At 42.7% G+C, this 72,089-nt stretch overlaps 1 non-coding gene across 1 annotated transcript; it reads left to right on the top strand.

The window, feature by feature from the left end:
• Nucleotides 1-43,048: 43,048 nt before the first annotated feature.
• On the top strand, nt 43,049-43,123 carry Trnas-cga (transfer RNA serine (anticodon CGA)). The gene has a single exon. It is a non-coding gene; the product is annotated as a tRNA-Ser (tRNA).
• The last annotated feature ends 28,966 nt before the right edge of the window (nt 43,124-72,089 follow it).

Genomic DNA, 72,089 nt, shown 5'->3' with positions numbered 1-72,089 from the left:
TCGTTTTACTTGTTCGGGGCGGACGTCCCATGACGCATGTTCAAGTTCACCGTTGTTCCATTAACTCAGTTTTTTTATTACAGAGGGCGGCTAACCCCCTGATCGAACACGCTGAGCTACCGTGCCGGCAAACGGACTGACCTACCCAACCACGGCTCACGACCCGCCCTCACAGTTTCAGTCCTGCCCAGTACTTCGTCTCCTATTTTCCAAACTTCACAGAAGCTCTTCTGCGAACCTAGCGCAACTAACACTCCTCTAAGAAAGGTTCGTAGGAGAGCTTCAGTGAAGCTTGGAAAATAGCTTGAGTAGCTCCGTCGGTAGAGCACCTGCCCACGAAATGCATAGGTCCGAGTTCGAGTCACGGAACGGCACACAGTTTTAATCTGCCAGGGTGTTTCAGTTAATGATCTTGTTGCTCGCTGGGGCCCTGGTCCTACAAGGTTTGACACGGTGATGTTTCCACTTAGCTTCCTGATCCAAGACAGTCCACACATAAGTGCATCAGGGCTGACATTAGTTACCTAAAATTAGGGCTGGTAACCAGGATGTCGATGAGGTGTGATGCTCCACGGACGCGCCTCACTCTTGACATTGAAGAGGACGTTCTTGGTGTCGTAGGGGAGAACCCGAAGACGAGTGCTCGAAACATTTCCCATGCTCTTGTAGAAAGCTCCGTTCAGACTTACTGTCTCCGCTGTGTGAGTACCGTGAGACGGGAGAATTGAAAGTGATCCGACTGTCAAACTTGGCTTACATCAAAACGCTACTTACCCGGACATTGGTTTCCTTTCACAACTTTATATACTATGTCCCCTCTACGACTCATAGATCCTATAATGTGAAATTATGATACACCCTGTAGATTCATCATAGCAGAAGGCATATAATGCTTCCTTGCGAAACCCGAGATAAATGTGTTTCAGAAGACAGCGTCGATTATCATGAACTGTAACCTTTCTGATAGAAAATAACGAATCCATCCGGATATATGAGATTATACTTCATGTACCCGCAATCTGATAAGAAGCCGCTTCATGAAAATTGCTCGCTGATGACGAAGATACGGGGAATACCTTTCTAATCGACGTGCACGATGTGGCATTCCCTGCCAGATGAACGCGCCGTGGCCGGCCGCGATGGCCGAGCGGTTCTAGGCGCTTCAGTCCGGAACCGCGCGACTGCTACGGTCGCAGGTTCGAATCCTGCTTCGGGCATGGATGTGTGTGATGTCCTTAGGTTAGTTAGGTTTAAGTAGTTCTAAGTTCTAGGGGACTGATGACCTTACATGTTAAGTCCCATAGTGCTCAGAGCCATTTGAACAATTTTTGAACGCCCCATTGGATATAAAAGAGCATCGAGATTTTCGCCTACACGCATCGACTATTATCCTGCATGACTACCCACCTTTCTCTGCGTCCTTCTCAGTATTTGTCTTATCTCTTGCATATCGGCAAAGGACTTGCTTGATCAATATTCCTTGTACTCACTTGGCTAAATGTTCCAAACACTACAATTTCACTTTCAATACAGCCCGAATGGTTGAAAATAAATACCATTTCATGAACGAATAACAAATGTGCAGCGGAGTGTCCGTTGATATGAAACTCCTGGCAGATTAAAACCGCGTACCGGATCGGAGCTCGATCCTGCGGCCTGTGCCTCCCGCGGGCAAGTGCTCTACCGACTGAGTTTTAGTTCCGTCAGTCCACCATCTCCTACCTTACAAATCTCACAGAAGGTCTCCTACATACCTTGTGGGACTAGCACTCCTGGAAGAAAGGACACTGCGGAGACTTGGCTTAGTCACAGCATTGTTTCAGTTCCATGTCAGCGCACACTCCGCTGCAAAGTGAAAATTCACTCTGGAAACAGTCCCCCAGGCTGTGGCTAAGCCATGTCTGCGAAATATCTTTTCTGCCAAGAGACCGAGTCACGCAAGTTATGCAGGAGAACTTCTGTGACATTTATAAGGGAGGAGATGTGATGGTGAAAAATAATGTTATTGTACTGGTGAAAAATAGTGTTATTGGTTATAAGTCATTTTTGTGTAGCGCAGTCGATAGAGCAGTTGCCCCCAAAAAGTGGAGGTTCCAGGGACGAGCCCTGGGCCGCTACACCGTTTTAGTCTCCCAGGAAGTTTTTTAACAATTTTTGCATTCGGTATTCACAGTACTCATTCATGCGGTCCTCATTCCTGGGGCTGGCTGCTTATACCAACTGTTGCTTAAAAACTGCTATAAGCAAATTATCCTTAATGTATTAAAATTTTTATATTGGTAGTGTCAAGTCCGCCCTCGGTAGCTGAGTGGTCAGCGCGACAGACTGTCAATCCTAAGGGCCCGGGTTCGATTCCCGGCTGGGTCGGAGATTTTCTCCGCTCAGGGACTGGGTGTTGTGTTGCCCTAATAATCATCATTTCATCCTCATCGACGCACAAGTCGCCGAAGTGGCGTCAAATCGAAAGACTTGCACCAGGCGAACGGTCTACCCGACGGGAGGCCCTCGTCACACGACATTTCATTACTTGCTGAAACAGCGGTGTCGAGTGCTTTTCCTACTGGCTGGCTTAGAGATTTTGGTAGAGATATGGTTCAAATGGCTCTGAGCACTATGTGACTTAACATCTGAGGTCATCAGTCCTCTAGAACTTAGAACTACTTAAACCTAACTAACCTAAGGACATCACGCACATCCATGCCCGAGGCAGGATTCGAACCTGCGACCGTAGCGGTCGCGCGGTTCCAAATTGAAGCGCCTAGAACCACTCGGCCACACCGACCGGCGGTAGAGATATGACCAGAGAGGACATTATAAGGAAAATGATGCGGGATGTATATGAGCGAAGAATATCACAAACGAGATGTGGACGTTAAACAGTTCATGTTATAGGTGCGTCCGTTGGTGGAAAGACAGGTACAGTATCCGGTGGCATTCGATTTGTGAAGCAAATCCAACATTTACCCGAAAATGAGACAATACTGTTTCAACTCCATAACAGATATATGAGGTAAACGTCAAAATAATATATAAAAAAATAAAGCTGCAAGGAAACTGCATAATCAGTTTATTCAACTGATTATGCAGTTTGTAGTGCCTGGTTCTTCTTCAATCGACAATTATTTTAGCATTAAACCTATCATCCTTTCCTTTCCGCAATTGATTTACACACAGTACATATTTCTTGGCTTCGATCAGTAAACAGCGGACCAATGTTTTCGTCTATGATACTGGGAATATATCGTAGTTATTACAGCACGCATCTCAGGATAGACATCGAGTTTTTAACGTGTGGAATGATTAGTGAAAGGTAATATCACGATTTTCGGTCTCGTCAATTGACACAGCCCGCGAGAGCGATGTGCTGACCCTATGCCCATCCATATCCGCATTCAGTGACGCTGTGAGCTGAGTATGACACGGCGTCCGGTGGTACCGTTAGGCCTTCATGGTCTGTTCAGGCGGAGCATTTTTTTAGTTTTAATATCACGATTTTTCGCTTTAGCAAGAAGTGCTTTAATTGCCAGTGTTTGAGCATTCAGTCGGTAATCTTGATGTTTACTATATTTTTTTTGTGAACAAAAAATTCTAATGCCTTAAAACATTAAAAACCTCATCCATGCTGATCATAGGCAACACATTCCTGTAAGTGACTCATCAGATGATAGCAACCAAAAAGCAAGTGCGTGTTGTAGTGAACCATTCTTCCAGCTGCAATGAACGATTATAACGATAGACATTACCATTATTCTAACTTCGTTCGTGATATTTTTCTCACTGAAGGATAGGGTTTTAATAAAGACAACTGTTCCAAAAAGTTCTAGAAGGATATGCAATTTAGGGTGAAAATGTTGCGCACAAAAAAGTCCTACTTCTCTCCGTATGGCAAACTCCAATTCCTTTGGTTTATTCCACCACTTGGGTCACATGGCTCGATAACATGGCTCTGTTACACAAATTCAGATGATACCATTTCGTATACGGCGTTACTCATTCAACCTTTACATCTGTTGCCACTCACCCAGTTCCAGTCTTCTGATATGTACATATAATTTGTCACTAAGTGCCATGTGCAACGACTGCATGGTTGAAACAAAACTTTCTTGTGACGTGGGAACATTGTTTATGTAGGTTAAGGAAAGGTCGCATATCGCACACGCAACAGGGACGACGGAAATGTTGTTATTCAGTGTAATGGGAGCAGTGCTGATATAAGATATACCAGCAGTCAATTTATTCGATTTCTGGCGCCAGTGAGCAATAGCGATCTGTGACGGTTGGGTCATGGCATTTGTTCTGTTACAAGGAAGCTGGAAGCTAAACGATTACTTTTATCGCGGAAACTCTTTCTCGACGTAACTATTCTCGGAGTTATTTCGGTTAAACGGCCAAGAGAGGCTGTAAACAAACTGTATACAAACAGAAATCCTATGACACGATGATAACATTTGAGGCAAGTACGTCAAATAAGGACTGTGTGGAGATGGGACATTATCTCGGCTGCCTTGGGGGCATGCCCATCTTACTACAGACGAAACGCGTAACATCCAAGACTCTCCGATCACAAACAACCGTTCGTTCACATCTGCGGTTCAGCTTTAAGTAGTATTTACACTCTTTTTCTAGCTTAAAACTTAACTTGCCTAGGAAAAACAATAACCATAAAAACAAATTGTTACTAGACTATTGCGTATTACCATTTAGCGCCGCGCTGTTGAACCGATTTAGAATACTAGAATCTGTGCTAAATCTTCCTGTCAGATCAAAGTTGTTCGATGAAGCAAAACTCGAACCCGGCAGTTTTCATTTCGTGGATTTCATTTTATCGAATGAGAAATGACAAACAAATTATTATTATTTTGTCCGTAATGGATTGTCGGATACTGTATCTGTAGCGATTGCTACGGGGGAAGCATTACCGAATGCAGTCAGCATTTGTAACTTTGAAATTTACTTTGTTAGCTAGGTTGATTTGCGATGTTTTCATATCAACCTTCACAAGATGGTAACCATTTAATTTAAGACTACGCAATGGAGCTAAGAGACCTGCAACATCATATTCCTAACTGCGACGCTAGGAATATGAACTTGTTCCATATTGTTTCGAATATCTGTGTTGTAATTTCAGTCTAATGCTACTGCCAAGATGTAGTGCATCTACACCGAAAAATGCACGGACATATTACTGCTAAGACAAATTTTTGGATTAAGTTTAACTGAAAAATTTAAAACATTTATAGAAGATAGAATTCATTAAAAGTATAAAGTTGCTAACTGGATTAACATATTTTCAAAATGTGGGCACAAAGTACCAACGCCTCCCCCCCCCCCCCTTTCTGCGAGAGTTAATATATCATACAAAACAAAGACAATATTCCAAGAACCAGCGCGTAACAAACGCAAATCATATCATGATGGAGAACTTTCGTAGATGTGCACTGAATTTATGCATTAATAGGCAGATGGGATCACAGATGGCTTCGTCTGTAAAATGTGCTAACACTTATTATGACTAATTATGACTACTCTACCCACATTGATAATTGTGGTAGTTACTCGTAAATTACTTTACGTATGAATTTTAGGGGGGAAAACAGCTACTTTGAGAAAAAGCCACTCGTCCTCCTCGTGCTGTAGTCATCTGCTGTTCTTATCTAACACGTCCACAAGACATTTATGTATCTTTAAACAGACAACTACCAACTGTCTACATAGTGGCAAAGTGAAGGTCTACATAATGTAAATAAATATTCGACTTATATGGAATTAGCATTCCATAGCCCAAGTATTCCGATAACATGTAGGAGTGGCTTTGTATTTGCATATTTTGGGCTTTTCAGTTTCCTACTAAATGCCAGCTGGCTAGCTGTTGTAAAGACATGCGCCACAGTAAAAAAGTTTAAGAATCCCCAGGTCCCCGAAGAAGTTTCTTTGGCTTGACGCACAGACATGTAAAAACGTGGAGGATTATATTCTCAACATAGGGAAAAATAACAAGTACCTGTGCCAAAACATAGAAATTTACACAAAAGCAGTATATATTTAATGCAGCCGAGTATAACTTCACCTAGCTCTTATAAAAGGTTCATTGCCTAGTTCAGTTTGTTAACAAATGTACTCGCATGTAAAATGACTATTGAAATCTAGAAAATACTCCTACGTAAAAACACGGATGTATATGTCACATTTTACTAATATAAAACTCGACTGCAGATTCCGGTTCCATTTCAACACTGTTTGTTGTACGTCACAAGTCAAACATAATTAGAAAGTGTGTAGATCGTGGGTTCTATTACGAATTTCGCAACTGTACTGACAAAGAGAGAGACAAAAACAAACAGTGGCATGACTCTTGATTGTCGTACATTGTGCTGAACTATGATATAGAAAGGAAAAACGAAATGAGGTAATTAAGATATCTTACGCCCAGTACACTCTTTAATAGTGATTAAAATATAATAGCTGAAACTGTTGAGGAAATACTTCCGACAATAATCCAGAATTTGATGATAAAATTCGGTCATGCGTTCCCGAAAGAAGTATCATACATACTATAGGTGAATACTGAGACCTAATAGCAGGAACATCCACAATTGTATAGAATGAAAACGGGTTTTTTATTTTTATATAACACTTTATTGACTCAGTCACAATTATTTGGTAAAAACACTGAAAAGAATGGTTCTCATTCACAACAACTCGAAATATTGACTAATATCATAAATGGAACTAGCACTAACATCAGTGTAAGTAGACGGGCATACAAAGAAATAGAAATAAAACCTGGGGTACCCAAGGAAGCCCCTGTCAATTATGATGTTTGTAACTTCATTGGAACCTCTTCTTCTGAACACAGAGGAAAATCAAGAGTAATCACTCTCAGAAAATATTTTACCGTCAAAGCTTATGCAGATGATACGGGGTGTTGACAAAAAAAATGTTGATGACAAGGATTTTCTTGACCAAGAGTTACGAAAATCTTGTTCGGCTTCACAACCAGATATCAATTACGGCAAAAGTAAAATATTAAATTCACACACCTAGACAACCAATAGGCTCATTGGGTAACTGCTGTTGACAGTCATAAACCTCGAGGGTTACGCCAAACACCTGTCCCTTAAGAATGACAATGAAAAACTGGCGAAAGCAAATGGCGTGAAATAGATCAAACTCAAAGCACAAGAGTGGTCAGTTTGCGTATTATGTCTGACGCATATTATAATGGCCAACTATTCCCTTTGCCCAAACAAACACGTAAAAACAGACTTAGGCTGTACAGTAGATTTATTTTTGAAAGAGTAATTATTTAAAGTATTTAATTACACACTACTTGGAGACAGAGAAGGGCCTGAGCTCTTTATTATCCGTTATAAAGGCACAGTCTGTATACAAAGAAAATAAATAAAGTTTTAAGAAAACACTGCATGGTGTTTTACTTGTTTTAGACCTACTGTAGAGGCGATTCGAGCAACAGCGCAAAAAAGTCTGCTAGCTTCAATGGACATAGGAAACGAGATTACAGTGCCTGTGTTGTTATGAAGAACTACGCAGAATTCTTTCGAACATGCGGATGCATGTCCCGAAGGAACAGACAGTGCAGTGACTAGAGTCATTATGAAATAGCTGAAATGAATTTGCAGTTGCGAATTTCTACAACCATCGGTTATATAAGGGAATGACGATTTGAAAACTTGTGCCGCACAGAGTCTCGACCCCGGGTTCGAGACCCTGGAAGGCACATATTTTCATTGTCGTTATTCGCTTACGCAGTTGACGGTTGTTCATATTTGCTAGTACGAATGCATTTCATGTAAGATATAGGAAACATCCATTACAGACTGAGACACTGCTGGACTTTATACATAGAGATAAGTTATTTAAATATTATAACATTCAAAAACTAAATATTAGTATGAAAGAGAAGATTAAGGATTTACAGGAGAACGAAATGAAGATTCATTCTAAAAACAAGTTTCCAAATATAGCATGAAAAAGAACATGAAAGAAATATAAATCTTTAGGTACAGTCAAAAAAGTTAATTAATCTTGAAACAAGACTGTAAATAATGTAATAAACACAAGTGAAAGACTTTACCGGGTTGGAATTACAAGGAGAGCACGCCTACTCGTCATCGCCGAATTCGTCCAAATTTGTGGTACATGTAAGGCTTGGTGAGATAAGAAAGTGCCCCAAGTGGGAACTTCAGATGGGCAAGCGTTTAGGAAATAAATGGAATTTTCACACGGATCTGTCGCCATGTACAACTTATCAATTGTCCCTGTGACAGTTTGTTTAGGAACCGGTGTTCGGCTCAGCGGTCCGGGTTCGATTCCCGGCAGGGGACTGGGTTTTGTGTGTCCTTCATCACCATTTTTGAGTAAAGGAATCAACGATCAACTTGAACGGATGTCTTGTGGCGTCCGCCCAGACAAAACGCAACGACCTATACCGAAAAAAAGCTGTAAGAGCTCAGATTCGCAAAAAAATTTTGTGCTCATTGGCAATGCGTACACTACTGACATCAGAATTAACCGCAGCATCACGCAGGTTATTTTATTAATTTAGATAAGCACAAAAAGTATAGGCAAAGGATGAAATGCGGGACTGCGAACGTTTAAAAAGGGATTGTAGTTAATGCGTACACGGGAACGTCGTGTGTGTAAATCGATACTTCCATTCTTTTGCAGTTGATCACTTACATGTACGGGGTGACATTCATCAAAGAAACAGGGGAAGCAATAATTTTGACCGCATCTTGCGCAAGTTATAAACGCCGCCTTTTTGCAGTGACATATTTTTTTTAATGTCTCCATAGAAAAACAAACTTGATTGACATTCTGAAACCAGCTTCTTTCATTGCACAGTCCAGCAGCGAAACACGCGTAACGCAGCATGTCGCTGAATACGTGCGAGGAAAGTTGGTGACGTATAATGAAATGTAGTTGGATGCAAGCTTCTCAAGACGTGATTTCTTCTTCTTTCTCGATGAGGTAAGTGCAGTTTTGACATTTTTTTTTGGTTAGATTTTTCTACCTGACGATAAAAATATACATTGCAGGGTTGCACTAGTGGCGTACATTTGGGGGGAATTACTTTGATACTTACCGTTGGCAATCCGTCTTCATCTTGGAACAGTTCCTCCTGTATTTATGGATTTGTTTGTCCTCCCCACGAATCAATCAACAGAAGAAGTTTATTCGCTTGCACGTAGGGCTTCATCTCATCAGTTAAATATTTTTGATAGTAGTCCGCTGTCAGTTTACCGGATTTTGAAGAAGTGATGATAACATTTGCATATTTTGCTGCGTATGCATCTACTGATTTTTTAACCCTTTGTCCAAAAGAGCCTGTACTCTCCTGTAGGCAACTGTAAACCTGTGGCAATAGCTTTCATGAAAGGCTCATAGCATATTTTGCTGTATAGGGGAGTGTTACTTTGTCCATATCCTTTCGTTTCACGCACACCGCTTTTGACCATTGGTGTTTTAGGGTTCGGTCATATGTCAACTGATACTGGAAGGCTGGAAGGAGAAGACACAAACGTGTCAGTCCAAAGAGTTTGTCGATTGACGTAGACAAATAGAACGTAAGGCTTACCTGTCTGATCGGTGTCGATAACATTGTCCTCGTTATAGTTGCCAATGAGCACAAAAATTTTCCCGCTGGGTGGAGTCGAACCCGTGACCCTTCCGATATAAATATGCTTTCTTACCGCTTTTTTTTGTTGATCTCATTTTGTTCGCTAATGTTCGTTGCATTTGTTCGGAGCGGACGTCCATATGACACCCGTTCAAGTTCATCTGATCCAGTCACTCTGTTCTTTTTATTACAGAGGACAGCTAAAACTCTGACCGAACACGCTGAGCTACCGTGCCGGCAACTTCCTGAACACAGTGTCACAGGGACAATTGATAGGGTGCACATGGTGATAGATCCGTATGAAAATTCCTTTTATTTCGTAAACGCTTGGCCACCTGAAGTTCCCACTTAAGGCAGTTCTATGTTTCACCACGCCTATATGTACCATGAATTTGGACGAATACGGCGATGACGAATAGGTGTCCTCTCCTTGTTAGTAAATCAGAGAAATGTCACAAATGCGTATTAAATGAGACTACAGTTCATTTAAATTTGAAACGGATGAGGGGAAGTGTAGCTTTCGTAACACGAACATCTGAAGCCCAGAAACAACTGTCTATTTTGGTCTCACAAAATTCTAACGGAACATTTTGTAACTTACATAGTTAATAATTACGATAAGAACAATTTCATTGACTTGAAGTTATACGTTGAACAAATTAGACACTGAAATATTTTTTGACTCATATGAAAACATTTATTTACTGTTTTTAACAAAACAGGAATAAGGTATACAACTGTACAGCTAAATATCAGGAGCCTCGTAACCAAAATTTGGGGACTGCTGTGTGGGGAGAGGTACAGAGGGAATTTCGAGGGTCCGTGGCTGCTACGGTAGCGATGAAGGCTTGCAAGGAACACTGGAAATGGGAATGGCGAGCGAAATAACCGCGAAGTGATGATGAAAAACGAAAACTGACATGAGTAACAAATTTAAAAAACTGGTACATATAATAAATTTTAATTTGTGCTTAATATCTGCTGTTAAATAAAAAATCATACTAATTTAATATAAAAAACGAATTGTCTCTGGCGGAGAGTCAATGACAAAGTTTGTATGCTAGCTTAAATCGCACTATATAGCATAAGCTGTGAAGTGAACTAAAATTTAGAAAAGTGTGAGATGAAACGTAACAAAGACCACCCACACAGCGACTAAAGTGCAGAGAAAACTTCCTGAGTGGTACAGATTCTTAGGATATTATGTGCAGTTCTTATAGACTCCATTTATGGCGAGCTAGAATAAAATGCCTACTGAAGCAATAACACCTGGCGGAAATCTGGATTGAAAAATTGGGAAATCTATTAGATTAAGGAGACGATCAAGTAGATCCAAAGTATCCACGGCAGAATGTAACCTTCTTGGGTACCAAACTGATCTGTGGTCCGCAACAACCTACCCAGCAGTTTTCAGATTTTCTTGACATGTGCACTGGAAGATCTTCATCTAGGCAAAGAAAGTGCTGTCTACCATGCAGTATCTGGATTGAGAAAATTTAATAATATTTACAGGAAAATTTAATAATATTTGGGGTTGTAGAAAAATATCCGCTACCAGTCACAATAAAAGGTTGTTTATTCGTCACACGACCGGTTTCGGGCTTGCGCCCATCTTCAGGTGTTTATACATTCGTTTACATGTTTGTACTGTTGGAGATCACTGTATAAATACAAAAATTATTTGCTAGCGACTACACAAATACAAGTGGAACAATTGTAAGTGGTAAGGCAGCATTTGACGAAAATATATCTGTACTTACAAAAAGATGAAGCACCATTATTACAGTTATGCTGTGATGATAGTTTTGCCACTTAGTTATACACTCATGGTCATTTTCATGTCCATATAACAGGTATAGCTCCATATTACACTATTATGATGTGCACTACACTATGTTTACATACAAACATGTGGGCTATGGTCAAAGAACTTCTATGTAGCAGATGTAAAGATGTTGCTCACACAGAAACTCATAAGTTCTGGTCAAAGAACTTAGCCACAGTAAGTGCAAAGGTGTTGCATATATAGAAATTTAAAAAGCTATTATAGACTGCGACATATTTCAACACACATTATGAAATTTTTTGGTTCACATTTTTAACGGAAAACTTAGATCTAGGAAGTACAATGTTGTTATATATATGAAATTACTCAAAGCTATTACAAATTAAAAAATGACAGGTAGAATATTAGCGTGCAAAATAAGTGGGTTACTGAATTACTGAAGAATGGTGATATGTATACGAGGTTCTCCTAGGCTGTAGATACTGCAATAATGAATATCACAATACACAAATCATTTGAAGAGGAACTGACGTCTCTAAAGAGGCAATCACATAAGTTGGGCAGTCATATACGGGTGCAAGGAAAGTTGCTGCGAGGAAGCCTTGAGTAACAGAAGAAATACCTCAATTGAAAGACGAAAGAAGGAAGACCTAAGTTGAAATAAGTAGGAAGTGCAGGAAAGCTAAGGCGAAATGGCCGCAGGAAGGTTGTGAAGAAATCGAAATGGAAATGGACTTCAGAAGGATAGATTACGGTATAGAAAATTGAAAAGACAGTGGGTGAAATTAGAAGCAAAAGTGTGAACATTACGAGTGCAGGAGGAATTTCTCTGTTAAACTCAGAGGAGAGAGCGGATAGGTGGAAAGAATACCCTGAAAACCTTTACGATGGGGAGCAGCTGTCTGCTGACGTGATAGAAGAGATGAAAGTCTGTTTGGAAGACTTATGACATCCATTATTACTATCGGTGTTTTATAGAACTCTGGAAGACTTGCAGCGAATAAGGCTGGAGGCTGAACGTATTGATATTTTCCTTCGGAATTTCTGAAATCATTGGAGGAAGCGGCAACCAAATGACTATTCAAATTGGTGTGCAAATCTATGAAACAGGTGACATAGCATCAGACTTTCAGAAAAATATCAGCTACACCATTCCGAAGATGGCAAGGACAGGTAAGGAGGAGAATTACCGGCCAACAAGTCGTGCTGGCAGGAATATTCTTCAAAATATATAGTTACAGAAACCTTTTCAAGTATAAAACATCTGTAATATACACTCCTGGAAATTGAAATAAGAACACCGTGAATTCATTGTCCCAGGAAGGGGAAACTTTATTGACACATTCCTGGGGTCAGATACATCACATGATCACACTGACAGAACCACAGGCACATAGACACAGGCAACAGAGCATGCACAATGTCGGCACTAGTACAGTGTATATCCACCTTTCGCAGCAATGCAGGCTGCTATTCTCCCATGGAGACGATCGTAGAGATGCCGGATGTAGTCCTGTGGAACGGCTTGCCATGCCATTTCCACCTGGCGCCTCAGTTGGACCAGCGTTCGTGCTGGACGTGCAGACCGCGTGAGACGACGCTTCATCCAGTCCCAAACATGCTCAATGGGGGACAGATCCGGAGATCTTGCTGGCCAGGGTAGTTGACTTACACCTTCTAGAGCACGTTGGGTGGCACGGGATACATGCGGACGTGCATTGTCCTGTTGGAACAGCAAGTTCCCTTGCCGGTCTAGGAATGGTAGAACGATGGGTTCGATGACGGTTTGGATGTACCGTGCACTATTCAGTGTCCCCTCGACGATCACCAGTGGTGTACGGCCAGTGTAGGATATCGCTCCTCACACCATGATGCCGGGTGTTGGCCCTGTGTGCCTCGGTCGTATGCAGTCCTGATTGTGGCGCTCACCTGCACGGCGCCAAACACGCATACGACCATCATTGGCACCAAGGCAGAAGCGACTCTCATCGCTGAAGACGACACGTCTCCATTCGTCCCTCCATTCACGCCTGTCGCGACACCACTGGAGGCGGGCTGCACGATGTTGGGGCGTGAGCGGAAGACGGCCTAACGGTGTGCGGGACCGTAGCCCAGCTTCATGGAGACGATTGCGAATGGTCCTCGCCGATACCCCAGGAGCAACAGTGTCCCTAATTTGCTGGGAAGTGGCGGTGCGGTCCCCTACGGCACTGCGTAGGATCCTACGGTCTTGGCGTGCATCCGTGCGTCGCTGCGGTCCGGTCCCAGGTCGACGGGCACGTGCACCTTCCGCCGACCACTGGCGACAACATCGATGTACTGTGGAGACCTCACGCCCCACGTGTTGAGCAATTCGGCGGTACGTCCACCCGGCCTCCCGCATGCCCACTATACGCCCTCGCTCAAAGTCCGTCAACTGCACATACGGTTCACGTCCACGCTGTCGCGGCATGCTACCAGTGTTAAAGACTGCGATGGAGCTCCGTATGCCACGGCAAACTGGCTGACACTGACGGCGGCGGTGCGCAAATGCTGCGCAGCTAGCGCCATTCGACGGCCAACACCGCGGTTCCTGGTATGTCCGCTGTGCCGTGCGTGTGATTATTGCTTGTACAGCCCTCTCGCAGTGTCCGGAGCAAGTATGGTGGGTCTGACACACCGGTGTCAATGTGTTCTTTTTTCCATTTCCAGGAGTGTATATGCTGTATATATGCCGACTGAAACGACGAATGAAAATTTGTACCAAGGCCAGAATCAGAACGCGGATCTCCTGCTCACTAGCAGATGTGCTAACCTCTACATCACCCAGACACAATGGCTTTGCACAAATGCCCGGACTACCAACACGCCTCCCTCCTCAATCCCAATTCCCACTCACGCCTCAGCTCACTTAGTATTCCCCCTAAACTCGAACAGCATTGCAGAGGTTCTCCAGCTGTACTCGAATAGCGCCTCAGCACTGAACGAGATGAGAGAGACCTGGGTTCGCATCCTGCCCTTGGTACAACTTTTCATTTAGCGCTTCAGTCTGCATTTATTCATTACATACGTTTGAGACTTGAGAAGGTCTCTGGACACAAGCGGTTTTACTTGATTAATCCTTACAGTACTAACGGGCGGGGGAGGTGGGGGGGGGGGCGTACTTGGTGCCAACCTTCTATAAATATTGTAATTTAGAATGGTATTTCATATTTTAAAATTGTGAGAACATATTTATTGTTTTCTATTATTTCCCCTACAAGACTTTATAAATATATAAATTTTTCAGCTAAAATTAATCCGTTAATTTAAGTCTAATATCGGTCGTCATTAAATCTACCTCCTTCTTGTTCCTTCTTATTCAGTGTCCAGTGTTAAAGACAACTGTGACTGAAACTGTACCGTCACTCTCTTACTGAGAGAGTACTGTCGGACATTTTGGAAGACTCTACAGATTCTGTAATTGGATATGCTGATAGTTAATGTAGGTTAAGTCTTACAAATAAGAAAACAGCAACCAGCCACTATTAATACTACTATTTATTTAGGTTATTTAGGTAAACAGCGCCGTTACGGGTTTCGAACTGGCAAGTTCATTATCAGACGGCTGTTCACATGGTTTTCAAGACACACTTTCATGTGAACAGCCGTCTGATGATGAACTTGCCAGTTCGAAACCCGTAACGGCGCTGTTTACCTAAATAACCTAAATAAATAGCAGTATTAATAGTGGCTGGTTCCTGTTTTCTTCTTTGTAAGAATTAACCTACATTAAGTGTACACCATGTCAGTTTTAGACAAAACAGCATTTGCTGATAGTGATGAAGTGCTAGGTGAAAATGAAGAGGAACGTGTTGTGTGCGAGGATGTGGACAGTGCTGGTGTACAAACAGACACTGAAGACGAACTATGGGACCTGCAGCAGACGATGACGCAACTGGTCAGGTCAGTGAGAAGTATTTTACAACCACTGGAAAAGGTTTGATAGTCAAACCTCTTCATATCAGAAGGTGAGTAGAACAAGACATAGTGATTCAGATGGTTCAAATGGCTATGAGTACTATTGGACTTATCATCTAAGGTCATCAGTTTCCTAGAACTTAGAACTAGTTAAACCTAACTAACCTAAGGACATCACATATATCCATGTACGACGCACAATTCGAACGTGCGACCGTAGCAGTCGCGCGGTTCCGGACTGAAGGGCCTAGAACCGCTCGGCCACAACGGCCGGCAAGACATAGTGAAAGAGTGAGAAGCCATAGAAATAAAGGTAAAATAGAAACAATAAGAGAATCATTTGAAAAGATTTTTTTTCCAGGAATTGTCAACATCATAATAAAGCGTACCAATGAAGAAGCATTGAGACGAAATTTACCTGAAATATACAGACTTGATTGGGTAGTATATATAGGATTATTTATTATTATTGGGCACGAGGGCAATAGTAAGTCACCTATTCCCGGTTTATGGTCCAACACTTCAGGAAGGTTTGTTTATACTGCTACTACCAGTAGGACTAGAATTCGTCGGCTTACTAAAAATAGTAAGATCTGATGACAGAGGGATGCAAAATGAGCGCAGGGAACATGACAAGTTTGCTGCACGACGAAAAGTATTGGATGAGCGCTGTTATTGACGAAATGTTTTCATTGTTCAAAGTTCAAATGGTTCAAATGGCTCTGAGCACTATGGGACTTAACATCCATGGTCATCAGTCCCCTAGAACTTAGAACTACTTAAACCTAACTAACCTAAGGACATCACACAACACCCAGTCATAACGAGGCAGAGAATATCCCTGACCCCGCCGGGAATCGAACCCGGGAACCCGGGCACGGGAAGCGATTTCATTGTTCCGTATCAGGCGTCACTTCAATGTCTTCATGAGAGAAATACCTGCAAAATTTGGTAACTTCTACGAATGCTTGCGGACTCTAATACCATGTATGTTATCGGCATGGAGCAGTACGCAGGGAAGAAAAATGGTAGTCCACAATCAAATTCAGATGCAGCTGTAGTGAAACGCCTGGTTGTTCCAATACATAATTCAAGGCGCATTGTCACCACAGACAGATATTGCAATTCAGTTGGTTTGGCCAAAGATTTGCGGGGAAATCACAGGCTAAATGCCGTGGGAACATTACAAGCTAATAGGAAGTATATACTTGAAGAACTGAGAGATATCTCAAGAAGAAAATTATATCACAGTATATTTTCTTTCAGTGATTCTAGTACTGGAAAGATCACAACCACAATCGTTTCTTATATACCCCATGAGATGCTCCCCTTGCCTCCCCCTCCCTTCCAAAAAATAGCCTCCTGTTGCTGTCGACTCGACATTATGACGATGCAGTTGGTTCACCTACTGACATTAAGCAGAAAACAGTTATAAATTTATAATGTCACGAAAGGCGTAGTCGACACAATCGATCAAATGGTGAGGAGATTCTCAACTAGGACGGCTACAAAAAGGTGGACGCTATCTATTTTCTATACTCTTGTGGACGTAGCAGCGTTAAATGGTTATACATTATGTTTGATCAACTTCCTAGAGTGGAATAAGTCAAAATCTAATAAACGACGGGCTTCCCTTCAAGAACTGGGTACAGCTCACAGAACCATATATTGAAGAAGAGCCTATTTGAGGACTGCAGAAGCGAGTGGTTTCAGGCATGGGAGTTGTTCTCGGACGGAATATCAAGCAGAAGATCGCTGCAAAGGAAGCTGAAGGAGGAAAGGAAAGATGTCGTTTGTGTTGCCGTGAAAGCCAGTCAAAAACGTTTCCGAAGAAAGTGATGAATTAGTGATTGCAATAGCTATGTAACGTACACTTCTGTATTTAACCTGAAATATAAGTAATATTTTTGCATTATAATGAAGTGTTCTTAAATAACTCTGTAATTACTTTTACTACCAATGTAAAGAGATACTGCTCAAGAAAATAAGACTAAATAAACTTAAATGATGAAAAAGGTGAAAAATACTAAATGTGTTTTCGAGAGAGTGCTAAAAAATTTACAGCTTCTGGATCTTTACTAGTTATCAGTAGCTCTTTATACAACATTTTGCTAACAAAGTTCAATAAAAATTAAAGCCTTTTGAATTAGAAAATTTTTTTGTAGTGCCCCCCCCCCCCCCTCCCCTTGGTACTGTGCGGTATGAAAAATACGTCGATACTTTACGGATTGAAGCACCTATGCCCGGGTTTTAAGTAGGATCCGCGGTATCGTTCGATGCTGAGGTGCTGTTCCAATAAAGTTGGAGAGCCTCTACAATACTGTTCGAGTTTAGGGGAAATACCAAGTGAGTTGACGCGTGAATAGGAATTGGATTGAGGTGGCAGGGGTGCTGGGGTAGTCCGTGCAGTTTGCATAGCCACTGTGCCAAGGTAGCGTAATGGTTAGTATACCTGCCTGGTGAGTGGGAGAACCGAGTTCGAATCCTAGCTTCGGTACAAATTTTAATTCGTCACTGGTGGTATATATGTGTCAAAGAAACCTTTTCTTCTTTTTGTTTTGGCCTTTATCCTTTTTCTTTACGAGTTCGGCATGTTAGTTATTCCATATGGCCATCTTATTGACAAGGGTGGCTGGAAGCCCTGCCTGTCGCCCCCATCTGTGCCTGCGCTCTTGGAGGTGGTCTATTTTGCCAATCCCTCGGAAACGGCGTTATGTGAGTGTACTTTACGTTCAGCAAATTCAGAACAGGATATGTCTGCTGCTAAAATTACACTGTAATAAGGACGCTGTGAAAGCGCGCGCTAGCTGTTAGTCTAATGAGGGGACGTGTTATCGCTCTGCATGTCGCCTGCGCTTCAACAACCCGTAGTGTAGAGCAGTTAAGGGTCTACAGACAGTCGCAGCGATACTGCCGTACTTTGCCGGCGAGGCGGCGCCTGAATTGTGTTGTGCGCACGGCACTGCCCGGCGCGACGTCTGGGTCGCGTAGGCTGCTACTCGGCGCCCACTGCCACCGCCTGCCGATAAGGCGGGGCCCACCCACAGCCGAACAGCTCAACAATGCGGGCCACAGGCAAGAGCAAAGCACTGAGCTGACCCGCCCGCAACGTAAACACAGAGGGAGCTGGTCCACCCGGATGCCGTGAACCCGGCGGTGACCACTGCAATAGGAACCCATTTGACGCATCACCTCGTTTCCATAAAGACTACTATCCATAAATACCAAAACAGTATAATGGCGGTATACAACAAACTTCAAAAGTAAGGAAGGAAGGTCCCGTCAACATCGAGGTCATTAGAGACGGAGCACACGCTCGGACTATGTCAAGGGAGGGGCCTTTCCAAAGGAACTATCCCGGAACAAACTTCAAATTAGTTGATGTGTACTACATACTGGGATATGTAAATCAGTAATATATATAAGCGCAACCGCACGAAGTACTGTGCGATCGGTATAAACCAGAACTACTTTAATAACATTTGAACCAATAATAGGACACATTTCCAATTTTGGGAGATAATAATACATAACTTGGGCATTACATACATACACTCAAAGTCGTCACAGCAGGTGTTGGAAGTGCCTTCCATCAAAATCGATGTAAAACTGTACTCGTTTCACCATATTCCGCGACGTTCGGTGAAGTTTATCCTCGCCCATGTTGCTTATTTCGTGCGTAATGGTTGCACGGAGTTCTGCAGTTGTCCGTTATCTCTTCTTGCACACTCGGCTTTTAAAACGACAGGGTGTTAGGTCAGGTGAACAGGTTGTGTGTGTGTGTGGGGGGGGGGGGGGGGGGGGCACAAATTTTTTCTTACCAGAGAAACTCGTTAGGAGTTGTCCAGAAGTGTTAGATATGTGACATGTTGCTCCACTTTGTTGGAAATAATCTTCTGTAATTTAGATGGCATCCAGCTGCCCCACAAATACGAGGGGCGTTCAGAAAGTAAGCTCCGATCGGTCGCGAAATGGAAACGACTATGAAAATCCGATAAAGCTTTGCACAGATGTGTTGGGTAGTGTCTCTAGTATAACTCCAGTTAGCATCACGTCGCTCTTCTCATTTCTGAGCTCGCAGTGAGTGCGTAAAGATGTCTAGAAAATAGTGTCTGCCGCCAAGTACGAGGGCCTGGTGAGAAATTTCGCCTGAAGCTATGCAGCTAACATTACATAAACTGTCGTGCTGTTTCTTCTTCAAGACAATTCTCAGCCGCATTCTGCAGGGGCAATGAAGATGCTCCTGCATCGTTTTCAAAAGGAAATGTGAGATTACCCACAATACAGTCCGCAATTGTCTCCCCCTGAGTTTCATCTCTGGTCACATGAACCGCTGTCTTTGAAGACAACATTTTGACACAGACAACGAGGTGTAGGCCAGCGTGGAGAATTGGCGGAAAGCACTGGCGGCTGCCTTCTATGATGAGGCTATTGAAAAGTTGGTACAACGCTATGACAAAAGTCTAAGTCAGAACGGCGACTACGTAGAGAAGTAGCTGAAAGGTGTAGCTAATTGTTACAAGTAAAACATTTCTGATGTTCACTGTGGTTTCAATTTGGCAATCAATCGGAGCTTACTTTCTGAACAGGCCTCGTATATTGAAGGTGCCCAGCCCCGGACCTACGATATTTCCGAACTGGGGCTGAAACTTGATGGTGGCATCTCCCCCCCCCCTGCTCCCTCCCCTCCACACAAATCCCTATCGAGCATTTGAAATAGGACATCGAAAATTTAAAAGAAATCTGTTTTTCAAAAGTATTTTCATTTGGTAACGCACATCTTTCTGAAGAGTGTGATATATAAAACATATATGTGTGACGAAATGTAAGGCATGTTATTTGGTCTTAAGTGTGCCAAAGTGCAGTACCACGCCTCTTCAAACAGAATTCTTCTATCGCACGTCACTGTATTTCACTCTGTGAAATTCAAACGTGTGTAATTTGTAATTGAAGCCATCAATTTGGTGCCTCTCCTTGCTCCCAGTCAGCCGGTTTGACACCCTAATAATGGGTAGGATTACTTGTGACCAGGAGAATAAGATCTCTTCAGAAGATTTGCACTCTTTATTGTCTATTAGCTAATAGCTTACGCTTTTGTATGACATAAAGTTTATTATAGGAAACATAAAACCAGTAAAGACAAGAAACAAGCAAGACAGTACACATTTCTTCAGTTTATTAGGTTCTAGCAATTTTTTCTCTCTAATCTTGCTACAGCTTTACACAGTTTACTTTCCTTTCTGCGAAAGAATCTATTTCCTCATCGTAGTTCGCGAAACGTTTTGCTACATGAAAAATCACAATGTCGTTGTCTAATACTGAAAAAGTTGTGAATACGATTAGTACCCAAGACCTGTGTGGTTTCTCGATGTGATTCGTCTATTCTGTCACTCTCTAGTAGATAAAACGAAACAGACCTTTCCAATATTGCAGCAATTGTAACGCGCTAAATAAGCGAGACTGTTTTGACACAAATGGTCATTTTTATGAACATCTTTTGCATAAATAACACGACAGGACATAATTCAAAAAGTACCAATATCAAATGCCTAATAGGCCTAGTACAAGCAAAAAGTTTATGTTAAGAAGTGGTTTCACACTTCATTCGTACGCTGCAGTTTCTCGCCGGCCGTTGTGGCCGAGCGGCGTTAGCTGCCCTCTGTAATAAAAAAAACTTAGTTAATGGATCTACGACGAACTGAAACGGGTGTCTTGCTACTTTCGCCCCAAGCAGATGCAAAGAACAAAATCAACCGGCACGGTAGCTCAACGTGCTCGGTCAGAGGGTTAGCTCCCCTCTGTAATAAAAAACTGAGTGAACGGATCAACAAAGAACCTGAACGGGTATCATCGGACGTCCGCCACGAACCAAATCAACGAACAATATAGAACAAAATGAGTTAAAAAAAAGGCGGTTCTAGGCGCTACAGTCCGGAATCGCGCGACCGCTACGGTCGCAGGTTCGAATCCTGCCTCCGACATGGATGTGTGTGATGTCCTTAGGGTGGTTAGGTTTGAGTAGTTCTAGGGGACTGATGACCTCAGATGTTAAGTCTCATAGTGCTCAGAGCCATTTGAACCATTTTGCAGTTTCTCAAGCATGACATCGAAATTTTTATGTAAATTTAATATCGTCATATTCTTCCATATAATTTGCGGGATGTTCCGCTTTCTTATACATCATCGTTCTAACAAAGGATTTAGTCATCAATAATTCTTTAACTATTCCTGCCATTGTCAAAACTTATTCTCTGGTTAACTTCACTAACCCTGCCAGAATCACTGGTTCAGTCATCCCGCGTTTATTCTCCGGTTAGGCGTTATTACGTATTCGTACAACGCATTTTCCGCACTATTCCGTAAATAGAACTTAAGCGGCTGCTAACTGGGGACTGTACAACTGACCCACAGTAGCGTTCTGGTAAAAAAGTTTTGTCAAAATTTCATTTTCTTGGAAACACAGAGAAGATAATATGTAATCTTTTTTGCCTGTTATCCTTGTTGGTCGTTTATCTCCATTCTGATAGTCCGAATCTACGGATTTCGCTAATAATTATAACAACGCTGATGACAATTAAAAGAAACACAACCCTCGGTCACTAATTTTTAACGAATTAACCGTGTTTCAACACTGCTAGGAGTGTCTTCCTCAGAATTTAAATCAAAGAATGGTCTATAACATGGTCACAGAATTATGACTAAAAGCGTATGATACAAACTATAAGTACGTTTTTAGTCATAATTCTGTGACCATGTTATAGACCATTCTTTGATTTAAATTCTGAGGAAGACACTCCTAGCAGTGTTGAAACCCGGTTAATTCGTTAAAAATTAGTGACCGAGGGCTGTTTTTCTTTTAATTGTAACTATTCACTGTCTCTGGATTCCTCTGGCAGAGACATCACGTACACTATCCACAAATTCAAAAATCAACTTATCGTTCGTTCGGAAATCAACTTAGAATCTGTTCAAAAACCAACTGGGGTGTATTTCAAAATCATATGAATAATCGATAGACCAACGTGCGCTGGATGCTAGAGGCTTTGTGAAGCAAGGTTTTTTCTTCAAGAATATGAATTTGGCGCCCCCTGAAATTGCTGCCCGGGGCAGATACCCTGGTTTGTCCCCCTCCTCCCCCCCTCCCCCCCCCATTTATCCGGGCCTTAAGATGCCCGTATGAACTGTAGTTTCTACGGTCGATCAAAGAAAAAGGGGAGAAACAATCCTGTCACCGCCCACCAACACACCGCCCTCCAACATTTTCATCAAGCAGTGGTGTTTCGTGGATGTATGGCATTTTACAGCAGCCCAGTATCTGCTCTTTTCTGTGCTGATGTAACCTGCCAGATGGAACCATCTGTAAACCAAGTTATCGAGAGAATGTCTGGACGTAGAATAAGAAACCCTTGAAACGAGCGATAGTAAGTCATTCTTTTCTCATGATCTGTTTCTTGCAATGATTGCTTGCATCGTGTGCATTCTGTATGGGCGTAATGCCGATTTCCTCGCAGCTCTCTGACATGTGCCGGATGAAATGCCTGTCTTCTGGCTCAATCGACGCAACGATTTCCTTGGAGAGTTTTCCAAGCGTCTTAGAACATGATCAATAATCTCTTCACTCAGCGATGGCCTATGTTTACCACTATAACTGATTAGTACACCAGTAGTTTCCGGCTTCCTTACAGTCTAAAAATTTGTTACTCTTGTTGGAACTTTGCGTGCATTGAATTATTTCCAGACTACGCGTTGTGTTGTAAACACTTAGTCTGTGTTCCAGTATGTTTTCACAACAAAAAACTCGCTCTCAAATGCGTATTGCATGTTCCTGCACAGCTAAAGACTGCGAACGAATCACTAATTTGATTTTTACTGTCGCGGCCCGAACTACGCACTCATACACTTCACAGATCACGAGCAACGATGCTTCCTAAATGTGAAGAACAAATGCAAACATGTTTGGAAACTAGCCGCTTATTTGTTATCGTGGGCACTTAACTAGTATACAAGTTAAGGGGGCAGAATCACGATTTAATGCAAATCAAGTTCGTTTGTGCTGAAGCTGCACAAGTTGTCTAATGCTGTATCATAATGTTCCTGATATAAATCCTATATAGTGTGATCAACCTCTCATATAATTTATTCATTAAATTAAGTGATCAAAGTTCCTCTTCAAAAGTCACGATGGGAAATTATTCGGGTGACTGTGACTGTTTAAAAGATAACTGCCGTGCTATAAATAACAGTCATGAATTTGTACAAGAAGAAATTATTTATTTGAACGGAAACCAAACATGTAAATACCCCCACCTGACAGAGGTGTTGGAAAGAACCTAGTATAAATGACACTGCATGGAATGTACTGTGCTTCTCTACTACGAAAAGGTGGACCAAAGTTATTGTTGTGGTCTTCAGTCCTGAGACTGGTTTGATGCAGCTCTCCGTGCTACTCTATCCTGTGCAAGCTTCTTCATCTCCCAGTACCTACTGCAGCCTACATCCTTCTGAATCTGCTTAGTGTATACATCTCTTGGTTTCCCTCTACGATTTTTACCCTCCACGCTGCCCTCCAGTACCAAATTGGTGATCCCTTGATGCCTCAGAACATGTCCTACCAACCGAATCCTTCTTCTAGTCAATTTGTGCCACAGACTCCTCTTCTCCTCAATTCTATTCAATACCTCCTCATTAGTTATGTCATCTACCCATCTAATCTTCAGCATTCTTCTGTAGCACCACATTTCGAAAGCTTGTATTCTCTTCTTGTCTAAACTATTTATCGTCCATGTTTCACTTCCATACATGGCTATACTCCATACAAATACTTTCAGAAACGACTTCCTGACACTTAAATCAATACTCGATGTTAACAAATTTCTCTTCATCAGAAAGGCTTTCCTTGCCATTGCCAGTCTACATTTTATGTCCTCTCTACTTCGACCATCATCAGTTATTTTGCTGCCCAAATAGCAAAACTCCTTTACTACTTTAAGTGTCTCACTTCCTAATCTAATTCCCTCAGCATCACCCGACTTAATTCGACTACTTTCCATTATCCTCGTTTTGCTTTTGTTGATGTTCATCTTATATCCTCCTTTCAAGCCACTGTCAATTCCGGTCAAATGCTCTTCCAAGTCCTTTGCTGTCTCTGACAGAATTACAATGTTATCGGCAAACCTCAAAGTTTTTATTTTTTCTCCCTGGACTTTAATTCCTTCCCCAAATTTTTCTTTTCTTTTCTTTACTGCTTGCTCAATATACAGAGAACCAAAGAGAACAGATGAAATGTATAATATCAATAACAGTGCGTGACTGGATGCAGTACCAAGATATCACCTAAAGAGGCACAGCGGTTCTCCGGATATAGCCGCAGAGAAACCTCAATTCGAATTTTGGGCGGCTGTAAAATCGACTGAAACCCTACAGGCCTGTGGTGCGTTTGTTACCGACAGTTCGGCGCAAGGCGGCGTGCTGATGATGGCTGCCACTTGTGGCCGGTTCCGCTGCATGGAGATGGGCTCTGCCTTCGAGACCGATCAAAGTGCGAGCGCGAAAAAAGTGCAAGTGTTTGTCCGGGTTGCCGGATAAGTGAAACCGCGAATGAAATTACTGTGCAGCAAGGACGGCAAAGTATGCGATCCACTCCGGAGGTGGTCAGGGACAAACAACGCTTCACATTCTCTTCTGCCCCGTGACCAGAGAGGGACTGTTCCGCTGTGTCAGAACATGGAACAGTCGTCGCCGATTACCAAAACTTTCGCCAATTATGGCCTTACAACAAATTCTTCTATACCCCTACTGCCATACTCTGTGATCCTAGGCACCAATAGCTTTTCTTAACGTCAATTCCCGATGGTGACTGCAAACATCAAAGGAATTATGATAATCTGCGTGCTACGTGTCGCGTTGTCCCGTAAGCTATCTCACGGAGCTTGGAGATAGTTTCTCTGAAACATCTCAAACAACAGCTGTGGCGCCTAGATGGCACATTCCTGCCAACACACGACGCATTCGTAAGGAAACTGCGCTGTGCCGTTATAAGAATACCGAGCGTCCGTCGCTCTGGTCTCTAACAAACGACATCACAAGATAAAAACCTCTAGCCACGGGAGGAGACTCCATCCACAATTCCCTGTCACCGCATGGTTCCCCTTGCCTCCTCGCCATTCAATGCTGTTGTGAGTGGTTGGCCCAGCAAAGGCGTTTTGCTGCTGCAGTTCGTCTCCAATGTGAAATGAACAGAATTCTGGGATGCTTGCATCCTACTCTTAATCATATACAAGCCCGTACATAGCATCTGATTATCTACTTTGCGTGAGAGAGTAATACACTTACAAAATGACATTAAATCACCTGTGTGGAAATTCAGATTTTACAATTACAAGGCAGGCCCTATAAAAGGAATATGCTGGGTATGCATTTTTATGCAGCTTGTGTGCCTCATTTCATAAATGGCGAAGTGTGGCAAAACGCTAAAAAAAAATCACTCCTCACAACATGTCCGTAGGAACCAAAAGTTTTAATAAGGGAACAGAGATTAAGAACTGCCAATCTTCTATCCATTCACCACAATTATGAAAGACAACATGGATGAGGGACAACACACTTATTCACTCAGTGTATCTGACACATTTGGAGAACTGGACACCAGACTGCTTCTCAGGTATTTGAAATGAGTATGCCAGATTGGACTGAATTTCTTACAGCTATTTTGTATAAATAACAAACTACAATAATCGATACGTCTAATTGTGCCAGAGAAAAACACCAAAGATGTCTGCAAAGAAAAAAAAATTGAGACCAACACATAGTATGGTTGTATCTCTGACTACTGAAAGCACCACACACAAACATGTGTCCCATACAACAAATGCTGACGTATAATCAACTGAAGCAGACCTAATGTCCATTTGCGTTTATTCATTCGAAAAACACATGTAGAGCGAGAGTCAAACCCACAACATACAATTCATAAAAGTATAACCATGTAAGATAATAAAACGCATAATGGTGTAAAGAATTCTAGCTCAAAGTGAACAGAGGATGATGTACGTAGACATGTAGATTGTCACAGAAATGAATGTCTAGTATGATAGAGTTGACATATGATGATGATGATGATATAATAATAAGAGTAAAGGTGATAATGTTGATAAAACGTTGAATATCTGAGTGTTTCAAGGAGAACATGAACAAAGAAAGACATTTTAGCATTACGTGAATAAACGACTAAAAAAGCTATAATGTACCACAGTCCAATATTCATTGAATAATGTGTAAACAGTCTGTAATTGGGAACAAATTACAAGTATCACTTAGCTAAAATTTTCCAGTTAGAATGATATTTGTCTACCAAAATAATCGAAGATTTTATCAGCAAAAAGTAGTGAATTGAATGTATCACTACAATGTATGAATTATAAACATATTAATTACATACAAACAGAAAGAGATAAAATGCATACAAAGAGTGTCTTGTTGCAATGAAAAAAACGGTGACTTAATTAGCCAAATAAATGTTGTTGTTGATGTTGTCTTCAGTCTTGAGACGGGTTTGATGCAGCTCTCCATGCTACTCTATCCTGTGCAAGCTTCTTCATCTCCCAGTACTTACTGCAACCTACATCCTTCTGAATCTGCTTAGTGTATTCATCTCTTTGTCTCCCTCTACGATTTTTACCCACCACGCTGCCCTCCAATGGTAAATTTGTGATCCCTTGATGTCTCAGAACATGTCCTACCAACCGGTCCCCTCTTCTTGTCAAGTTGTGCCACAAACTCCTCTTCTCCCAAATTCTATTCAATACCTCCTCATTAGTTATGTCATCTACCCATCTAATCTTCAGCATTCGTCTGTCGCACCATATTTCGAAACCTTTTATTCTCTTCTTGTCCAAACTATTTATCGTCCATGTTTCACTTCCATACATGGCTACACTCCACACAAATACTTTCAGAAACGACTTCCTGACACTTAAATCTATACTCGATGTTAACAAATTTCTCTTCTTCTCTCTCTGACAGAATTACAATGTCATCGGCAAACCTCAACATTTTTATTTCTTCTCCATGGATTTTAATACCTACTCCGAATTTTTCTTTTGTTTCCTTTACTGCTTGCTCAATATACGGATTGAATGGCATCGGGGAGAGGCTACAACCCTGTCTCACTCCCTTCCCAACCGCTGCTTCGCGAAAGAAATACTAGAAACATAATCCAATAAAAAGGGCCATTAGAGTTTGCACAAATGTTTGTAAATACAAATGAGTTGAATTTGAGTTGTGTTTTAGCCTGGGCACCAATCAAATGCCTGCCATAATAACTCCAATGTAAAGAAAACTCCAATGTAAAGAAAGTTTGACATACGTACGCCAACACAAAACACGTGGTGCGCTGTTAGCTATGCACACGAATTGGGTAGCGAGGTGAACCTTGGTCGTTTCCACTGCGTTGGTGTTCATTGCTTTAATTCTGTCCTCGTCCGTGATTGTGGATCACTCCACAACACTGACGCGTTTTGTTTTTGGTGCATTGTCCACAACCCTTACACATATATTGAAATATAGTTGAATATTGTTACATATTTCGGATTTACAAGTTCATGAAAGCAGAGAACCACACATGCTATGGACTTCCGTATGTCTCACTCTTGTGAGATGTAAAATGGAACAAACTGATTAACGAGAGAGAAAGATAAATTAATTTCTATACTCATAGATATCTAACAATGAACATGATATGTAACTTAATCCTAGGCTGTCCAAATAACTAGTGTATTAATCTCTAACTTGTACACGTAAAGAAGTGAATGGTTTCGGAGGGAGGGTGGGGCTTCTTTTAGGACTGACTTAAAGTAACGCTTATCATTAATGAATCAGAATCCCAATTCTACCCGTCACCACGTGCTTGTAAAATCACCAAGCATTAAAAATCGAAATGCAAATAATTGAATAAAACATGCTTTGTTGTTGTCCTGTTGCAGGTAATAAATAAGCAATGTAACTTAAGTTGTTTATGTATTTTCAAGTGTATTTCTATTTTTTGTGTAGCTTATGAATAATTCTCCTTCTTCTTTTTGTATATCAGGCCTAGGCCTCCTGACTTATCATTCGTTTGCCTTCCATGAGGACAGCACTTGTGGACGTTGTTACAACATGTCTCCCAAACACACTACGATAAAAAAAAAGTAGAATGGACATCCCTCGTCTCTTTCATCGACATGGCCGAAACTATAAACGAGTCCGTGTGTTTGATTGATGTACGGATGCTGAAAACAAATGAGGCAGAAGAAGTGACACTATATACGGTTCATTCCATGTCACTGAGCAGCTTGTGTCCTCATTGTGCTGCCACGTTGGTGGCGTATCACCAGTGAGCTGGTGCATTTCCTGTTACGTTCCTGCGAGTTGTGGATCTATCTTTGGTCTGCATGTTGCCGATCAGGATGATTTGATTTCTCTGAAACTAATAAAATGCTGTTAGCCTTGAAGAACTGCTAGATCCTATTACTGATCAAGTGCGCATGATATTTCCGAAACCTACAAATTAGTAAAGAATGCATGAATTGATCGAGTCACAGTTCTGGTATCAATGTGTGGTACTTGCACAACGAACACTTCACTATTGGTCACGGTTAATTGAGCACGCGCCCAAGGGCGTTGTGACATCGTGACAGTCGCGAAACGACGGAGCGACCCTTCGCAGCTATGGGCGAGGGTGCGCTCTTCGGCCCCTTGAACACTTTAATGCATTCGGCAATCTGGGCACCTTAGAATCCTAAGCACGTAACAAATACTCCGGGGGCGGACTTATGCACTTATGTGCGGCCGTATTCACACGAAACGAAACTAGAAGGGCGTCACGCTACCCACGTGTGCGCCCATCTGTCATCCACTTACACTCTCACATAGAACGCACCTCAGTACTGAACCAAAACTTCTGACCAAATCAAAGACAGTTGGACGCTACAACCCAGAAAAAACCGGACAGTGTCGGTCCCTACGGAGCAGACGGATAATGAGAACGTCGAGATATTTGCTTACAACAGAAAACAGTAACTTTGATAACCTACCCCGAAATATTTCCAGAGACGGTGTCTGACGCACAACTTTCATTCACACAAAACAAAGAAATGAAACTACAGAAACACACAAAACAACAACAACAAACAGAGATATTCTAGAGACTAACGTGGACACTATTCTACACACTGTAACACATGAAGAAAATTTCACAAAAATGAAAAGGTCAAACATAATACAAAAAAAAAAAAAATGGAAACTGCATATGACATAGATCGTGGTCTAGAAATGGTTTGACATCTGGCGTCAGTTTGAGAGGTCCCATGACTTTTTTAGCATGTCGCCTCTCATTTTCATCAATTTTATTGATGTTTTAAATAATTTCACGGAGGGAACGGTGTGCACTCCTTATTTAACCAACTAGCAGGGTCCAGCATCAATTCCTTTCGTTACCGTTGTGCGCATAATTTATTAGGTGGTAATTCTCATGCCCCCGCCCCCCCCCCCCCCCATGAACCATGGACCTTACCGTTGGTGGGGGAGGCTTGCGTGCCTCAACGATACAGATAGCCGTACCGTAGGAGCAACCACAACGGAGGGGTATCTGTTTAGAGGCCAGACAAACGTGTGGTTCCTGAAGAGTGGCAGCAACCTTTTCAGTAGTTGCAGGGGCAACAGTCTGGATGATTGACTGATCTGGCATTGTAACACTAACCAAAATGGCCTTGCTGTTCTGGTACTGCGAACGGCTGAAAGCAAGGGGAAACTACGGCCGTAATTTTTCCCGAGGGCGTGCAGCTTTACTGTATGATTAAATGATGATGGCGTCCTCTTGGGTAAAATATTCCGGAGGTAAAATAGTCCCCCATTCGGATCTCCGAGCGGGGACTCTCAAGAGGACGTCGTTATCAGGAGAAAGAAAACTGGCGTTCTACGGATCGGAGCGTGGAATGTCAGGTCCCTTAATCGGGCAGGTAGGTTAGAAAATTTAAAAAGGGAAATGGATAGGTTAAAGTTAGATATAGTAGGAATTAGTGAAGTTCGCTGGCAGGAGGAACAAGACTTTTGGTCAGGCGAATACAGGATGTAAATACAAAATCAAATAGGGGTAATGCAAGAGTCGGTTTAATAATGAATAAAAAAATAGGAGTGCGGGTAAGCTACTACAAACAGCATAGTGAACGCATTATTGTGGCCAAGATAAACACAAAGCCCATGTCTTCTACAGTAGTACAAGTTTATAAGCCAACTAGCTCTGCAGATGACGAAGAAATTGAAGAAATGTATGATGAAATAAAAGAAATTATTCAGATAGTGAAGGGAGACGAAAATTTAATAGTCATGGGTGACTGGAATTCGACAGTAGGAAAAGGAAGAGAAGGAAACGTAGTAACTGAATATGGATTGGGGCTAAGAAATGAAAGAGGAAGCCGCCTGGTAGAATTTTGCACAGAGCATAACTTAATCATAGCTAACACTTGGTTCAAGAATCATGAAAGAAGGTTGTTTACATGGAAGAACCCTGGAGATACTAAAAGGTTTCAGATAGATTATATAATGGTAAGACAGAGATTTAGGAACCAGATTTTAAATTGTAAGACATTTCCAGGGGCAGATGTAAACTCTGACCACAATCTATTGGTTATGAACTGCAGATTAAAACGGAAGAAACTGCAAAAAGGTGGGAATTTAAGGATATGGCACCTGGATAAACTGAAAGAACCAGAGGTTGTACAAAGTTTCAGGGAGAGCATAAGGGAACAATTGACAGGAATGGGGGAAAGAAATGCAGTAGCAGAAGAATGGGTAGCTTTGAGGAATGAAATAGTGAAGGCAGCAGAAGATCAAGTAGATAAAAAGACGAGGGCTAATAGAAACGCTTGGGTAACAGAAGAGATACTGAATTTAATTGATGAAAGGAGAAAATACAAAAATGCAGTAAGTGAAGCAGGCAAAAAGGAATACAAACGTCTCTAAAGTGAGATCGACAGGAAGTGCAAAATGGCTAAGCAGGGATGGCTAGAGGACAAAAATATAAGGATGTAGAGGCTTATCTCACGAGGGGTAAGATAGATACTGCCTACAGGAATATTAAAGAGTTCCTTTCGAGAAAAGAGAACCACTTGCATGAATATCAAGAGCTCAGATGGAAACCCAGTTCTAAGCAAAGAAGGGAAAGCAGAAAGGTGGAAGGAGTATATAGAGGGTCTATACAGGGGCGATGTTCTTGAGGACAATATTATGGAAATGGAAGAGGAGATAGATGAAGATGAAATGGGAGATATGATACTGCGTGAAGAGTTTGACAGAGCACTGAAAGACCTAAGTCGAAATAAGGCCCCGGGAGTAGACAACATTCCATTAGAACTACTGACAGCCTTGGGAGATGAGAGCCAGGCCTAACAAAACTCTACCATCTGGTGAGCAAGATGTATGAGACAGGCGAAATTCCCTCAGACTTCAAGAAGAATATAACAATTCCAATCCCAAAGAAAGCAGGTGTTGACAGATGTGAAAATTACCGAACTATCAGTTTAATAAGCCACAGATGCAAAATACTAACACGAATTCTTTACAGACGAATGGAAAAACTAGTAGAAGCCGACCTCGGGGAAGATCAGTTTGGATTCCGTAGAAATACTGGAACACGTGAGGCAATACTGACCTTACGACTTATCTTAGAAGAAAGATTAAGGAAAGGCAAACCTACGTTTCTAACATTCGTAGACTTAGAAAAAGCTTTTCACAATGTTGACTGGAATACTCTCTTTCAAATTCTGAAGGTGGCAGGGGTATAATACAGGGAGCGAAAGGCTATTTAAAATTTGTACAGAAACCAGATGGCAGTTATAAGAGTCGAGGGACATGAAAGGGAAGCAGTGATTGGGAAGGGAGTGAGACAGGGTTGTAGCCTCTCCCCGATGTTATTCAATCTGTATATTGAGCAAGCAGTGAAGGAAACAAAAGAAAAGTTCGGAGTAGGTATTAAAATCCATGGAGAAAAAATAAAAACTTTGGGGTTTGCCGATGACATTGTGATACTGTCAGAGACAGCAATGGACTTGGAAAGGCAGTTGAACGTAATGGACAGTGGCTTGAAAGGAGGATATAAGATGATCATCAACAAAAGCAAAACGAGGATAATGGAATGTAGTCGAATTAAATCGGGTGATGCTGAGGGAATTAGATTAGGAAATGAGACACTTAAAGTAGTAAAGGAGTTCTGCTATTTGGGGAGCAAAATAACTGATGATGGTCGAAGTAGAGATGATATAAAATGTAGACAGGCAATGGCAAGGAAAGCGTTTCTGAAGAAGAGAAATTTGTTAATATCGAGTATTGATTTAAGTGTCAAGAAATCGTTTCTGAAAGTATTTGTATGGAGTGTAGCCATGTATGGAAGTGCAACATGGACGATAAATAGTTTAGACAAGAAGAGAATAGAAGTTTTGGAAATGTGGTGCTACAGAAGAACGCTGAAGATTAGATGGGTAGATCACATAACTAATGAGGAGGTATTGAATAGAATTGAGGAGGAGTTTGTGGCACAAATTGACTAGAAGAAGGGTTCGGTTGGTAGGACATGTTCTGAGACATCAAGGGATCACCAATTTGGTACTGGAGGGCAGCGTGGAGGGTAAAAATCGTAGAGGGAGACCAAGAGATGTGTACACTAAGCAGATTCAGAAGGTTGTAGGCTGCAGTAGGTACTGGGAGATGAAGAAGCTTGCACAGGATAGCTAGCACGGAGAGCTGCATCAAACCAGTCTCAGGACTGAAGACCACAACAACAACAATTCTCATGTAAAATTCGCCAGAATTAAAGAGGTACCAACTCTTCCTCACCCCGACAGCTCGCATGTTCTGATTGTCACTTCACCGTTGTAGTCCATTGGACGGGTGCAGACCTCCAATTTCGATTCCGTCGCCGTTGTTATTATTGTGGTTGTGTCTGTCCTGCTGCTTTACCCTTGTTCGTGCAGTTTCTATAAAACCTACGGGCGTATCAGCCTAGCAGCCCTGGTCCCCGTAATTCCTATGGTACGCCGGTGCTACTCTTTCCTGTCGCACACCTTTACGGTTCATTTCGCTTATTCCTCCTTTAGTCATTCTTGTGGGGTTGCTGATTGTTCCATCTGTTTGCGCTTCTCCTTTCCCTTGGAGTTTGTTTGTCAAACACAAGTTCCAGTTCGGATAGCAAATATGTGAACGATTCAGAGTTGTCGGCGCATCTTCCAGCTAACGCTAGCTGGTAGTGCGTGGGGCGTTTGCTGAAGCAAAACCGAATTATCTCCGACGCTCTACATGTGGAGTCAAAGAACTGCTTTTTTCTAAGCACTGCGTCGAAAATTTTGCGAGGGCTTTTGTATCCGGACGCTTCTAGGCATTGCTACACCATCATTAACGCGGTTATGCATATCTCGCTCTCAGTATGTGGCTAGAAACGCGTCTCTAAATTCGTCGAACGAACTGCAGAGTGCTACAACGTCTCTCATTTTTTCCGCAACAACACGCTCCACGTAAGCAAAAATAAATTCTAGCTTCGCATTCAGTGGCCACAAAGGGGGAAGTGACTTTCTAAATTGCCCCAGCCAAATCTTGGTGTTTAAAGTACTCTCTGCCTCTCAGAAGTTCCAAAATATCAGGACGGACAGGAAGTGTTTGCGATCGAACGCGGGTGTTCCTTCAGCGCTTGAACATCTCATCGACCCCAATATCGGAACAGCGACCATCGTACGGACCCAAATTAAAACCAATGGCATCTGGTGTTGCTTCTCGTGCCCGTTTGGAATGGATCTCCGAGTGCCCAATGGTCGCGTCTCTGTTCTAATTGAGCGGGCTGCCGCTTAAACCGGACCCCATCGGTAAAGATGCACATAAACATACAGGCTCCTGCACACATTCGCTTGCAGTGCCTCTTTGGACACTTGCTCAAGGAGAGCCACGTGATCATCTATTTTTTCTTCCTTTATTTGAGATGCGCTCGAGCACAACCTCAGCTTCTCTTAGTCGACTGGTGAAGCTCTTTGTGTTCTGATTCGCTATTTGTTTCGCGTGCTTAGCTAACCCGAATGCAGTGATAGCTATCTTCTCCTGCCGCTTCTAATTTAGCTAAACGTACGTCTCTTTTTGCACCAGTTCTAGTTTATTTTGCTTCTCCACAGGTTTTGTACTCTTTTCAACATTTTTTCCCTGAGTTCACTAACTTTAGTGGAAATTCACTTCGCGAGTTCTTTAAAGTTGACGTCTCCTGCATTTTTCCGCCTCCTCCCTCCAATTTGCCTCATTCGTGTTTTTCTCCACCTCGAGTATTTCCTAATGAAATTCTTAGGCTTCCTGTTCCCTCTTTCTTTCTGCTTCCTCGCATCTTTCATCTGTTTACTCTCTTTCCCTTTGCATCTCTTTAAGAAGAGCCAAAATAGCATTCTGGAGTAGTTCATATGCCAGTCTGCAACTCTAGATACTTGTGCACTATTATGCTGGATCCGACTGACTGACTTGCTGTCTGTTTGCAGCGGTTTCTGGATTGTTACTATGGCTCAAACAGGTTCCCTACGGTATGGCACAACGGAATCCCCGTGCATGACCAACCTCAGAATGGAGGGAATCAGTGGCATCTGGGCCCCTTCTGCTCCGTGTTCTCGAACATCATCTCGTCCCCGGAAAATTCGATGCCCCTGCCGTGAAATTGCTCCATCATGTAATTAGGGGTTCTACGATTTGCGTTCCCCGACAACCTTTCTTTACTCATTGTCAGCATTCAGAACTCAAATTTTAATGGCTCTAAGTACTATGGGACTTAACATCTGAGGTCATCAGTCCCCTAAACTTCGAACTACTTAAACCGAACTAACCTAAGGACATCACACACGTCCATGCCCGAGGCAGAATTCGAACCTGCGACCGTAGCAGCAGTGTGGTTCCGGACTGAAGCGCCTAGAACCGCTCGGCCACCGCGGCCGGCATTCAGAACTGAATGACATTACGACACTAATTGAAGCAAGAACGGATCTAATAATCCACCATTGTTTTCTCGAAACAATAATCAAAGAAACCTTTTCTCTCCAAACATAACGCATATCCAAAAAGAATATTATACTCGTTATCGATCCTGTTCACAACGCTGATGTATGACAATTATCATGAATGCGCTGGAGAAACTACAAAACCTTGAGTCACCGCGGAACGTAACTCGCTAAATAAAAGGAAAAGAAAACATAAGGATAAGCACATAGACGCCACCAACATAGGTTTATCTCAGTTCTAGATAAACAAAATAGAGGTGACATGAGGGAGAGGCAAAGACACTAAGTTGTATAAGTGTGATCCGGAAGGTACATATCCGTGTAGTGCATCCAATATGGAATCTAGCCGCGTTTTTAGTATTGTGGGACCCTTGACTGATATACTAGTTAGGACGCAGAATCATGATGTTATGTAAATCACACCCAAGTGTGTTTATATTGAATCTGCACAAGGAGTGTAACGCATTCTTATAATGACCCTGATATAATTCCAGTGCGGTGTGACTAGCCTTCCGTGTGCTTCATTCATTAAATTCGAAATTCCTCTCCAAAAATGATGATGTGAAATGATTCTGGTGAGTGTGACTGTTTAGCAGACAAAAACCATGCTATTAATTAAAATTTATTTTCTATAATTAGAGGGAAACACTGATCACGAATTTGTACAAGGAACAAGCATGTATATGAACGTAAACAAAACATGTAAATAGTTCCCACCTGATGAAGGTGTTGGCAAGAACTTAGTACGAATGACGCTGCATGTAATTTTGCCTACTGTACTACGGGAAGGGGGAGCAAAGCGAATGGGTGAAATGTATAATATAGATAAGCAGTTCGCGATCAGATGCAGCACCACGATATCGTCTAAGGAACAAAATTGGTTCTAACTGCTGAGAAACATCAATTCGAATTTTGGACGGCTGAAAAATCAACTGAAATCCTGCATGCCGGAGCTGCGGATGTTGCGAACAATACGGGGCAAGGCAGCGGGCTGATGACTGCTGCTACCCGTGGTCGGCTTCGCTGCCTGAAGACAGGCTCCGTTTTGGAGATCGATCCAAGCGCAAGCGCGAAAAATCTCGAAGTGTTTCTCGGCGTGGGCAGACAAGTGAAAATGTGAATGAAATTACTGTGCAGCAATGGCGGCAAAGTAGGCGGCAGACTCATACGGTGGCAAGGATCCAACAACACCTCCCGTTCTCTTCCGCCCCGCGTCCAGAGAGCGACTGCTGCGCTGTACCAGGACTCGACCAATAGTTGCCGATTACCAAAGATTTCGCCATTTATGGCCTTACGACAATATTCGTCTAGACTTGATAATTGGGGTGCTACATGTGGCGCCATTCTGTTAGCCATCCTGTGGATCTCGGAGGTCGTTTCTCCGAAACGTCCCAAATAATAGCACAGGCGTGGCGGCGAGCTGGCGCGTTCCTGACCAAAATAAGAGCTTTTCGCGAGAAAACTTATCCCAGCCAGTGTAAAAATAGCGAGCGTCCATCGCTCTGTCCATGACACCCGACAAAGCCACCAGTCATGTGACGGGGCTCCGTCCACAATTCGCTGTGCCCGAAAACTCCCCGTTGCCTCCTGACCGTTCAATGCTGTTGCGAGTGGTTGCCCTAGCGAAGGCGTTTTGCTGCTACAGCTCGTCTCCAGTGTGAAATGAACAGAATTCTGATATGCTTGCATCCTGCTGCTAATTGTGTACATGTTGGTAAATAGCAACCTATTACCTACTTTGTATGTCAGTGTAATACGCTTACGAAATAACATTAATTTGCCTGTATGCAAATTCAGACTTTAGAAATGCAAGACTGGTTGGTTTGACGGCCCTTAATAAGTCTGTGAAGAGGCCAGAGGGGCTGCCATCCTGCATATTCAGTTGGAAACCAAAATTCTCAACTCATCGCAATGTCCCACTTCTTTGTCAGCAGCTGGTGTTTCAATGGAAATCTAGGATAAAACAAATAAATTTACTTATTCACGTAAAGCTAAACATGCAAATGTCCTTTCTGTGCCGGTGTACGACACAAATGTTCAAGGCCACAGAAAGATAATATTTTCAAACACCACTCACTTGAAATTACAGATGTTTGTAGTTTTATTACTTCAGTCCATGCCGTTGTACGTTGAAGTAATAACAGGCATGATTTCGAAAAGAAACTCGACAACTGTATTTTTTATAAGATCACACACGAACTCTCTTGCATTCGAAACAATCGCAGAGTGACCACACAGAACATGGCTGTCACCACAGGGAGCGCAAAATAACATGCCAAATCTCTCTTTGGTGACAAGTTACTCATTCGGAGTGCTGATTGTATGTGACATCCTTTCATGTCAGTGTAGCAAGGAGTCTAACAGAATATGCTACAATGATTTCGGTGTTATCTACAGAAGCGTTTGCGCTACCTGAGGTTGGGAAAAATCCTTTTTCTTGTTTTAGGCCTTTTGTATTTCTATGTTCTAAAATTTTGCTGCAAAATAGAAGCAATAATCTAAGAAGGATGCCCTCACGGTTTTACTAAGAAGTGACAATGATAAAAATAACTGTTATCTTACATCTAAGACACTCGTAGATTTGTATCACATCAAATAATTTACGGGTTTGCTGCCGGGTGACGTCGTCGACCACCGCCGATATTTCGGCAGGAGCACACCCTGCCATTCTCAAGGCACAACTGCGCCAGTTGCTAAAGCATTCAGAAATAAATATTTATCTGTTGTTTGATTCAACCTGCCAAGAATACGGCTATTAGGTCATAATCGTGCATACTTTTTTGCAGTACATTATTTACGATATTAAGTTACATCTAATACGTAATACAACATTTAGAAATTATTACAGTGCAGAAAAAAGTTTACGTTCGCTAATGACAAGTACAGCAGCAAATACAAATGACTACAGAAATGGTTTCTGGCGTTTCCCAAGGTAGTTTTATGGGCCTTCCGCTGTTCCTTATCCACACGAACGATCTAGGAGACAATCGGAGCAGCCTTCTCAGGTTTTTCACAGATGATGCTGTCGTTTATCGTCTACTAAAGTCATCAGAAGATCAAAACCAATTACAAAACTATTTAGAGAAGATATCTCTATGTTGTGAAAATTGGCAATTGACCCTAAATAACGAAGAGTGTGAGGTCATCCACACGAATGCCAAAAGGAATCCGTGGAAATTTCGTTACACGATGAATCAATCAAATCTAAATGCCGTAAATTCAACTAAATATCTAGGAATTACAATTACGAACAACTTAAATTGGAGAGAACACGTAAAAAATGTTGTGGGGAAGGCGAACCGAAGACTGCGTTTTATTGACAGAACCCTTAGAAGATGCAACATGTCTGTTAGAGAGACAGCCTACACTACGTTTGCTCGTCCTTTTATAGAGTACTGCTGCGCAGTGTGGGATCCTTACCAAGCAGGATTAACGGAGTATATCGAGAAAGTTCAGAGATGGGCAGCACGTTTTGCATTATCGAGAAATAGGGGAGAGAGTGTCACGGACATGATACATGATTTGGGGTGGACGTAATTTTAAAAAAGGCGTTTCTCGTTGCGGTGTCATTTTCTCAAGAACTTTCAAACACCAACTAGGTACATGATTTAGCGTTGACATAATTAAAACAAAGGCATTTCTCGTTGCAGCGGTATCTTCTCACGAACTTTCAAACACCAACTCTCTCCTCCGAGTCCGAAAACATTTTGCTGACATCGACCTACACAGGGAGAAAAGAACATCATAATAAAATAAGGGAAATCAGAGCTCGCTCGGAAAGATATAGGTGTTCGGTTTCTGCGCGCGCTGTCGGAGGGTGGAATAACAGAATTAATGTGAAGGTGGTTCGATGAACCCTCTGCCAGGCACCTGAGCGTGATTGGCAGAATACCCTTGTGTATGTAGACCATGAGGCGTAATGAAGATTGACGGAAAAGGGGGGGGGGGGAGGAAGTGACGCGACTGATTGAGAAACATAAAGAAGCATAACTGGGGAAAGATGAGACAAACTGACAAGGAGTTTGCGAATGTTAATGTTTTATGGATGAGCACAGCTAGAATACTAAATAAGTGAGGCCTTGTGTTTCGATTGCGATGAGATGACAGCTACTTAATCACTGATGCGAGCAGAACACCGAGGAGCCGATGAAGTAGACACAGCATATGGTAGTCACGTAACTCGTCTGGCCGCAACCGACCCAACTGGGTGTATGAAGCAATGACGTGGTCAAGTAGACGGGTGTTGCAGATGTAACGCACACAAGCAGTCACGGTTAATTTCACCCTTAGTAGGATATTAAGGTTACATGGGACTTCTTCGCTTCTACTTCAACTCGTGCGTTTTGCGCCCATCTAACAAGTGAAGATACATCGTCATTCATCTGAACGATCACAGTAGTAAGTTCTTCATGTCTGGCACTTTGGTGGAGATGGAGGTCGCCAGCATAAAAAGGATATTTACAGGAGGAGCAGAACGTACGAGGTACCATTGACAAACCAGAATATAAAAGTGGGTTTAGGGCTGAGACCTGTGGCAGTCCTGAAAGGACAGTCTTTCAGGAAGACTTTCGATTTCCACAGACCACACATTATTGCCTGTTTTTCAGCTCGTGTCTTTGAAACAGCTTCAGTGTGCTATATAAAAATTTTAGCGGTCGCTTTTTTCTCAAAGTTGACGGTATCAAACGCCTTTCTTAAGTATATTAAAATGGTTCAAATGGCTCTGAGCACTATTCGACTAAACTTCTGAGGTCATCAGTCCCCTAGAACCACTTAAACCTAACCAACCTAAGGACATCACACACATCCATGCCCGAGGCAGGATTCGAAACTGCGACCGTAGCGGTCCCGAGGTTCCAGACGTAGCGCCTAGAACCGCTCGGCCACACCGGCCGGCTAAGTATATTAGACTCAGTATTTTGGCTCACGTTGTTACCTTAATTAATGCAGTGATTGTGCTACGATGGACTGATATTTGCATATATGGTGAACTTCAGTAGGTATTCAGTAATTTGAGCGTGGGCAGTGTATTCTAAGGCTCTGATTGCAGCCAGTAGGATGCTGACTGTTCGGTCATCAGGAGATGATGGTTCCCGTTCTTAGTGATAGCTCGGCATGTGCTTCCTTTGAATGGATTGATATATGTTCCATTTACAAAAGAAAAATTAAATACATATGTTACTGCACTATCTGCAACATCCTGTTGCAGTAATTAACATTAGAAGGAAAAACTTGTAACGGGTGACGACGACCAGAATAAGTAAAAATAATTAGCAAGTTAATTAAATTTAATAACATGAAATGAAAATCGGCAATTGGGTTGCAAGCCATGCAGATTCGATGGCATGAAATTATATCAGCGAAACATTAGTGACAGTGAAAGTCTGAGTCAGCACAAGAAGCAAGAAGCCTGAAGGTTTCGCTGACTGCTCGTTAAAAAGCAAGATATCGGGATTTGAATTCCGCGAGATCCGAAAACCGATCGTAAGAGAACTTAATTTCTAACAATGAACCACTGTTTTGCTACAGTCACTCAGAGTAATAACTGTGTGGGTGTCTTGTTTTTAGCGTAGCGCGGTAAAGAGAAGAAGGGAATTTCGCAAGAACCACTGGGTTTATTTACTGGCAGTCGCATAGGGTATCAGTTTCGTGCGAAAGACAAAGAATATGCCGTCGTTAAAAGTGTTTCCTGTACAGCCAGAAGGAGGAGATAAGATACCAAAGGCATGCTGCAATACGTCTTATCATCTGTTTCCATTTACGGCAAGTGTTTTGTGTCGAAGGACGTCTGGGTGTATTAGCACTCGGTACTGCGCACTTGTTTCAACTGTCTGTTGGTTTATCACCTGGGAATCCCTGTCTAGTCGGCTTTCTTTCAGGTGGGTAAATACACCTTTCAAAGTGGTTAACGTCTGGCTGATTTTCAGACAGAAGATGGGGACATCTAGTTGTTTAATTAGTTCGTTACATCGTCCATGAATGCACAGTGCATTGTAATGATGTGCTACAAGTCATTTTAAATACACATTGCAAATTAATAAACAGATGTGAGTTAGTAATTCCTTCCCATCACCTATTACACATTTCAGTAATAGAAATTCTTCTACGGAATAGAAGGAACTGTCAAGGAGAAACTTTTACCTTGTTCTCTGTCAGACACAAGGGATCAAAAATTTTTGTTATAGCGGTGTGCACGTATTTTTATTCTAAAGAAATCCTTAATGTGAAGTAACGAATGTCATTTTTCCTTCTGGCTTTGTAATTATATACACCATTGTTCCTTTTGTACTGTAGTGCCTTATTTACAACAAAATTCACGAGGAAATAGTAGTGATTCTCCAACAGAAAGAGGTTCCTGCTCAATGGTCTGAAGATGACCACAGTAGTGGTCGAAACCGGTCACCTTGTTAAATAAATCGTGATCAAGACTGTTTTTAATAGTAATTATTTATAAGACATTGATCACTGCTGTTCCTGTAATGCATTCAAAAGTAATATATTAGTTGAATTATTAAGTACAACTTTCTGTATTGTTTTGGTCAGATATGACATTATCATTTGTTGTCTGTACCATCAGTCCCACAAAACTTCAATTTATCTAGGAGAGTCCTGCGACTGATACAGTCAGATATGCTAGACAGGTCGAAGAAAATACCAACCGGCGCTGTTTTATCATAGCCTGTAAAATCTGCTGAGTGGACCTGTAAATGGAATTCTCACTAGAGAAACCCTTCTGAAACCAAACTGTGATCTGCTGAAGATATATTGTTGCTAAGGTGAGATGTTATTCTAGAATGCATCCCCTTATCAAATTTTTGGAAGATACTCTCAGCAATAAAAGAGATCAGTAGTTTTTGGCATCTTTCGTATCATCTTTCTTAATTGGGGCTTACATTGGATTATTTAAGTCTCTCTTGAAAAATGAAAGTGAATAGATTCTACAACAGTGGAGAGATGATGACTATATAAATATCAAGTAATTTTTGCCTAGTCTTCTATAGAGATCGTGATCTGTAATTTAGGCCGCTGCGTTTGCTCTGCCTGTTCCCTGATGTCAATCGATCATCAAATAGTACGTAATGGGAGCTCTTCTGCTGGGGGATTTAACATTCCATTGAATCTAAATCAGCCACGAATAATAATAACAATAACAGTAATAATAATAATAGCAACAGAATAACGTTCCCGTGATCAGCTGGAGCATTGTCATGGACCTACGCCAGTGCTACAGTACATCTGCTAACGATGAAGATGGGACCCTAAAGACAGTTATTTTGACGTTCATTTATTCGAAAATGCTCGTATCAAACACATACAGTCCGCTGCAAAAATTAGTGTCTTACAGTCTACCGCACGCTGTGCCCAGTTAAAACATAATTACAACAGTTCTCTACATTCTTACAAATTTTCGTCACACTAAACTTTAAACTACAAGGTTTTTTATTAGAATGAAATTTTCACTCTACAGCGGAGTGTGCGCTGATATGAAACTTCCTGGCCGATTAAAACTGTGTGCCGGACCGAGACTCGAACTCGGAACCTTTGCCTTTCGCGGGCAAGTGCTCTACCAAGTCAAGTTTGGAAGGTAGGAGACGAGGTACTGGCAGAAGTAAAGCTGTGAGGACGGGGCGTGAGTCGTGCTTGGGTAGCTCAGTTGGTAGAGCACTTGCCCGCGAAAGGCAAAGGTCCCGAGTTCGAGTCTCGGTCCGGCATACAGTTTTAATCGGCCAGGAAGTTTCAAGGTTTTTTATGTTCTACACTTTTTTAATTTATGACATCCATCAGCGAAATCGTAACAGTCCAAAAATCAGATGACTTCTTTATATTACATTTGTTATTTCTGCCCTTGACGAGTCTGGTATTTTACATAATTAGACCTCTGTTACTTTTGGGTCCAAACTTTCGACCACGTTTGTATGACATTTACTTAATTGGTTATTTCTGTTAATACATTTGGTTCACTCGTTAATATCGATAAGTAATTATACTTTCACATAAGAACATATAGAGGGTGTAACAGGTATAAGTAAAGATATTTCTGCTGGTGACTGAGGACAGTATGCTGAACATTACATCAGTATTTACGTCACATGCAGACTAATAACAACAGCTATTACGAATCATACGTTTTTAGGTCGATTCGTTCCTCCAAGTATACGTGACAAGAAAAAGCCATTAATGCTTATTTCCCATGAGCAGCAGGTCAGGTGTTGAAGTGTGGGCACGTGGACACAGAACTGTTAACCTATACTGACAGGCATAGTTCACTTAGTGGTGCAGTTACGCCCATGCAGAAAACAACAGGCAGTAAATTATGTAACGTGTTTGTGAGAAAATTGCTAGATGCAGAGAAAAAAAAACAACGCAGTGATTTTTGTGGATATTCAATTACCACATATAAAAATATCTGAATTTATACCCATCACACCTGTATAATCTGTTATTCCAAACATCTTACACAGTATAATCTGTCTTAAGTATTTAATTTCTTGTCTTACGTAAATTCAACCAGCAATGTTCATATTATCAAAGTACATTCATGATTACTGCATGCATATATGAAATTAATACTCTACTTATTGTTATGAGGTGAGAAGCTTTTTGCTGAAATCTGTTCTAAAGAAGCAGCATGTAACTCGTAAAGACTTGAATTTGGTTTCACAATAAGATAAATATATGTATTTCAATTGTTTCAGCGTTATTTTTCTGGTAAATATTCTAGTTGCATGTAGTAATCGATGTCTTAAGTATAATCTTTGCAATTTTGTTTTTCACATTTTCTCTGAATCTAAAGATGTAAGAACAGGTCTTAAGTATTTTTCTTACATGTTCTCTGAATCTAAAAGCTGTTACTGCATACGTACTCTTAAAAGGAATTACCGACACAGTAAGCGATCTTTCTAGGAATAAACTATTAATTTTTCGAAGGAAATGCAGAGAAATTCGAGAGCTGCAGTCCTACAAAAAAAAAAAAAAAAAAAAAAATCGAGGTATCGATTTTGAGTGCAGTAGAACATGAGATATCAGAGTTGTTTTACCGTTCTGGGGCCGCACATCTTACATTTATGCTTACAGAAATATAGCTCACACTATATAGTCATCTCTTTCATACATGCATTCAAAATTTCAATATATTCAGTGACAGAATGTGTAGAAAACGCTGATTAATATTTTTAGTCACAAAGGTAGATTTATAAACTTATTGCAACCTCCTTGCACGAGACAAATGAAACTATATGGTTCCATAGACCTTTGCAGTACCTTTAAGGTCTCATATATAGATGTCTGAGACCCTTCCAGGTCCATACACGAGGGTTGCCCAGAAAGTAATGCACCACATTTTTTTCAACAGTTTTTTGTTGAACATAATGAGAATTATACACACGAAAGAATGGTGTTTTATCTACACACCCTATTTTTCCACATCATCTCCATCCCGTTCTATGGCCTTCCTCTAGCGCGAAAGAGGGGCGTGTATGCCCTGTCGGTACCAATCCTTGCCCTGGTGGTGGAGCCAGTGCTTCACTGTGGTAATCACCTCCTCATCTTCCTCAAAATGTCTTTCACGAATGGCACTCTTTAATGGCTCAAACAAGTGGAAGTCCGAGAGGACCAGGTCAGGGCTGTAGGGTAAATGGGGTAACACTGCCCAACCCTGTTTTGCGATGTGTTCAGTAGTCCTCAGTCTTGTGTGAGGCCAAACGTTATCGTGTTGCAGCAAAACATCTCCTGGGTTGCTGTAGCGTCGAAGTCATCGGAAGCGCGTCTTGAGTTTTGTTAACGTGTTCACATATGCTTTTGCTTATGAATAATAGCGTAATATTACGCACTAAACGCCTGAAAAGGTGGTGGATTAAAGTGTAAAATGTCATATGGCTACGAAGTCTTTCGCTACGAATTTCTTGGATAAACATCTCTCGGTGTACATGCCGCGTCAATTCTGGATAAAACTCCAAGCTTTCGACCACTACCTCCATGGTCGTCGTCAGGGCTAAAACTGACTGTCGTGAGCTAGCGAGGTTCCCACTTTTATATGCCAAGGACGGCTTCTGATTGGCTGGAATACGTCATAGCAACAGCGATATGGCGCGTAGTGAAGTGGTGCCCTCTACTTCCATAGATGTAATTTCTATCCTGCGTTGCTTGCAGCGCCATCCCTTGAATCAGGAGGTAAAGTGCGGGAAGTTTTTCTCTGCGATTTTTCTTTATGCAGTGCACTCTTCCAAGTGTTGCTAAGTGCATAGCCGTTGTCTCTGTTAAAGTTATTATCGCTGAGTCTAATTTCGACTGCTTCCCGGATCACAGAGTCCCAGTAATTCGATGCGTGGGCTATTACTCTGGTTTCTTCAAATAAAATCTTATGCTTGTTAAGCAGGCTATGTTCAGCCACCGCTGATTTTTCCAAATACCTGTATTTTAGGTGGCGCTGGTGCTCGATGCAGCGGTCGGCAACGGTTCTTGCAGACTGGCCCACGTAATTCTTGCCACATTCGCAAGGAATAGTATAAATTCCCGGCACTCTTAAGCCGAGACTATCGTTGACTGATCTCAACATTTCCTTAATTTTCCTAGGTGGTCGGAAAACTGGTTTTATTCCTTGCCTCTTCAGGACTCTGGCTATCTTGCTCGTTGTAGCACCGCAAAAAGGAAGCCGCGCTATGTGATGGTCCTCTTCTTGTATATGGCTGGCATCGTGTCTTACTTTCTTGGACAAAACTGATTTAATTTCACCGGCGGAATAACCATTCCTCTTGAAAACAGTCGTCAAATGGTTAATCTCGGGAACGAGGTGGTCCTTGTCGGAAATAGTCCTGGCTCTGTGTATTAAAGTATTCAGCATAGCTCTCTTCTGAGACGGATGATGGAAGCTATGGCTATGCAGATATAAGTCTGTATGGGTTGGCTTCCTGTACACAGAATGGCCCAGTCGTCCATCCGGCTTTCGCTCTACCAACACATCTAAAAAGGGTAACTTCCCTTCCGTCTCTACCTCCAGTGTAAATTTTATGTTTGGATGTACACCATTTAAATGTTCGACGAACTGCTGCAGCGTGTCGCTGCCGTGTGGCCAGATTAAAAAAGTATCGTCGACGTATCTGTAGAAGCATGATGGGCGGAGGTGAGCACTGTTCAACGCTCGTTCTTCAAAGTCCTCCAAGAAAAAATTCGCTATAGCTGGTGACAACGGCGAACCCATAGCTGTTCCATCCGTCATTTCATAATAATTTCCACTGTATAAAAAGTAAGTGGTCGTCAAGGTGTGCCGGAACAACTTCAAAAATCAGCAGTGGCTGAACATAGCCTGCTTAACAATCATAAGATTTTATTTGAAGAAACCAGATTAATAGCCCACGCATCGAATTACTGGGACTCTGTGATCCGGGAAGCAGTCGAAATTAGACTCAGCGATAATAACTTTAACAGAGACAACGGCTATGCACTTAGCAACACTTGGAAGAGTGCACTGCATAAAGAAAAATCGCAGAGAAAAACTTCCCGCACTTTACCTCCTGATTCAAGGGATGGCGCTGCAAGCAACGCAGGATAGAAATTACATCTATGGAAGTAGAGGGCACCACTTCACTACGCGCCATATCGCTGTTGCTATGACGTATTCCAGCCAATCAGAAGCCGTCCTTGGCATATAAAAGTGGGAACCTCGCTAGCTCACGACAGTCAGTTTTAGCCCTGACGACGACCATGGAGGTAGTGGTCGAAAGCTTGGAGTTTTGTCCAGAATTGACGCGGCATGTACACCGAGAGATGTTTATCCAAGAAATTCGTCGCGAAAGACTTCGTAGCCATATTAGTTTCCTCTACGGGGAGGATATAGCGCGCAGCGTTCGTCACCTGGAGAAGCTGCGCCTGAAACAGTCTCAGTTGCTGAGCAATCTGGCTTTTTTACAACGCTGTCGTGACAAGGAGGTAGTACCGAAGTTTGCAGTCGTCAAACATCACATCAGAACCGCTGCAGTAAATAGAATTTTACGAAAGACCAGCCATGCTATTGTGAAAGAGAGGATACGTCATACCAGGTATGAACTAGACATGAACGCTCGTCTGTTATTTAGTTGCCATTTACTTCTGGCCGGAGTCCTCTCACCATTGGACTGGGAATGGGTGGATATGACTTTGGCGGCACACCAACGAGCCAATTTAAGCAGGACTACGGTGAAACAGGCCGATAAATTTGAGCGGCTTAACCGTGATCAAGAAACTACTGGGTCCAACGGCATTCACCGCACTGTTATCAACTTCTCTGACAAGGAACTTGATGAAGCTACCATCTCGGCTCTCAGTAAAGGATTGAACTTTGCCCCAGCTCCACGTAAGTTACCGGTGGTTGAGATTATTAGTGGAGTGGAACAAGCAGTTCGTCATCTTCCTCAAGAAGCAGCGGACGACGTAAGGCTTGCTACTAGCCGGATTTTAGCGACATCCAAGCCGCCTAAGTCAAACATCAGCAGAGAGGAGAGACACGGACTGAAATTGTTGCAGAAAGACGAAGATCTGGTTGTTCTACCTGCTGACAAGGGAAACGCCACGGTAATCCTCAATGCTAAGGATTACCACAAGAAAGTTGGATTATTACTGGAGGATAGCACATACCGGATTCTCAGACGGGATCCCACATCGGCGCTCAGCAGGAAGACAAGGGAGCTACTAAAAAACTCTGGCCTCTCCGACGAACTGGTGAAGAACTTACGGCCGAGAGCGCCTAGGCCACCAAGACTGTACGGTTTGCCAAAGGTTCATAAGGAGGACGTCCCGTTGAGACCGATTCTTAGCGCTATTGGCTCTCCTACGTACAGGCTTGCAAAACACTTAACTAAATTGTTGGCGCCTATAGTTGGTCACTGCCCGCATCATATTAAGAATTCAAAAATGTTTGTTGATATCATAAAACAGATGAAGATAGGCCCAAGTGATATCATGGTCAGCCTCGACGTGGTTTCTCTGTTCACCAAAGTACCTGTGGATGACACCTTACAACTGTTGGCTGCTCATTTTTCCTCAGAAATTTTGAAGTTGTTCCGGCACACCTTGACGACCACTTCCTTTTTATACAGTGGAAATTATTATGAAATGACGGATGGAACAGCTATGGGTTCGCCGTTGTCACCAGCTATAGCGAATTTTTTCTTGGAGGACTTTGAAGAACGAGCGTTGAACAGTGCTCACCTCCGCCCATCATGCTTCTACAGATACGTCGACGATACTTTTTTAATCTGGCCACACGGCAGCGACACGCTGCAGCAGTTCGTCGAACATTTAAATGGTGTACATCCAAACATAAAATTTACATTGGAGGTAGAGACGGAAGGGAAGTTACCCTTTTTAGATGTGTTGGTAGAGCGAAAGCCGGATGGACGACTGGGCCATTCTGTGTACAGGAAGCCAACCCATACAGACTTATATCTGCATAGCCATAGCTTCCATCATCCGTCTCAGAAGAGAGCTATGCTGAATACTTTAATACACAGAGCCAGGACTATTTCCGACAAGGACCACCTCGTTCCCGAGATTAACCATTTGACGACTGTTTTCAAGAGGAATGGTTATTCCGCCGGTGAAATTAAATCAGTTTTGTCCAAGAAAGTAAGACACGATGCCAGCCATATACAAGAAGAGGACCATCACATAGCGCGGCTTCCTTTTTGCGGTGCTACAACGAGCAAGATAGCCAGAGTCCTGAAGAGGCAAGGAATAAAACCAGTTTTCCGACCACCTAGGAAAATTAAGGAAATGTTGAGATCAGTCAACGATAGTCTCGGCTTAAGAGTGCCGGGAATTTATACTATTCCTTGCGAATGCGGCAAGAATTACGTGGGCCAGTCTGTAAGAACCGTTGCCGACCACTGCATCGAGCACCAGCGCCACCTAAAATACAGGTATTTGGAAAAATCAGCGGTGGCTGAACATAGCCTGCTTAACAAGCATAAGATTTTATTTGAAGAAACCAGAGTAATAGCCCACGCATCGAATTACTGGGACTCTGTGATCCGGGAAGCAGTCGAAATTAGACTCAGCGATAATAACTTTAACAGAGACAACGGCTATGCACTTAGCAACACTTGGAAGAGTGCACTGCATAAAGAAAAATCGCAGAGAAAAACTTCCCGCACTTTACCTCCTGATTCAAGGGATGGCGCTGCAAGCAACGCAGGATAGAAATTACATCTATGGAAGTAGAGGGCACCACTTCACTACGCGCCATATCGCTGTTGCTATGACGTATTCCAGCCAATCAGAAGCCGTCCTTGGCGTATAAAAGTGGGAACCTCGCTAGCTCACGACGTTCCCCCGCCTGCTCTCGACTGTGGTGTCACATTTGCCTACTTTTTAGTGCAGTGTTCCAGTGACTATTCAGTGTTGTTTGTCTTTCTCGTGTTGCGAACGGAAACCATGCTGTCGCTAGGTGTGAATTTTATGTCTTTTGCGAACAGAATCCAGACTGTCGCCGTGTTTTTTTTAATTGTCTATTGTTTTCCCTGTCTGCTTCGTATGTATTTTTATTAGCATCATCATCCCTCTGTTGTTGTTTTAAGTTCCACGATTTCTTTTCGCCTTGTTACTCTCTAAGTCTCCGATTTTATCGCCTATTTTGTTATTCTTTGTTCTCTTGATCTTTGTCACAAAATCTGTTGGCTGAAGAGCGGCATACTAAGCTGCTGCCAGCCCGCCCCCTTCGGGGGGAATTGAAATTCAATAAAGAAAAAAAAATAGCTCACGACAGTCAGTTTTAGCCCTGACGACGACCATGGAGGTAGTGGTCGAAAGCTTGGAGTTTTATCCAGAATTGACGCGGCATGTACACCGAGAGATGTTTATCCTGTAAAATGTCATATTAGGTTTAAAAAAAGCAATACGCATTAATTTACTTTCTATAAGGGCAAAATATGCGACCATGCACGACAAAACCTTGATGCTGCGTTTTGCAAGGACATGACATGAATTATATTCATTTGTTTAAAATGACGGAAATTTTATCCGACCCAGAAGGATAACTACGCCCGTTAGCACGCCGCTTTCGGAATTCCGAGAGGTGATAGAGAATCTTATACAGTATTAGAAGGCTGAGTTGTGTTTTAACAGTTAAGAGGCAGTACATTACATTAGAATCAGACTTTGTTTGACAATATAGTGAACTCACTATCTTGTCAAATAACGAAATATTTAATTGTGCATTTGGGCATTCTTTATATACTTTTTTAAGAAAAGGGTTCTTGCGTAATTTTATGGACCGAATACTATTTGTATGAAAGCCTTCCAAAAGCAAATTATGTTCATAAAATTCAAAAAATAAAAGTGTTTTCTGAGTAAATGAAAAACATGAGCCTTTCTAAGGTCCGCTTTAACAAATCGGACCCCCATAACCCGCTTTTGACAAAATCTTGACTACGTCCTCGCAAGAAGGAACAAAAAGGCCGGAAGATAAAGAACGAAGTGCTCGGATTAAAAAGGTTGTAAGACACGGATGCAGTCTTTCGCCCCTACTGTATAATCTATACATCGAAGAAGCAATAACGGAAATAAAAGAAAGGTCAAAGAGGGTGAAAGGATATCAACGATATACAGTATCTGTTGAATGGAATGAACGGTCCAATGAATACGGAATATGTGAGTGGACAGGAAAAAGACAAAAGTAATGAGAAGCAGCAGAAATGATATAATGAAAAATTTAACATCAAAATTGGCTATCACGACGTAGACAGAGTAAAGGAATTCTGCTGCCGTGGAAGGGAAATAGCTCGTGACTCACGAAGCAAAGAGAACATCAAAAGCAGACTAGCCAGTGTGGTGGCCAAGATGATCCTGGCGGTAACGAACAATGGCTTTAATTTGAGTAAGTAATTTTGAATGTATGTTTGGAGCGCAGCTTTGTAGAAGCATGGACTGTGGGAAAACAGGAGCAAAAGACAATCAATGGGTTTGAGATGTGTTACTACAGAAGAATGTAAAAAATCTTGAGGACAAATGAGACAAGCAATGAGGAGGTTCTCTGCAGAATCGGCGAACAGAGGAACATATCAAAAATACTGGCAAGAAGAAGGAATAGGATATCAGGGATCAACCTCTGTGGTGCTAGAGGGAGATGCGGAGGGTAAAAACGTAGGAGAAGAGAGAGATTGGACTACATCCTGCAAATAACTATGGAGATAGGGTGCAAGTGCTATTCTGAGATAAGGAGGTTAGTGCAGGAGTCAGAAGATGACTAAAAGGAAATGATTTACTTTACAGACCAGTGTGATGAGTCAAAATATTACGACAACCTGCCTTATAACTTGTTGGTCCTTCTTTGGGTTGCAGTATAGCAGCGATTCTTCGTTGCATGGATTCGCCAAGTCCTCGGTAGTTTTCCTGACGTACGTGGCGCCAAATGTCTGTGCACAGGTAACGGAGTTCCCACAAATTATGGGCCCGTGGTTTGTGAGCCCGATAGCGTGCAAAGACGTATCCAGTCGGTTGCAGACAGGCGAATTTGGTGGTCAAGACGTCAACGTGAGTTCACTAACATACTCCTCAAACTGCAGCAGGACGATTCTGGCATATGACATGGACAGTTGTCCTGCTGGCAGATGCCGTCGCTGTTAGGGAAAATATCGAGATTGAAACGATGAATAATATTTACTTAATCCACAGTTCCTGTGGAAGCGCAGGTCAAGGTCCTCCACAGCATAAAACTGCCATTACAGGCCTGCGATCGTACACGGTGCATGGTTGGTTGGTTGATTTGGGGGAGGAGACCAAACAGCAAGGTCATCGGTCCATCGCGTTAGGGAAGGAAGTCGGCCGTGCGCTTCCAAAGGAACCATTCCGGCATTCATCTGAAGCGATTTAGGGAAATCACGTCAAAACCTAAATCAGGATGGCCGCACGCGGGTTTGAACCTTCATCCTCCCGAATGCGAGTCCAGTGTGGGCCACCTCACTCGGTCATGGTGCAGTTTTCGAGCATCCGTTCACCAGTATGACGGTGTCACCGATCTCGACTGTAGATCAAGTGTACCCATAAACGTGGGTCATCCCACGGTCCATCCTCGGTGATCCTGTGCCAACTGCAGTTGTCTTTGCTTTTGTTTTAATGGTTGCTGCACCAATTCGCGTACCCTATGCAAGATATTCTCTGTCTCATATTTCACAATAATACAAGGTAGGATGACCTTTTCGGAATTTTTAAATGGCCTCTTTCAAACCCATCTGGTATGGATCCCATACTGCACATCAATACCATAGCAGAGGACGAGGAAACATAGCGTGCGTTGTCTGTTTAGTAGATCTGTTGCAGCTTGTAAGTTTACTGCCAATGAAACGAAGTCTTTGGTTCGCCTTCCCTACAACGTCATCTGTGTGGTCGCTCCAATTTAAGTTGTTTGCAGTTGTAATTAATAGGTCTTTAGTTAATTTAGATGTGTGTGATTTATAGTGTAACAGAAATTTATCTGTTTACTTTTAGTACTCAAGTGGATGATCTCACAGTTTTCGTTATTTAGGGAAAATTGCCACTTCTCGCACCATTCAGGATCGTGCCTAAATAATTTTGCATTTTATTTTGATTTTCTCACTGATTCGATGCGGTCTGCCACGAATTACTCTCCTGTGCTAACCTCTTCATCTCAGAATAACAGTTTCAACCTACGTCCTCAGTTATTTGCTGGATGTATTCCAATCTCTGTCTTCCTCTACAGTTTCTACCCTCTACAGCTCCTTTAGTACCATGGAAGTCATTCCGTGATGTCTTAATAGATGTCATATGATCTTGTCCCTTCTCATTTTCAGTGTTTTCCACACATTCCTTTACTCTCCGATCCTGTCCAGAACCTTCTCATTGCTTACCTTACCAATCCGCCTAATTTTCAACATTCGTGTGTAGCACTACATCTCAAATGCTTCGATTCTCTTCTGTTCCGGTTTTCTCACAGTCCATGTTTCAATAGTATACAATGCTGTGCTCTAAACGTATATTCCCAGAAATTTCTTCCTCATATTAGAGACTATGTTTGGCACTAGTAGACCTCTCTCGGCCAGGAATGCATTTTTTTCGAGTGTTAGTCTGCTTCTGATGTCCTTCTTGCTCCGTCCATCATTGGTTATTTTGCTGCCTAGGTAGTAGAATTCCTTAACTTCATCTACTTCGCGACCATCAATCCTGATGTTAACTTTATCGCTGTTCTCATTTCCGCTACTTTTCATTACTTTCGTCTTTCTTCGATTTACTCTGTACTGTTCATTTCATTCAGCAGGTCATGTAATTATTTTTCACTTTCACGAAGGATAGCAATGAAATCTGCTACTCGTATCATTGATATCCTTTCACCCTGAATTTTAATCCCGCTTCTGAACCTATCTTTTATTTACATCATTGCTTCTTCGATGTACAGATTGAACAGGGGCGAAAGACTACATCCCTGTCTCACACCCTTTTTAATCCGAGAACTTCGTTCTTGGTCGTCCACTCTTATTAGTTCCTCTTACTCTTGTACATATTGTATATTACCCGTCTCACCCTATAGCTTACCGCTATTTTTCTCAGAATTTCGAACATCTCACCCCATTTTACTTTGTCGAACGCTTTTTCCAGGTCGACAGATCCTGTAAACGTGTCTTGACATTTCTTTAGTCTTGCTTGCATTACTAACGGCAACGTCAAAATTGCCTCTCTGGTGCCTTTGTCTTTCCTAAAGCATGACCGATCGTTGTCTAACGCATCATTGCAAACAATCTAGAAGGCTGGTCAGATTGTGTCCTAAATAGTTTATATATATTAGGAACAGCAGAATGCCTATGACACTTCCTTGGTGAACGCCAGATAGCACTTCTCTTTTACTCGACGACTTTCCTTCGATTACTACGAACCGTGACCTTCGTGACAGGAAACCACCAAACCAGTCGCACAACTGAGACGAAACTATGTAGACACACAGTTTGATTAGAAGTCGCTTGTGATGAACTATGTCAGAAGTCTTCTGGGAATCTAAAAATGTAGAATTAATTTGAGATCCCCTGTCAATACCATTAACTACTTCGGGTGTATAAAGAGCTAGTTGTGTTTTACAAGAACAATATTTTCTAAATATTTACTGTAGTAGTAGTAATAGTAGCAGTAGCTTTATTCATTTGTAGTTCTATTTTTACAAGGATATAGGACATGTCAAAGTATTTACAAGTTTAGACCAATTTAAAATAAGCTAATTCGTACACACATACATTTACAGACTTCTAGTTAGAGACAATCATTAGATTTACTCCTGGTATACAATACTTTTTTTTTACAAATTACTTATTAAATAATGTAATGCCACACTTTTCACTCATATCTCACCATCAGTCTCTGCACACACAATACACACATTGTTTCATAACACTTCACTCACTACAAGCACAAACACACACACATACACACACACACACACACACACACACACTCACACACACACACACACACACACACACACACAAACACACATTGTCGATCTCTGGGCCATTTTCTGTATCGCAACTTCCCATTTGATCTCCTGAAAAACTGAGTCAGCGTCCCTCCGTAATGAGAGAGATGTTGAGCTCGGAAAGAGGAAGAGGTTTTAGTATTGTGCTATGCATAGCTTGAGGTTAAGTATTTCTAGAAAGGAAAAAAGAATGAAAAAACATAAAGTGAAGGTGTTACGTGGAATGTGGAAAGTTTTATAATCATTATTATTATTATTTATTTGTATAGCATTTTTTTTATCAAACCCCTACTCTGTTTTATCTCAGTATTGCGTCAATGTATAAAATGTATTGCATAACAGGTACTGTTTAGCTACCTCTTTAAATATTTCTACAATTTCTTTAATCTCCTTTGGTAATTTATTGTACAGTTTTATTCCTCGGTAGAAAATGTTGTTTTGACTTTTATGTTATTTCTCTTGGTAAATGTAAGTTGAGTGTAGCTCTTGTTGCATGGTCATGGACAGAGCTGTTTGTGCAGTAAATTACCAATGTTGTTTTTTATGTGTACAACTGACTGGTAAATGTATTCACATGGAGCAGTTAAAATCCCCAGTGTTTTGAAAAGTTCTTTACAATGAGCTAGACTAGTATTTTTGTTTTTTTTATGGCTGGTTTCTGGAGTTTGAAAATTGTGCTCATATTTTTGCATTTGTTCCCCAAAAAAGAATGCCATAGCTAAGAACTGAGTGTACATATGAATAATATGTAACTAAAAGACACTGCATGTTACACATTGATGATAGGATTCTAAGGGCATAACATGCTGATGACATTCTGTTTGCAAGTACCTTTGTGTGTTCACACCACTTCAACTGAGAATCAATATTCATTCCTAGAAATTTTGCAATTGTTACACAGTGTATAGAGGTGCCATCTACATTTCAGTTAACATTGTCATTTTTCTTCTTCAAACCGAAATTCATGGCATTAGTTTCCTTTATGTTCAATGTCTCTTTAATAATTATTGACCAATCATAGGCGTCCGATGTGGCCGAGCCGTTCTAGATGCTTCAGTCCGGAACCGCGCTGCTGCTACGGTCGCAGGTTCGAATGCTGCGTTGGGCAAGGATGTGTGTGATGTCCTTAGGTTAGTTAGGTTTAAGTAGTTCTAAGTCTAGGGGACTGACGACCTCAGATGTCAAGTCCAACAGTGCTTAGAGCCATTTGAACCATTTGACTAATCATAAACTTCCTTGAGAGTTTCATTTGCTTTCTCTGCAAGGAGTTCTCTTGTTTTCTCAGTGACTATAATATTACTGTCATCAGCGAAGAGAATTTTTTCACCATTAGTAACCTACTGGGAAAGTCATTGATGTATATCAGGAAAAGTATTGGTCCTAATATGCTACCTTGCGGAACCCCTATATTAATGTATTTTGGTTCTGATAAGTGCTTTACTAAATGTTTGGATCTATTTGAAGTATGTGTTTTCTCTACTCTTTGTGCCCTATCTGCGAGGTATGATCGAAACCAGTCATTAGCTACCGCTCTTATTCCTAATGCCTCTAATTTATTTAAAAGAATCTTGTGGTCGACTATATCAAAGGCCTTAGAAAGATCCAAAAATATGCCTGTGCACACTCATCTTTATCAAGAGCATCAAATACAGCTTTTGTGAATTCTACTATGACTGACTCTGTATTTTTGCCACTTCGGAAACCAAACTGTGATTTGCTTAAAATATTGTATTTATTCAGGTAATTCATTAATCTGTCTTTCATAATTGCTTCTATTATTTTTGAGAATGGTGGTAGCAGGAAAATGGGACTGTAATTTTCTATATCTTCTGCATCACCATTCTTAAGCAAAGGTAGAACTCCTGCCTGTTTTAACTGCTGTGTAAATTCCCTGATGTGAAGGATTCATTTATTATATTTGTTAAGGGGCCTTGTATAATCCCTATGCATTGCTTCAGTACACACACTGGTACTTCATCTAAGCCTACTGACTTCTTATTTTTTAAATTTTTGAACAGTTTTATTGAATTCATTCTCTGTTGTTGGAAGTAACATCATTGTATTTAGTGCAACATTATTTACAGGTATTTTTGTTTAGGGGAATTATTGCTGTAACTTCTCTGCAATATTTGAAAAATGTTCGTTTGTATAGTTTGCTAAGTGTAGTGGATCATTTATTACTTTATCCCCCTCCCTTAGCAGTATGTTATTCTGGGTTTGTTTTGCCTCTTCCTGTTTCCTTTTTTATAACATCCCAGACTGCTTTGTTTTTATTCTCTGCATTATATATTATTTTGTCATTAAATGACTTTTTTGCAGTAATCAGCACCTTCATATAGATCTTTGTGTACCTATGATAGAAATGTAAGAGTTCTGGACCATTGCGGATCTTTTTCATGGAACTGAGGTGTTTAAGTGTTTGGGAGGACTTCTTTATACCTGCTGTTATCCATCTGTTCTTGTGAGATGATCCAATGGTTCAAATGGCTCTAAGCACTATGGGACTTAACATCTGAGGTCATCGATCCCCTAGAATTAGAACTACTTAAATCTAACTAACCTAAAGACATCACACATCCATGCCCGAGGCAGGATTCGAACCTGCGACCGCAGCAGCCGCGTAATTCCGGACTGAAGCGCCTAGAACCGCTCGGCGACAGCGGCCGGCTGTGAGAAGTTGATACAAACATGCGTACTTTTGAAAATTCCTTTTCAAAGTTTAATTTAAACTATGTGGAGAATTTAGAGAATTTCATATTCACATTGGAATTCTTATACCCTTCATCCCAGCTTTGTTTCTCTGGTTCTTTTGAAAAATCTGTTATTTTGATTTCTGATAGATGTAGTTTGTAGGCTTGTAGTTTAGGGAATGATTCGATGTCTGATTTTACTATTGTTATTTGACAGAGATGGTCTGATAGTCTGAGATCTTTTACAGCTACATCGCATTTTTCCCTGTCAATATTTGTAGCCATATGATCAATTACTGATGCAGTCATTGTAGTAACCCTTCTTGCACTATTGACCAATAGAGACATGCCAAAACTTTGAAGGATATTTGTGAAGGTACTGCTGGAATCATTTATGATATTAGCGTCGATGTTAATGCCCCTACACAGAATTAATTTGACCTTTGTACTTGAGACTTTATCTAGAACTTCTGTTAATTTATTGAAAAAGTGTCGACACTTGGACTGGGGATCTATACACATACAAAATGACTATGTGTCAACAGGTCATTTCCTTGCAGGTAATTCATAACGTTCCAAAATCCTACTGCAAATCGACGTCAGTGGTACGTATTACACCTATTTCCTTTCTTGAATATTGGTGTGACTTGTTCAACTTCCCAGACTTTAGGAGGGAATGTGCTGACGACAAGAGAGAAAAAAATGTGTCTGGAGCGAGAACGCTGTGTCGATACCTGTATGAATATCAATTTGTGATCAATTTGCGTAACTCCTTCGTTATGAATTTGTTTTGGCCCCTCTACCGGCTACGGTACTGATGAGGGTGGGTTTCAATGTCTGCCAAGACCAGACACGTACCTGCGAACAAACAAAAAATTAATTATGCAACATTATTAATTTTTTTCGAAGTGATAATTAAATCTTTACGGCTACCCCTCGCATTCGTCGCCATTTTCAGGACGAATGCGAGAATTATTTCAGGACTGTAGATGGCACTGAGCAAAGCTGGATAGTGGCTACCACACTGGACTCGCGTTCCAGACGACAGTGGTTAAATCACGTCCGGATATCCAGATTTAAATACTTCGCCATTTCCTTACATCGCCTAGCGCAAATGCTGGCATGTTTCATTTGAAAAAAGTACGGTTTGTTTAGTAAACTTACAACATATGGAGTGTAGATTGTATGAATTAGGAAAATAATGTCACACTCTCAAAATATCCACCAATAAGGGCGGCCGCTGTGACCGAGCGATTTTAGGCGCTTCAGTCTGGAACCGCGCGACCGCTACGGTCGCAGGTTCGAATCCTGCCTCGGGCATGGATGTGTGTGATGTCCTTAGGTTAGTTAGGTTTAAGTAGTTCTAAGTTCTAGGGGACTGATGACCTCAGAAGTTAAGTCCCATAGTGCTCAGAGCCATTGGAACCATCCAACAGTAAAACTAAAGATACAGCCAACTGTGGAAAACACCAGGTCCGATGAAAAACTGTCACTGAAGACGAGGCACTACAACAATTGTTTTCGATATTTAGGATGCAAAAGGAACTTAAGTGATGATAATGACGTACAGAAATGAATCAATAAATGTCAGCACATGGGTGGAAATGTAAATAAAAACCTTAAAGAACAAGACGAGGAAAGACACAAAATTAAAGTTTTACGAAACAATGGTTGTAACTGTCTTGCTCTACGACAGTGAATCTTCGACTGAAAAAAAAATAAAAACAAAAGAAAGCCCAAAGCAGCGTAAAATCAGTTGAAACGAGATTTCTAACATCTCTGTAAGGTGGTACAAGGGGGGCGAGGGACAGTATTGTGAAAAATGAAAATATACAAGAAGAATTAGGAATATTTGATTTAAACTGCGGACTGGAAGAATATATGTTGAAATGGAGGCAGCATCTGCCCTGAGGAAAAAGAGACATTGTAAGGTCGAGAAAAACACGTTAAAATTTTGAAGTCGGAATAGGCGTACTGCCTAAACCGTGAAGTAAAGAAAATGAAAACGATTAATTTTCTGCTGCGTCCTACCCTTATTCAGGCTTATCCTCCGTCTGTAGAGCCTTCGTCGTCGACGGGACAAACGTCCATTCCCCTTCCCGAGGATTATCTCGGGAATTCCATTTTGCTCGCCGAGGCTGACGCCTGTCAACAGCCGTGCTGAGCTGGATAACCCGTCCCCGTCAATCACCAAAGATAAGCACCGTCGGGCGTGGACAGTACTTGGATGAGTGTCCATCCGAGTACGCCGCGTGCTGTTGGCAATTTTCCCAATGCTTTAGTGGCGTAGAGGAGCGGAAGGGTATTGGCGTGAAGTTTCTGATCACCTGCCTTTGCGCCAATGTCTGGTTTAAATTGCGGACCTCTTCGCAGTGTCTAATCACGCGAAGACGTGTGACGATTGATGGTGATCCGTCCATCAGATGGGAACTTTAATCTCGGCGGCCTCCGTGGTGCTCTTCTCTCATCATATCCAACACGAACATGACAGTGTACTACACACGCGCGAAATATTGTCACCTATGTTTAACAGACACAGTTACGTACACAGATCTCATATTCCGCGAAGGAAAAGTGCCTGTGGGCGCGGAGCATCGGTAAAACCTTTTCAATTAGGCTGCTGAACATGCTCTTTGGAATCTGCATCTACATTTACATTTATACTCCGCAAGCCACCCAACGGTGTGTGGCGGAGGGCACTTTACGTGCCACTGTCATTACCTCCCTTTCCTGTTCCAGTCGCGTATGGTTCTCGGGAAGAATGACTGCCGGAAAGCCTCCGTGCGCGCTCGAATATCTCTAATTTTACATTCGTGATCTCCTCAGGAGGTAGGGGGAAGCAATATATTCGATACCTCATCCTGAAACGTACCCTCTCGAAACCTGGACAGCAAGCTACATCCCGATGCAGAGCGCTTCTCTTGCAGAGTCTGCCACCTGAGTTTGCTAAACATCTCCGTAACGCTATCACGGTTACCAAATAACCCTGTGACGCTCTTCTTCGGATCTTCTCTATCTCCTCCGTCAACCCGATCTGGTACGGATCCCACACTGATGAGCAATACTCAAGTATAGGTCGAACGAGTGTTTTGTAAGCCATCTCCTTTGTTGATGGACTACATTTTCTAAGGACTCTCGTAATGAATCTCAACTTGGCACCCGCCTAACCAACAATTAATTTTATGTGATCATTCCACTTCAAATCGTTCCGTACGCATACTCCCAGATATTTTACAGAAGTAACTGCTACCAGTGTTTGTTCCGCTATCATATAATCATACAAGAAAGGATACTTTTTTCTATGTATTCGCAATACATTACATTTGTCTATGTTAAGGGTCAGTTGCCACTCCCTGCACCAAGTGCCTATCCGCTGCAGATCTTCCTGCATTTCGCTGCAATTTTCTAATGCTGCAACTTCTCTGTATACTACAGCATCATCCGCGAAAAGCCGCATGAAACTTCCGACGCTATCTACTAGGTCATTTATATATATTGTGAAAAGCAATGGTCCCATAACACTCCCCTGTGTCACGCCAGAGGTTACTTTAACGTCTGTAGACGTCTCTCCATTGAGAACAACATGCCGTGTTCTGTTTGCTAAAAACTCTTCAATCCAACCACACAACTGGTCTGATATTCCGTAGGCTCTTACTTTGTTTATCAGGCGACAGTGCGGAACTGTATCGAACGCCTTCCGGAAGTCAAGAAAAATGGCATATACCTGGGAGCCTGTATCTAATATCTTCTGGGTTTCATGAACAAATAAAGTGAGTTGGGTCTCACACGATCGTTGTTTCCGGAGTCTATGTTGATTCCTACAGAGTAGATTCTGGGTTTCCAGAAATGACATGATACGCGAGCAAAAAACATGTTCTAAAATTCTACAACAGATCGACGTCAGAGATATAGGCCTATAGTTTTGCGCAACTGCTCGACGACCCTTCTTGAAAACTGGAACAACCTGTGCTCTTTTCCAATCATTTGGAACCTTATGTTCCTCTAGAGATTTTCAGTACACGGCTGTGTCTGCATGCCATACGACTTTACTTTGTTTTAGGATGATTTCTCAGACGGTCTACATGTCGAGGTTATGACAGAATTAAATTAGAAGTGGTTGGCTTGTACATTATTCTTCAAACCTTCTAGCACTCGGTTCAGAAAAAAATGTGATTTATTAGTTAGGCTTGACATTGGGATATTAGAGTAATTCTAAAGCTTTAGACAGATGATGCGCCATCTTAGCTGAGTGTCGGTGTTGGCGTGGCACGTCGGCCGGTGCCGGGACGGCGCGGTCAACGTCCGGCGCGGCAAGGCCCGCCGGCAGGTGACCCAGACGGCCATGCATATGCGGCGCGACAGTCGCCATCAATCTGGCGGCTGCCCGCGACTGGCGCCAGACGCGAATTCATCACGCCGCCATCGCCGATCGGCTGCGCGTAGCAGATGGCGGCCGTTTTAAAAACAGCAGCGCGACACCGCGGGAGCAGCCGCATCTGAATACTACCCCCGTGGCTACGTGTGGCCGTGGGCGGCGCTTGCGGGTTCAACGCCACCGTCTCACGGATCATCACATTATGTAAACCTCTAAGGCGCTAGCTGTCTTTGCTTACCTAAGGACCGAGCTTCTTAGGCCGAACCGTAGATGTGTCTACATGGCACGCCCTAGATCTTGGTCATTTAAATCCGGTGGGCAGTCTTCGACCACTAGTGACAGTTTCTGGACGCTACAAGATCGAAAACATGTCGGTGCGCGGAATTCTGAATGCTCGACTGTATTTCCGCGGTCTCCTAGAGCGAGGTGACGCAGTGGTTAAGATACTGATCTCTCATCCAACAGAAACAATCTCCTAATACACTTCGATCTTCCAGATTTAGATTTCCTACGTCGCCGGCCGGTGTGGCCGAGCGGTTCTAGGTGCTTCAGTCTGGAACTGTGCGACTGCTACGGTTCGAATCCTGCCTCGGGCATGGATGTGTGTGATGCTCTTAGTTAGTTAGGTTTAAGTAGTTCAGAGTTCTAGGGGACTGATGACCTCAGATGTTAAGTCCCGTAGTGCTCAGAGCCATTTCCTACGTCGCATAATGAAAATACTCGTATATGTCCACGAAAAGAACGAGAGAGCTGTCATTCTACTACCTCATTCAGTCACAGCATGAACTTCGTCTCTTAGGACATCGTCGATGGAATATTCCCCTACTCTTTATTTTTGTACAGTTGACTGAACACTTGAACCGCCTGGTGTATTTCATTCCATACGGCTCCGCATTGCCGCCTAATGAACAAAATACGAGCGTATGTAATACCAGACCAGCAGTGCGATTGGACAGAAGATTTTCTAGCAAACAGAACAGAGCATATCATTCTGAAACGAGACAAGTCTTCGGACGCAAATGTAACATAGAGCGTGCAACAAGGAAGTGTTATAGGACAATTACTTTTCATTACACATAAATGGCATAGTAAATAAAACCGGAAGCTCCGTGAGGCTTTTCGCGAATGACGCTTTTTGATACAAAAAATCACAAAGCTAGAAAATTTTAGCGAAACAACGAATGATGCAGGAAGTGGCAACTGACTCTCAACTTAAACAACTGAAAATTACTACGCATACATTTCCGGAGTGGGAGGGAACGCCTGGTCCCCGGCATGAATCCGCCGGACGGATTTGTGTTGAAGCCCGGTGAGCCGGCCAGTCTGTGGATGGTTTTTAAGCGGGCGAATGCGGGCTGGTTCCCCTTATTCCGTCTCAGCTACACTATGTCGGCGATTGATGGGCAAACAAGTTCTCCACGTACGCGTACACCACCATTACTCTACCACGCAAACATAGGGGTTACACTCGTCTGGTGTGAGACGTTCCCTGGGGGGTCCACCGGGGGCCGAACCGCACAATAACCCTGAAACAGTGGTTCGGTGTGGGAAGGCAGAGGGATGAAGTGGACTGCGGTAGTCGTCGTGGGGTTGTGGACCACTGCGGCTGCGGCGGGGATGGAGCCTCTCCGTCGTTTCTAGGTCCCCCGGTTAACATACAATACATACAATACAATACTACCCATACATAGACAGAAATACCCTTATTGTATGACTAGACGATTGCAGAACAATCCCTGGAAGCAATTACTTATATAAAATATCTAGAAGTATGCTTACGGAGCCATTTGCAGTAGAATCACGGCATGAAATTAATCGCGGCAGGGCAGGCGCCACACTGTGATTCATTGGAAGAAAGCTTAGGAAATGTGGTCATCAATGAGGAAGGTAATTTACAAAACCCTCTTTCGACCAAGATTTGAATACTGCTCATTAGTATTGGATTCGTACCAGATGTGACTCACAGACGAATTACGGAAGATCCAAAGGAGAGCAGCACGTTTCGTTACCGGTTCATGTAGCATGCGCAAAAGCGTCACGGAGATGCCCAGACAACAGCAATGGCAGACGCTGAAAGAGAGGCGTCGTACATCACGGTATGATCTACTGTTAAAATTCCGAGAGCGTAGATTCATAGAGGAGACAATCAGTGTATTGCTTCGTGCTACGTATATATCGCGATAATGCCATGAGGATAAAACTAGAGAGATTCGAGTCCACACGGAGGCTTCCCAGCAATCGTTCTTCTTGCGAATCATACGGGACTGGAACAGGAGGAGAGAGAAGTGACAGTGATACACAAACTACCCTCCGACACACAGCGTAACGTCGCTTGATGGTATACATGTAGATGTAGATATATTACAATATGCACATCGTGCAACGAGCGGTATGATTTTCAGCGTATCACAGCTCCGAGAAATACACCGAGAGAATCGTTGCCCTCGTACTGAATGTTTTTAAAGGCATCATTACAGGAGATGGTACTGGTAAAAACTATGGAAAGTGTAAACACCATTTTTATAGGTGTCCTTTATCGTCCTAAAACGTACCTTACGTACTCAGGAGCTAGGTAGGTATCCAACTACCCAACTGTTCCTTAGTAGGGCCTTTCATGATAACATTCAAAGCTCAGTCATAAATGATAGAGTAGCGCCTAGAGACCGTAATGTAAATCAAAGAGACAGATTTATATGCTAGTACCACTGCTCCTCACATCATTTTTCTCGACGTTGTATGTAGTGCCCTTTCAAAACTGTGATAATGGAGTTCATTCTCATACAAAAAGGGATACTCTTTCACAGTTGATGACCAAAAGTATAGATTTAATTACCAGAGAAGTGCTGCATGAAAAGTATACTACTCTCTTCCCAAGAAGAGCTGATTATCTGATCTGGTAACTTCTGCCGACCCTTCTCGATGACCGTCCACAGCAGAAACACAGTTTTTCTGTTTGAAACGTCCCCTTTGAACAATTATATACAAGACTGTGCTTAAACTGACACACAATATTTTGTTAGCGCAACGCAATCTGACTTTCAATAATCCCTACAAAAGAATGGCCCTGACTAACATTAAACTATACCTTTCACAAATGACTTACCTCACAAAAATCTTCGCTACTCAAGCTACTGCAATACAGCGAACGCCACTACTGCCAGCTAAATAAAAGATTCAAACTATGGAAGGCACTAACTACTGATAGGCATAGTTAGCAAATGAAAGATTTTAATAGAGAACAAACAATGTATTTACCTTAATAGTCATAATATATATATAGCAGTTCATGACAAATTTCAAAACTCCGCCATCTCTCTCCCCACATCCACCACTGCTGGCGGCTCACCTCCAACTGCGCAACGCTACGCGCTGTTCACAGCCAGCTGCCTAACACTACAATGGCGAGTATTACAACAATGCAAAGCAGCCACAAACTGCACACAGCACAGCCAGTGATTTTCATACAGAGGTGGCGTTACCAATAAAAAAAAACCTAAACAGCCTACTTACATAGCCCCCATGCTCCCCACAAAAAAATTTTACAAATTTTTTTGGGCACTGGCCAATACATATTTGTTAAAATTTTTCATAATCGTAATTACAATAACAAAGAAATCAAATGCACACACTTATTGATACAATGTTGGTCAAAAGCTAAAATTTTCTCACAGTCCATAAAGACAGTCCTGATCATTCATCACATTGTAGTGTTTTTCTCAAAGTCTGAGCAGTAAAAGAAAATGCACACGGAAGTAGTGGATTTCCATGCAGTCTTGAAGAAGTAGCGTTGTCCTTCCAATGGAAAGACAGTGCTGACTCTTGACATGCTGACAGGTAATGGGCCACAACAGAGCAAACCCACAGCGGATTCAGTCGAAGTTTTGAAGAGTATTGGTGGGTAGGTCATCACAGAGGAGACCCGGAGATTCTCTCTACAATTATGCGCTAGCAATAAACAATAGCTACACTAATTACACAAACTACAAGGAAAAAATCAGAAGATTCCAGTGAGGCATCCTCGGCTAAGGGTCGACATATGAAACGTCCCCTTTGAAGAATTATACATGACTGTCCTTAACCTGACACACAATATTTTGTTAGCGCAACGCAATCTGACTTTCAATAATCCCTACAAAAGAATGGCCCTGACTAACATTAAACTATACCTTTCACAAATGAATACCTCACAAAAATCTTCGCTACTCAAGCTACTGCAATACAGCGAACGCCACTACTGCCAGCTAAATAAAAGATTCAAACTATGGAAGGCACTGACTACGGATAGGCATAGTTAGCAAATGAAAGATTTTAATAGAGAACAAACAATGTATTTACCTTAATAGTCATAATATATATAGCAGTTCATGACAAATTTCAAAACTCCGCCATCTCTCTCCCCACATCCACCACTGCTGGCAGCTCACCTCCAACTGCGCAACGCTACGCGCTGTTCACAGCCAGCTGCCTAACACTACAATGGCGAGTATTACAACAATGCAAAGCAGCTACAGACTGCACACAGCACAGCCAGTGATTTTCATACAGAGGTGGCGTTACCAATAAAAAAACCTAAACAGCCTACTTACATGTTTCAGGATGCAAATACACCTGCCATCATTAGCGTTGACGGTGCTCTACTGTATGTAGTTCACAGTAGTTAGCGCAGGGAACTTTCTTCGGAAGGATGACGGTTAAAATCCCCATCCAGATGTAGCTTTCCCGTGATTTTCCTAAATCGCCGCAGTTGAATGACGGTATGGTTCTTTTGATAAGGACACGGCTGACGTCCCTCTCTAATCTGAGATTGGTGCTCCTTCTCTAATTACCTGTCGTTGACGGGATGTTGAACCTTAATCCACCTTCCTTTCTTCAAATTAGATGATCTTGGTTTTACTACATCTTGCTACTCGAACGACAAGGATATACACACATGCACTGGCGGAGCTGCGACAACCTTTGGAAAGCTCTTCTCTCAAATGGGAATTAACAACAACCTTAGAATTTACTCAAAATCCTCACGTACCACACTCGTGTACCACTTCGACAAGCATTGAAAGACGATCCATCAAAGCCAAAGAAAACCCACGACTCAAAGCTTTCCACTTGCATTGCATGCCGTCTGCTCTAGGACGACGAAACTTTCATCTTAAAGACTCGGCGCAGCAGCGTCGCAGTAGTTTTCAAACATAAACGCTGCCTGGGGGCTGTTCATCGTGACGGAACTTCCATCGACTATGATGGAGTTTTCATCTATCGCTGTAGCCGTGTCTAGAGTGATGAAGCTCCGTACATCGCGTTCGTCCCAGACAACCAGCAGCATTTCTCTATCGACTTGCGGGCTGTTGTTATGCATCATCAGTGAATAGCACCTTAGTATCCCGCATAGCTATCTTCGTTCTGGCGCTCGTTGGATACCAAATTGATAAGCTAATTAATTAAATTGATCAATTAAACTACACCTTAAAAAGGGAACCCTTACAAGATCACTTTCTCGTCTGTCTGTCTGTCTATCAGGCTGCTAAGACACTCCCACCCCTCGTTCTCAGGAAAGAGTAGAGCTACCATGTTGAAATTTATGTCACATACTACGGTCTACGGTCTCTCAGCGACGTGAATAATTTAAGCTTCCAAGTTAGTGCAGTCAAAAGATACGGCACTATATGTCACTTCTCGCAAACACACTCACCAAAACTTACATTAAACTGTAGGTCCCCTTTCCCCGGTTGAATAACCTAGAAAGGTTAGGGATACGCAAGTCGCCGAAGTGACCCAATAGAAAGACTTGCATGAGACCGTGGAGACACATTAAATTATAATTATTATCTACATACATAACACTATCCAAATACACTGGAGAGCCAAAAAGCTGGTACACCTGCCAAATATCGCGTAGGGCCCCCGCGAGCACTCAGAAGTGCCGCAACACGACGCGGCATGGACTCCACTAATGTCCGAAGTAGTGCTGGAGGGAACTGACTCCTGCAGGGATGTCCATAAATCCGCAATAGAACGAGAGGGTGGAGATCTCCTCTGAACAGCACATTGCAAGACATCGCAGATATGCTCAGTAACGTTCAAATCTGCGGAGATTGGTGGCCATCGGAAGCGTTTAAACTCAGAAGAGTGTTTCTGGAGCCAATCTGTAACAATTTTGCACGTGTGGGGTATCGCATTGCCTGATGGAATTGCCCAAGACCGTCAGAATGCACTCTGGACTTGAATGGATGCAGGTGATAAGACAGAATGCTTACGTACGTGTCGCCTGTCAGAGTCGTATCTAGAAGTATCAAGGGCTCCATATCACTTCCACAGCACACACCCCACATCATTACAGAGCCTCCACCAGCTTGGACAGTGCTCTGATGACAGGCCGGGTCCATGGATTCATGCCGTTGTCTCCATACCCGTACGCGGCCATCAGCTCGATACAATTTGAAACAAGCCTCGTCCGACCAGGCAACATGTTTCCACTCATCATCAGTCTTACGTCGGTGTTGACGGATCCAGGCGAGGCGTAAAGCGTGGGGTAGCCGTGCGGTCTGAGGCGCCTTGCCACGATCAGTGCGTCTCCCCCCGTCGGAGGTTCGAGTCCTCCCTCAGGCATGGATGTGTGTTGTCCATAACGTAAGTTAGTTTAAGTTAGATTAGGTAGTGTGTAGGCTTAGGGACCGATGACCTCAGCAGTTTGGTCCCGAAAGACCTTACCACAAATTTACAAGTTTTCGAGGCGTAAATCTTTTTGTGTCGTGCAGTCGTCAAGGACAGACGAGTGGGCCTTCGGCTCCGAAAGGCCATATCGATGATGTTTCGTTCAATGATTCACACGCTGCCACTTATTGACGGCCGAGCATTGAAATCTGCATCAATTTGGGCATGGGTTGGACTTCTATTATGTTGACCGATTCTCTTCAGTCGTCGTTGGTTCCGTTCTTGCAGGATCTTTCTCCGGCTGCAGCGTTGTCAGACATTTGATGTTTACCGGATTCCCGATATTCACGGTACGCTCGTGAAATGTCTTACGGGAAAATCCCCACCTCATCGCTACCTCTGAGACGCAGTGATCCGTCGCTCATGCGCCGACTATAATACTAAGTTCAAACTCACTTAAATCTTGATAACCTCCCATTGGAGCAGCAGTAACCGATCTAGCAACTGCGCTAGATACTTGTCTTATACAGGCCTTGCCGACCGCATTGCCGTATCCTGCCTGTTTACATACTCCTATATTTTAAATCGCTACGCCTATACCACTTTCTTAGCCGCTACGGTGTAAAACCTTCATTTGCACATATATAAAAGTACGCATCGAAAAACATCGATGAATTATTCAGACAACAAAAGAGAATACCGCAAAAAAAAGTCGATGAAACAAAACCATGAACTGATCCACACATACGAAACAGCATGTCGTGAGTAGAAAAGAAAAAATACTGGTATACCACATAAATTCTCATATCGCGCAAAACCAGCAGTTAAGCAATGTTGGCGAGAGGGCACCACGGTGGTGACCGTTGGGTCTTCACCCCGCGACAAAGGGCGCAAGACTGAGACCGCAGTCGCGGCTCACCTTGATCTCACAGTCCAGCGACCGCGGACCGTTAGTAGGCATTCTTTGATATTCGAAACCTGAGAAACCATTTCCGCTCTCTCTAATGCAGCTTCTTCTGTTGTAATGCCTGTGCCTCAAACCCACAGACAAAGGTGCTCTCCCCTCTCCCCCGACTCCCCCATTTCCCCTCTCCTCCCCCAATCGCCAATCGGTGGCAAAAAGTCTCATTCTGTGCTGAGCTGCTGGAGAGGTAGTTATTTACTTTATTATTTTTTATGGCATTGTCCTGCTGGATTGTCCTACAGCTGCCTAGACACTTCCCCACACCACTCCTCCACCCACACTTTGGACTGCCTCCCCCCCCCCCCCCCACTTTTTCCGATCGCAAGTGTGTGAGTATATTTTTGGCGTGTGTCCCAGTCCACAATACCACTAGAAATTGGCGGAAAAGCTGCCCTACAGCCGCCCCCTCCCCCACCCTTCCCAATAACGAATACATATGTGCTTGCAGAACAAAGACTCACAACGTAGGTTGTCCACTGTCGACTTGTTATAAACGATAATGATTTATGGAAGCCTCACGCAACACCTGCTGGTGCTTCTGGCTCACCTTGGTGAATGGGGCTCAACCGAGATAGTTCAGAAAGTACCCTCATCTGTGGGTAGATGAGGTGGCTCTTCATTTATTTTTGAGAGTATTATTATACATCGGCCCCCTCCAACGTCTGACATACATTCACCCTGCAAGTTCCTCTCCAATGCACTATGTCGACAAACTTTAAGATGATACATCTACCTTGTACACCAGAGAACACATCGATTTTCTGTAACACAGCTGGGAACTCGGCCTTGCTGTACGCACTACACAATAATACCACTCGACAAACGACACTGCTTTTGAAGTTGCTACCCTACCGCTGTCTCCATACACCACTACCTCCAGTCGCCCCAGCCGCCTCTGCCTTACCATACATGTGAGGAATCAGCAACATATCAAAAACTTCCACTACTTTGAGGTGAAAACTTATTTAGGAACATCAGTCTGAGTAAAACTGAGAACCATTTAGGGGCAAACTTTAAGCTCAAAAACATCTACACTCCTGGAAAATGAAATAAGAACACCGTGAATTCATTGTCCCAGGAAGGGGAAACTTTATTGACCCATTCCTGGGGTCAGATACATCACATGATCACACTGACAGAACCACAGGCACATAGACACAGGCAACAGAGCATGCACAATGTCGGCACTAGTACAGTGTATATCCACCTTTCGCAGCAATGCAGGCTGCTATTCTCCCATGGAGACGATCGTAGAGATGCTGGATGTAGTCCTGTGGAACGGCTTGCCATGCCATTTCCACCTGGCGCCTCAGTTGGACCAGCGTTCGTGCTGGACGTGCAGACCGCGTGAGACGACGCTTCATCCAGTCCCAAACATGCTCAATGGGGGACAGATCCGGAGATCTTGCTGGCCAGGGTAGTTGACTTACACCTTCTACAGCACGTTGGGTGGCACGGGATACATGCGGACGTGCATTGTCCTGTTGGAACAGCAAGTTCCCTTGCCGGTCTAGGAATGGTAGAACGATGGGTTCGATGACGGTTTGGATGCACCGTGCACTATTCAGTGTCCCCCTCGACGATCACCAGTGGTGTACGGCCAGTGTAGGAGATCGCTCCCCACACCATGATGCCGGGTGTTGGCCCTGTGTGCCTCGGTCGTATGCAGTCCTGATTGTGGCGCTCACCTGCACGGCGCCAAACACGCATACGACCATCATTGGCACCAAGGCAGAAGCGACTCTCATCGCTGAAGACGACACGTCTCCATTCGTCCCTCCATTCACGCCTGTCGCGACACCACTGGAGGCGGGCTGCACGATGTTGGGGCGTGAGCGGAAGACGGCCTAACGGTGTGCGGGACCGTAGCCCAGCTTCATGGAGACGGTTGCGAATGGTCCTCGCCGATACCCCAGGAGCAACAGTGTCCCTAATTTGCTGGGAAGTGGCGGTGCGGTCCCCTACGGCACTGCGTAGGATCCTACGGTCGTGGCGTGCATCCGTGCGTCGCTGCGGTCCGGTCCCAGGTCGACGGGCACGTGCACCTTCCGCCGACCACTGGCGACAACATCGATGTACTGTGGAGACCTCACGCCCCACGTGTTGAGCAATTCGGCGGTACGTCCACCCGGCCTCCCGCATGCCCACTATACGCCCTCGCTCAAAGTCCGTCAACTGCACATACGGTTCACGTCCACGCTGTCGCGGCATGCTACCAGTGTTAAAGACTGCGATGGAGCTCCGTATGCCACGGCAAACTGGCTGACACTGACGGCGGCGGTGCACAAATGCTGCGCAGCTAGCGCCATTCGACGGCCAACACCGCGGTTCCTGGTGTGTCCGCTGTGCCGTGCGTGTGATCATTGCTTGTACAGCCCTCTCGCAGTGTCCGGAGCAAGTATGGTGGGTCTGACACACCGGTGTCAATGTGTTCTTTTTTCCATTTCCAGGAGTGTATGTTATAAGCTGTTGTGTGATGGAAATCGCAGTCGAACAGCCATATCTAAAGTCACCCTATCTTTTATAAGCGACCAGTTATTGAAAAACACCATCAC

This window comes from Schistocerca nitens, chromosome 1 (assembly GCF_023898315.1).
Source record: "Schistocerca nitens isolate TAMUIC-IGC-003100 chromosome 1, iqSchNite1.1, whole genome shotgun sequence".
NCBI classification, from domain to species: domain Eukaryota; kingdom Metazoa; phylum Arthropoda; class Insecta; order Orthoptera; family Acrididae; genus Schistocerca; species Schistocerca nitens.
Note: the sequence above shows the minus strand (reverse complement) of the source record. Positions and strands in the feature narration are given on the sequence as shown.